Below are 72089 nucleotides of genomic sequence, written 5' to 3' on the forward strand. Positions count from 1 at the left end.
ATGTCATTTATTTGATAAAAATTTCTCAATTGTGTTAGGTTAATGCTTGTATTCTGGGTAACTGGGTTTATAGAATTTGAAATATCAAGAAAATTTTATAAAAGGGTAAAGAATCTTGGGTGGATTTGAGAGTGGTCAGTGGTGTGTTAAGAACTAGATTAGTACACTGATGCTGAGAAGGAGCGTATAGTGTAATTTCTGAATGTTAATGTTAGTTGGTACACAGGGATAGTTCTATTATAAGAGTATAGTGTAATTTGAGAGTGGTCAGTGGTGTTTTAGAAATTGTGTTAGATTTTACACAGGGATAGTTCTATTATAAGAATGTTAATGTTAGTTGGTACTTGGGAACTAGTCTTACACTCTTAGTCTCTTACTGTGTTATGTATTGGACCTATTGGTAGTGATATGAACCATGCTACTTGTAAATTTTCTAACTTGCTTCCCATTTTTCTCATTTTTCTTATTGGGAACTAGTCTTACACTCTTACTGTGTTACCATTCCTAAAAGCTTGAAGTTTATTTATGGAAATGAATGCAGGCTAGGATTGGAAATTGCAAGTGCAGGCTTTGCAACCATCCATTTTCGTTTGCAATGATCACATTTCATTTCTTGTCGACTTGCCGTAGACAGACTTATGGTTGTGGAAATGTTGTTTTTTGCTCTTTAGCAAACTGAACTTATTTTGGATTGTTGTTTTGAAGTTATGGAAATGTTGAGCTTAAGTATGTATGCAACCTGAACTTATTTTGGATACATTGATCATATGGAAATGTTGTATAACTTATACTTAGTATTAATTTGTAACATTTTCCGGGTAAAAAAACCGGTACCGGTCTTGTACAGGACCGGTACCGGCGTTACAGGTACAACACCAGGTACAAGTACAGGTACCGGTACTCAAAAAGAGGTACCGGTCAACACCAAGTACAGACACCGGTTCCATAAGAGAACCGGTCCGCACCGGAGTATGTGCAGCCTTAGCTGACTGTGATTAGTTGAGTAGTTAAAGACGCATCTCACTGGTCAGTGACTCGCTACTGTTTCATGTTTTATAACAACAAAAGTAGCTAGCAAAGACTTCTCAAAAGCCAGTGTACAACTTAGAAATCAGAGCAAATGCAAACATATCACTGAGTAAATTTATTGAAGTTTTAACACTAGAAATTAGCTAACAAAGACTTCTCAAAAGCCAGTTCGCAACTTAGAAATCAGAGTAAACGCAAACACGTCACTGAGTCAATTCATTTTTGCATATGCAAGTTGCTATTCTGTTACTTAAAGCTATAAAAGCGTTGACAGCTACTCCTCTTCGCCTGCAACCGCAGCCAAATTTTATTGCCGGAGATTTGATCCACGCCCATTTTATAATCTCTGAAACGTAAGATGCACCGTCTGCAACGAAGAAGTTGCAAGCATTTAAGCCGGTTCAGAACTTCGCACCTTTGAAACATGTCATTTGTTCACCAACCAAAAGCAACGATCAGCAACTCTCTGAAGAAACTTGAGCAGTTGACATGCCTATATAGTGTTTGTTATCTGCACCAGACAGTGCATTCTCAACATCAGCTGAATATCTTGCTCCACTATTTTCCTGCAGAAGAGATAATAGAAAGCTTCCAAAATAATGCTCTCAGCAAATTGTGGTACAACGGCTATATATACGCGAAGACAGGTTACGGTTGCCTACCTATGTTGCTAAAGTGTTATTGTAACAGTGTATGGAAAACTGGCTTCACCTTGAGATAAACGGAGGAAGAAAATTCCCCATGCCATCTTAAGGTCCAAGAGGTAATAATCAAGTGACTTTCAGCTATAAGGTTCCCTACCTACCACAGTTGATTTTCATCAAGCATGCCAACAGTATCTTTAACTCATGTATTTTCCTACATATTGAAGTCCGTTTATTGTACCACAATAGTGAAAGGAGCATAATTCATTGTATACTAGGAAAAACATGTGAAGATCACTAACATCTCTAGTTAACAGGATATGCTCCTTAACTGTGTCTGTGCCCGAGTTCGGTTCAAGTGAAATCCCATCCACAATTCTACTAAGGTTAATGAGCTAACCACAAAAGGCAAATCTGCCTGATCTCAACCTATAACAAACGAGGTCCACTTTAAACATAAGATGATCACAATGACTTCCTTCAGGATAAAATCTCTCAAGGTAGTTGAAGTTAAAAACTTATTACTGGCCTGTTCCCGGTGCATCGCCCGTCAGCCATTTACAGGAAAGTGCAGTCACCTCATGCTTCAGTGACAGCAACATCATTGAAGAGACCAACTTTGATAAATAATTAGGTTAACAGAGATGCCACAGCAAAGCCTAAAAGTGATTGCATGCCCATAATTCATTACTTGATAGAGAGAAATACGGTTTCAGCAACCTGCACATCGAAGGAGAGAAGGGAAATATTAGTTCAACTGCAACAATCTCCTCAGTTTGATGCCCATAATTCATTACTGTGTCCTCCCTTGAGTAGCGCACTGGATGCGTTGCCTTGTACATAAAACTGGAAGTCCCCATTGAAAAGGAAAAGATGAATAACCAACGCCAAAGAGAGATTTTTAAGAAAAATAGCAAGGGAAGCCTAGGCATTCGAACATTTCTGTTGGCAAGAGGTTGGAAACAATGAGAAGTTAGATCCCTGGCCAACCATTGAATTGCAGCCAAATTTAAATTTGGTCTGTATAATCCCAGCCATATCAGTGATGCAAAATGACAAACTCAAGAAGGAGGTTTAAAAAAGTAGATGGATCTCAGGTGCAAGCTCATTCTTTGTGACAGGCAATATGTTACAATGAGTGGCCATAAATAGCACCTACATTCACAATTCGAAAGTAAAGAGTTTTACCTGTATCTGTGTAAAATTTTATGAACACCTACATTAATATACTGCACAATTAGGAAGCCATAATACCCGCGGCTTACAGAGATTAACCGTTATGGTACTTTATAAAATTTTGCTTGATATTCAAATAACAACCTAGAAACTACACATAGCTTTTACCGTCACTTCAACTGAAATGGGATTATGTTTACCTGGTAAACTTTTTAACAGAATATAAGACAAACAAAACCTGTTCGTCAACAGAATTATCAATGGCAATGATAAACCCTAATATTGCCGGTCATTAACAATGCCGTCGATAAACCTAGACAGATCACAAATAACTTCCTATTGCAAAACCCCTAAAAGACAAAGTTATATGAATATTAAAAAAAAACCTATCAAAAAGTCTCAATGTTTCAAATTCAGTCATAGATCTTGGAATCCCTAAATTCGGCAAACAAAAAATTTCATGTCAATTCAAAAGGAAAAGGAGAAAGAAAAACAAAATTAATCACCGAGAGAAAACGATTTAACTGCCTTACTTTGATCATTTTACTACTCCTAGATGTACCCAATGTAAAAAGCTTCCACGCCTTTAGCTGAGGGACAGACTAATATCTTCCTTCCGGATCGGAAGTGCTACGCCTACTGCCATATATCCCGTAAGAAATCCCGGCAGGGGATCTGACTGTTTTGGGGTGCCCTCTAAAACGGATTCGTTTTAAGAGAGAAAACAAAAACGAATTTTGCGAAACATAACCAGCGGTTTACCGCTTACCCCGATTTAACGTTTTTTTATAGAACGGGAAAAACAGTGCTAAAATTATAAAACAGCTTCACCCCCTCCTTCCCACCAGAACAAAGTTTATTTTTCTCTTCCTACTCCTCCCTGTCTCAGTAATCTCTCACTTTCAGCAAGATGAACTTAATGTCGCTGAAGAACACTGCAAGAATTTTTTTTCTTCTGAGCTTCTGCTTACCAATTGTTTCTTTCAATTGAAGCAAATCAATCGATCTTGATTCAGGTTCGTAATTCTCCTCCACCTTCTTCTTTACATTTTCATCAAGAACCTCAGTTTCTTTGCAATCCACCTTCGCTAAATCAATCAACGTCTTTCTTTATTCACAATCCAACTCCATTTTCATCTGTAAACTCACAAGAACCTCCATTCACTTGTAATCAACCTTCTCCAAATCACTCGACGTATTTCGTTACTCGTAATCATAATTCTTTACTGTATCAAGAACCATGTTTTCTTTGCGACCAACATTTCCATTCACCCAATCGAATCAAGAACCGGAATTTTCCTATAAACGTTCAACAGCAAGATTTCATGTAGTGAGAAAAAAACTCAATTCCACCTATTCAGAATAGCACCGACGTGAAATTAAAGTTCCTGTGTTTAATTGGGTGCCAAACTTAGGGTTTGGTGCTATTTTCTTGTGCTTGATGGGATTACTACAATGGATTTGTTGTTGCTGTTCAAGAGAGCCTAATGTTGTGAATAACTACTCGGTCATTAACCCAAACCCACTATTAGCACAAGAAAGGAATGAGTCTAGTGAAGAAAGGATTGAGGATGTGAAAGAGTGTACTACCAAACAATCTTTGGGTAAAAACACAGATTCACCACAATCTGGTGTTGGAGTTGAATATAATTTAGAGGAACTCGAAACAATTACAAGGAATTTCTCTCAATTGCTGCATACAGGACACTCTGGGTTGTTTTATCAGGGCATAATAGGTGGAGAAGATATTGAAGCTGGTAATACCCAGGTAGTTGTAAAGAGAATTACAGAAGGGAACTACTTAGAGGAATTGTCAGTCTTCAACCAGCTTACCAAATCAAGGTTCGTTGTAGAATTGATTGGTTATTGCAGTGAGGGTGGGTACCAGTATTTGGTTTTTCAGTCCATGAACAGTGACCTGTCTAGACATTTCGGATCTTCTACGAACTATTTAGATGGCAGGACTTGCATCATGATAGCAAGAGACCTTGCTGATGGTCTCACTTATTTGCACAATGAATGTGCTATGGCACACAGGTATGTTCCAAAATTGTTGTGTTTCTTTTGATTTTGTATGCTGTGTTCTTTGTGGTCTGCCTCAAAATGGTTATAGCAATTTTTTATGTCTTTGAGCTGTGGCTTTTCACTGTTGTTTAGTAGAATTATTTGAGAAAAAACTAAGTGTTTGTGGTTGCCTCTATATGGTTAGTCAAATAATGTTCTAAACCTTTTATCGACAGGGACATACAACCATCGAGTGTTTTACTTGATAAAAACTTGCGAGCCCGCCTAGGAAGCTTGAATAAAGTTACAGAAAATCGTCAAGCTTACACAGAAAAATGATAAACTACTCTGGTCTTCGCCAAGGCATTGTTCAAAAAGATATATCGATTGCAGAGGTGGCTCACCAGTTGGAAGAGTTGGTTCAACAGTTGGAAGAGTCGCCATCTAAAGCCGAAGAAGAAGTGAAAGTGGAGGCGGAAGCGGTAGGAAACCTAGGAGTGGAAGAAGAAGAAGAGAAAGCTGTAGTGAACCAACCAAGGTTCCTGTCCAAACTTTAGACTCGGACGCGTTGTTTGTGCTCTAATCCAGTTATCAAGAGGAAGGGAAGCATGAACAGAAACTGTTGGTCAGACTAGACTCTCAACATAGCTTGTTATGTTCATATAGAGTAAAACAAAAATTTGTTTGTTCATAGTTGTTTTGACATGTCTGTTCATCTTTTATCCTCGATTTGTGTTCTTCTGATTTGTGAAGCTTGTCTTTGATCCAATTTTAATGAAGACATGAGGTTTTTAAATGTTTTATGTGAATTCAAGTTTTTAGATATTAAGTATATAGGGTCCAAATGGTTTCATACTGGAGGTCTACTTGTTTCTGGTATAGGTAGAAATGATGGAGTTATGGGAAACAGGTGGAAATGAGTGAGTTACCCGAGCTGAATTTTCTGCCCATATGGAAATGAGGCAGCATGATCCTAATGTTACTCCTTTGCAGAAAAATGAGAATGGCTTGTGTAATGTGGATGTGTTCGAAATGGTCTCTCCTAATACAGCTGAAAAATGGTATACAAGAAGAGCAAAGAGATCAGGTAAAAAAGGGGACTCGCTGTAGAAAGTTCCCATTTGCTATATGAACCCTTATAGCATACTGGAGTCAGAACCTGAAAGTGGAAATGGAATGGGATAGAAGAGTTACTAGTCGATTTGAGGTGGTGGAGAAAGCTCAAGACACTAGTATTGTTCCTGTCAGAGAAAGATCATTCCAAAACTACTAGCGCAAGTGGCAATAGCTTTTCCTTCAATTTGCCTACATTTAAGCATCTTATTGATTCTACAAGGTCTATAATAAACTCACAAGTAAAATATCTGCAGTAAATGGCTATTAAAAACTGAGTACAAGTGTAACCATATTAACACCTCTATAATCAAAATAGTAATCTGAAACAACAAAATGAGCACAAAACTAAAAAAAATTGTATCAGATCATTAAATCATTAAGATACCACGTTTCTTACAAATGTTGTTTCTCCATAAACAATGCCCTTGTGATCTGTACACTTAAATGTGGATTTTTCCTTGCAAATTCATCATATTTAACTGAGAAAACTATATCTTCCATATGTTTCACTATGTAATTCATGGCAGCGTCTCTTAATATTTTGTTCGAGCAAATATCCGATATCTCCAGAACTTCTAACGTATTTGATGAATCCAGTAATTCGAGCATTTTACACTCGCAAAACTTTTGCAAATATGGAATTTCGTACTTGTCGGCTGCAATTGACAAAGCGTAAACATGCTTTTCCACTTTTTCTGTAGCTAAACTTCCACTGTAGAGAAACTCTAGGAGAGCATCAAGCTCTTCATGATTGAGTTCCGAGAAAGTAACCGTGTCGGTTGGAGCAGCTTTACACCCATCTGATTCTAACATGTTCTTGAATATATCCGACCTTATTGCCTGGCATTGTTTAAACTCATCAATTTATGTTTATGCAATTGAAAATGGGCTATGGTCTACATTGAGAAATGTGAAATGAATATGCACTAACCAGCAAAGCTCTGTGAGCAGGCAAAGAAGGTCCGGAATTGCCAGGCTTGATTTGAATGTCTGAATGAATTCCATCTCTAAATGCAGCAATTAACCCACCAAGAAATTTAATCTTTTCGTTTAATCCGTCTTCTCTTTGCTTCAATTCCTTCATCCATTTCAATACACTTTCAATTCCCTGCTAACACAGAGCCAAAAATTTAACATTTTCAAACATAGTTATAACTCAATATCATCCTGAGAAATTCAGAAAACAGAAACAGAAGCATATACTACTAGAGATGTACCTTATTAGGAGGAGAAATGCTGTACAAACTCTCCTGATTGGCAGCATCATTATTTTCTAGATTGTTTACAAATGCTATCAAACTCTTGGAACATTCATAACAAGCCAAGCATACTGTGTTTCTTGGAGGCCTTAGGATCATTGGTATCGAGCTACAAACGCAACAATCCATCGAATCGTCGCTCTTGCATACAATTCAAGAAGAAGAGATAGAAGAGGAAGAAGGATGTTCTCAGTTCATGACAACCTGAATATAACTTCTATTTACATTTCTTAAACTAAACTCCTCTTTATATTATTATTAATATTAATAATCATTAGTTAGTTGTTGAATCCATTTTGTATGTCCACACCGTTGCATAGCAAAAATACAATATCACCTACTTATATTCTTTATCCAAGTTAACTTATTTAAAGGTAATGGCAATTATACCCTTAAGCTAAGGTATGAAATTATCAAGTTTTGGTTCGGTAGTCCAATGACAGACAAGAAAAGTTTAAAATCTCATGGGGCAATATCGACACTTGCCCAGAAAAAAAATGTATATGGTATAAAATAGCATGTGTAGTTCTATAAAAAAAATGAAAATGGTGTGTGGTAAGCAAAAGAGGAGTGACAGGCCTCTCGTAACAGCAAATATGTTGAGGCAAGCACGTCATCAACCACTTTCCATCCCATTACATATCACACTATTATGATAATTCAAAGTTAGTTAGATACTTTTGAGTTTTATATATTTTAGCATGGCAATCATCTTTAGTCCATTAGAGCGACTGCAATGGTATGACTAAACTCAAAGATCAAAGACCAAAAAAAAAGACTAAATATGAGTTTAATCTGTATTGTGACGTTATGGGGAGAAGACCAAATTTGGTCGCGCGTAAAACAATTTTACGCATGAAGACGGGCGGAAGTATTAGTTACGTTTCATTTCTGCGCGGAATTATAAATTACGTTTCAAACGGGCGTAAATAATCAAGTAGTACTTTGAGATCGGATCCTTTTTTTTCTTTGTATATCTTTGTTTGTGATTCATCTTTGAAAGAGTAGTTAAACTTTGAGATCGGATCCTTTTTTTTCTTTGTTTCTCTCTCTATGGAAGGAGTGTAGGAGAGTAGAAGACAAGCGAATTGATGAGACTCGAGGAGAAATAATAATAAATGACGAGTTTATTATTATTTGGGACTAAAAGCTTTTTTTTCATAATCAAACTCGTCATGTAGTACTTTTTTTTCATCAGAACCCTGATAAAAAAGTCCGTTTGAGAGGGGCGGAATTTTGGTGTCCGCCCCAGAGAGGCGGAATTTTGGTGTTCGCCCCAGAGAGGCGGAATTTTGGTGTCCGCCTGGCAACGCACGGAATGCTGCTGTCCGTCTCATCAGGCGTAAATTTATGTTACGCCCGCAACAAACGTAAATTTAAATTCCGCCCCACCAACATACGTAAATTTGGTTTACTCCCGTTAACAAACGCAATTTAAGTTTACGCCTGACAACAAACGGATTTTAAATTTACGCCCGACTATATTAGGATTTGGGATTTGGTCGCGACTAAATATGGTCTGGGTTTTGATCGTGAGCTGGGTTTTGATCTTTACTCCGTCCCGCTGCGTTAGAAAATCAACCCAAATTTTTAGTCTTCCTCGCCCACTGTGGATGCTCTTAGGGGAACAAAATAATGGGTGTTACTGTTATTGGCGATTTAATTAATCAGAAATCTGTTGAAATTAATAAAGTTAATTTATCAACAACAGATTTATGTTGTGCTTTCTCAAAAATGCCAATGTTCATGGGCTCGGCTGTCTCAGCTGTTGTTGAAGGCAAAAGTCCCTGGACCTAATACAACTTTTACATCAGATCAACCACAGGTCAATCAAAATTGAACTTGGACCAAGTCAAAGGGGATACAGTAGCCTTAAATTTTAATTAATCATAATCCATGATGAATTGTTAATATATTGATTTATTTATTTTCATTTCTTTTTATACTCATAAAGCAAAAAAAAAATACACAGATAAACAGAAACATAAAAAAACTAGAGCTCAGCAAGTTAAGGGAAGAAAGAAGGAGGTGTTGGAGAAGTCCACCACAGATTCATCTGATAGCGTGTAGCATACTTTGTGAGATTATGAGCTAAAAAATTAGCATCTCATTCAATGAAACAAAACTTGACTGCCTGGATATGTTGGGATATCGCAAAAATATCTTCGATCAATTTTCTAATACTCTAAGGAATAGCTGAACGCTCTTGGCTTAGAATCTTGATCACTTGCTGGCAGTCCCCCTCTACTATAATGTCGTCATACTGCATCCTCTTAGCTAGTTTTAAAGCTAGCAAGACACCATGAGCTTCAGCCACAAGGAGGTCACTTTGGTTGATGGTTGTCGAAGATGCAGTATGGAAATCAGCATCGCCATTCCTAGCTACAACTGCAGCGGGAGATTTATGGTCTTTAACTGCACCATCAAAAAAAAAAAAATTATGGTACCGGCTGGAGGAAGTAACCAAGCAGCATCTGAGTCATCATCAACAGTAGTATCTCCAAAATTGTTTCAACCTTGCAGTTCTCGGTTAAAGTAATCATTAAATAGTTTATCAGACTCGAGAAGAATAGATTGTATTGGTTGACAGTGGTTCTCAAAAACCTTCATATTTCTAGGTTTTCATATTCCCAGTAACAAGTTAGCACTCTTGAAAAAAAATCTAAAATCTGTCCAGCAACGAAGCTAGCAAGTTATCAAGTCCCTAATGGACATGTTTGCAATCAGCTCGGTTGTTATTCCCAGCGATGAAGCGAATAAGATAGCTACAGGTCGTTGACAGTGAAGTAGAAAGTGCTCTAAGGATTCATCTTGGTCCACATAGAAATAACAATTTGGATCGACATGTTGAAATTTGTTGATGGATTTTCGACAACCAACCCCATTGTGTAAAATATGCCAGATGAAGACTTGTTCCCTTGCGCTATGCATTTGACTTTCTATAGTCTCTTCCAAGGGAAATCGTCATTGTTGGTTGTAGAACATTGTCCTTGTTCATCCATGATGAGCTTATGAAACGACTTTGGTGTGAAAGCACCTGTTGGAGTTGGCTTCAATATGAGCCTGTCACTTTCTGTATTACCTGTAATATGTATGGTTGAAATAGCATTAGTTGTAGTAGCATACAACAAAGATGATATCAATTCAGCGTTCCAACTCAAGGCGCCACTACCGCTAATTTTCATCAGTTCATGCACCAAATGGATGTTGCAGTGGTCCTTATTGTCAAGTTCAGGGCAGAATGAGTTGATTGTTGGGATCCATGGATCAAATCTCTCTTCTATCTCCCACTAACCAAAGGCATCCCTGTTAAGCTCATTTCTAACCATAAGATAGCCTGCCGTGTACTCGATGTTCCCGGAGCTTTGTCGACGTCCCATGAATTGCCATTTCACATGTACTTAGCCTTTTGCAACTGAACCCAGAGTGTGTCAGGTTCCGTAAGTAATTTTCATCCCAGTTTATCCATCATAGCTTTATTTATATGCTCAAGGGATCTCAAACCAATTCCTCCATCGTCTTTTGCTTTAAAAAACCAATCCTAGTTGATGAAGTGCAAATGTCTTGAATCTTTGTTGTGACCCCGCCAGAAGTTACGAATTATTTGTTTCAATATCTTAATGAATTTTTTAGGAATGATTGAAGTCGCCATGAAGTATGCCGGAATAAGCCCGAGAACAGTCTTTAGTTGGATGCGGCCATCGTGTGATAGATTATGGCGCTTCCACCCTGTCATTTTTGCCTCCATCTTCTCAATAAGAGACTCACACGTGTTATATCTATGGGCAGGCTGGAGAATGTTAATTCCCGGGTATTTTTCGTGATTATCCATAGCTCTTATGCCCAAAAAAGTATTAATACACCTCACCAGCTCAGGTGTATTCTTGCAAAACAAAATAGATGATTAAACATAATTCACGGCTTGTCCTGACTATTGAGAGTATGTAGTGAAAATATCTTTTGGAGTATTAATGGTGTTTGGATTCACATTCCCGAATAAGAGAAATATCATCCACAAACACAACATGTGAGACGTTGGGAACTCATCGATTAATCTTGTAGCTGAGTACGTGGGGATACCAAAATACACCATTAACTTTTTCATAGGCAATCTGCATGGACAAAATCAATACAACTCTGAGAGTTAAACTCAATCAAGAAATAGTATCTAGAGTTATATATATATATTGCGATTAGAACGTTTACAAATCAAATCCGTGAACCTAATCACAAAGACATTACTTGGACGGTACCAAAGACCAATGTCCAAGAATAAATCAATTCGTATCCAAAAAACTAGGTCGGGCGTATCTACTATGGTTGATTAACGCACAAACTGTGATATTTCAATTATAAAGATAAACAATATAATGTGGAAAAATAAATAACACAGACACCGGAATTTTTGTTAACGAGGAAACTGCAAATGCAAAAAAATCCCGGGACCTAGTCCAGATTGAACACTAAACTGTATTAATCCGCTACAAACACTAGCCTACTATCAAGTAACTTCGGATTGGAATGTACTTGTGCCCTAAAAGGTATCTCGCCGATTAAGGTATAGTCGCGCTCCTTAATTACGCCTCTTGAATCCCAGCAGGACTCCGCGCAATTGATTCCCTTAGCTGACGTCACACCAACTAAGAGTTGCTTTAACTCAATTGAAGACTTTAAACCAAATCTGCCTCCTACAGATTAAGCTTATATATGATTTCCTTTTAAAATCAAAAAGCTTGATCAAAGGTGATGGAAATCGATAGCAATAGACAAAGTCTAGCTAACCTCAAAATCTGGACTTATGCAATCCGAAGTGCAGCCTAGATTATTATTCACCTCACAAGTATAAAACTTGTGCAATCAACAAAGTTTGAGACGAAGAGAACTTTGATGATTTCTATCTATCTTGATCGAGTGAGCAGCTCAACAATCGATCAAAATCAGGATACTCAAGTTATGAAGGAAAGATAACTTGACTTGGCTTCACGAATCCCTACGAAGTCTTTGTACTCGCTAAACCGTAAAAGGGTTAGAAAGAGGATGACTCTAGTTACAACTAGGACACACCAAAAAGCAGTCTCGGGATTCAAAAACCCCAGTTGTTTGAAGTTCCCCTTTTATAGACATTCTAAGCATAGGTTGCTTTAGGTTTAAGCTAAGATAACTTTGGATCCAAGCAATCAATACTCACCGTTAGATGAATCTTTGAATCCGATTTACATAAACAAGATATACAATCTGGTTAGATGAAACCATAACTGAACTCTATAAAGACTATTTTCAAGGTAGTTAGCCGAAACTAGTCGATTTGAACTTAAAAGCTTAATATCATTTTGTGAAATTAAGGCATTACCCTTGAATCATGTGATCAAACAAGTCTAGTGATTTAGAGAATTAATCAAATGCTAATTATCTCGTAAAAATAATTTAATCGCACTTGAAAATAATCGACATGGTTAGTAGATGTACAAAGTACAAATACCATTGTCATTCGTGAGTCGGTTCAGTCACATTACGTGTACCGGTTTGTAATCTAACGATCCAAACCAAGTTTCGTAGTTAACATAACTATTTAGGTATGCGTACCAGTATGGATACCTTAATACTATCACCGGTTTCGGAGTCCACAAAACAAATTTGGTTTGCGTACCGGTTTGGATACACAACCGAGTTCGGGAACACATAACTATTTTGGTACATATACCAGTTTGGACACTAACCCAGTTTCATGAATACAAATCCTAAATGGTTTGTGTACGAGTATGCGTACCGATGCAGTTCACGAGTTGAACAAATTTTTACATGGTGTGCATAAGAATATGCGTACCACAAATCTGCAAGTCGATATATAACTACTCCGCTACATGTACGAGTACATGTGATACAGGTTCAGACTTATAACAGTTTTCCCAGTTTGTAAGATTGATAACGTTTTCTTGTATCTGAATGTATAATAGTTCTATATTTCTCTCTAAATCAATTCGAAACATTCCCGAATAACATCAATGACACATATCACTATTCCAGACTATTTTCGAATGATAAAACTTGAATCATGATTTTGATTCCGAACAATAGATTGTCCTTAACCAAAATTTATCAAGTAAGAACAAATGTTCATTAAGCTTAGTCAATATATTTCGAGAATTAATTATCAAGATAAACTACACTCAAAATTCTTCTGTATGCATAATAGTCTAAATATTTTTGCGACATCGTCTAAATGATAGAAAAGTGAATATAACTTGAGAAATAGGCGGTTCAGTCTTCACTTACCTTTTGTTGATGAAGTTCTCCAAAAGATTTCGTTGATCTTCTCCTTCAAACGGTAGAACGCGATGATGATCGCCGTGATCCACTGTTTCTCAACTATATTTCTATCCTAGTCCGGGACTTAACTAATTATAGACTAAAAATAAAGTTATAGTTTTGACAACTAAATTTGACAACAAGTTTGAGATAGTAACACTTGTGAGTTCGACCGAGAAACGCACTAATAGCATCTGTTATACAGTCCATCTTCCTTCATTTTCCGCATTAACCACGATAAACCTTGTGAGCAAAGGATAAACAGGTACGGAGAGAGCGGACACCCCTGCCTTATTTCACTATTTCTATAAAACAGAACTTGTGGCTGACCATTAACCAAGATAGAGAACTACGCCATCTTGACACATGACATAATAAGTCTTAGGGAGTTTTCTTGGAATGGTGGATGCATTGAAGACATTTTGGATCAACTTGATAACATATCCACCAACTACTTGCCAATATTTTCAATAAAAGCATACCGGTTACGCATATGGTCCGGAGGCATCAGTAGAGCCCATAGATTTGAGAACTTCACTGATTTCGTGGGCGGATAGAAAAACCGACAAAGAAAGATTCTCGCAGTAGTGAGTCTAGTGTTTCCGCGAGATATATTAATAGAAGGGAGATCAGCAGTAATAAGATATTAATGAGTCGTTGACAAAGTCTCTTTTGTTTAATCTAATAAACTTCTTTGTCTGGTTAGATCAATCTATCTTTTGATTACCGAAATAATCAAACTATAGCTTTGCAATCAATCAACATATATCTCAAAGAGAAACTATAAGGTGATTCCGATCTCACGCAACTAATCAATCAAGTTTATCAAAGATAAACACGATTCTAGTTGGATCCCATCCGATCAAGGTTTGTGCATACAATTCACAAGATACGAAAAGTAATAAGAAAAACTTCACCGTCTTCAAATCTTCGTTTGTCTTCAATAAACTGCACAACACCACTTGAAACCTCTTGTGATCAATCACGCACAAAACGGATTCTGTTAACAATGGATTATCACAAGATGTATTTAGATCAGAAAATGGTTTTAAAGATCCCGTCAATACTTTGATCTAGTTTGAGTGAATCTTATATCAGAAGAGAAGATCCTTAAGAATAAATAAACTAGGTATAATCAAAGTTTCAACAACCGTTGGTCAATCAAATCTATAAACAATAACAATGCAATTATCTATTTTCCCATCAACGGTACTCGTAGAGCTTCTTGATTCCATAGAAGTCTTTAAACAAGCGGTCGTAAGAGACTTCACCTAATTATGATACTTTCCTCTCCAAATAAATACGTCTCCACCAAAAACAACAAGAATGAAGTTTTTCCTGACTCTTAGGATAGTTTGCAAAAAATGCAAACTCAAGTATTTATACACCAAGGTTGTTTGGACAACAAGGAAATTACAAAACTGAAAATATTCTCAAGATATTCTCATTAAAGTACCAAATTTCGATTTTCCTATTTCCACATAAATTCCAAACCATATTTCCAAAAACTCTCATAGAAAACTTTTGTTATTAGTCTAGCACATTAACTAATAATATTTTCCAGATGATATGCTTTAATTATTGGTAATTAAAACATATATGATGAAAATCATAATTAAATGCTTTTAACTTTTTCGGACATGGGATAACCTTGAGTATCAAGGAATATCTTTGAACAATAAATGATAAGAGTTACGCACATGTTCAAATAATGTCGACATCTAGAAGTTTCTCAGCAAACCCTAATTTCAAGCTTCACACAAAACATAAAGAGATATGTGAATATTGGAAACTCGGTTTTGCTACTTGGGATCGATTGTACCAACCTCACAATGTAAGTTGTGATCAGTTATACCATGTTTCCTAAACCAGGTTGTGACCGGTTACACCTTGCTTTTCATAGGTAGCTTTGATCAGTTGCACCTTACTTCCTGAGTTAGCTTGTGATTGGTTACACCTTGCTTCCCAAAGGTAGCTTGTGGTCGATTACAACTAACTTCCCAATTCATCTTGTGACCGGTTATACCTTGGATCCCAAAGTAACTTGTGACCGCTAACAACTTGCGTTCCAATATAGCTTGTGATGGGTTACACCTTGATTTCCAATGTAGCTCACGACCGATTACAACTAGCTATATTATATAGGCTATGACCGGTTATACCATAAATCTTAACAAGTTATGATAGGTTCTACCTTGTCATTTTATATTGGTCATTCAAAATATATTCAATAAAGAACTTGACCAATCATGGTTTCCTTTCGATTATGAAACAGGTTCATATATGTATTTCCTTTAAAGAAATGTAATAAAATATTGTTTCCTAGGGTGAAATCATAACTATATAATGCACACATAATCAAACAACTATATACAATAGATTATGTCGATGTCGTATTTAGGAAGTTCAAAAGATAAGTGTTATACTACGCAATTCAATAAATTCCTTGACACTTTGATCACAATGTCATGACCAAGTCTAACCACTAGAACATTATTTATATACATTTTCGCATGTTATGTTTTCAATATAATCCGACTTGAAAGATATGTTAGGAATGGAAACAAGATCGAGTCAATATTACTAACCTCAAGAGGAAGGATAATGTCGTCGTTGTAGTCGCTACTTATTCACTTTCTTCAGGTATTCGGAGTAATACTTGTACGTCTCAATATTTCTATACTTTCTAGTCTAACCTAAACGAAGTTGACTCTAGTATTTAATCAAGCGACTCTAGATGAATTTTGGTACTTAAATATGACAACCAAACCTGACATACCAACGGTTGGTGGGTTATACCAAGCTATGCTCTAACAAAATGGTTAAACCTCTCATTTTAAAAGAGTAGAGGATTAGTATTTCGAGCCAAACTCGTTCAGTGCACTATTTTGTATGCGGAAAAATCCTTATTAAGTGGCAAAAGATGTGCATATTGAGAAGGGGCGATTTCTTTTAGTCACTTTCTATTACTATGTATTTCTTTTAGCGGTTTCAATACCTTTCTATTTTCATTTTGAGTCTCATAGCCCTTGCTTTAAGAAATGAAAGCACATGTTTTCTGCCAAAACTACTTTAAACTTTCTCTTTAACAAGGAAATGCTACAAATGGCAGTAACTTCCCTTGGAACAGACTTTGGAAATGTCTGCAGAAGTGTTCTCTTACTAAGGATAATCTCAAAATATTTGTCCCTAATATTAACATTAGATCGTCCCTTGTGTAATAATGGTGATGAGAGTTGCAATATTTATTCATGGATTGTTCTGTGTCTCAAAAAATGTCTTTGGTATTCATAGTTCACTTGTTGTTTCAACTAGAAAAACGATGAATTCAAGCAATATTTATCTCATCTCAGTTTAGTGAGATATTTCTGTAAAAAAAATAATCAGGCTTGTTAGTTTAATTCTCTACTATGTAAGTATGGAAATAAAAATCTTCAATTATTTTTGATAATGAATTTTGTTATGCATTGAAGAAGGTCATTGTTGACTGAATTTTTTTTCCTGTATCGATCAAGATAGTATCAAAATCAATAGGCAAGTGCAAACACATGAATCCCTCCAGTTACACTAGTATTAGAAGCGAATTTTGATGTATCGTATGTAAATCCATCTATTCATGTGGTCATTGGACTGACATTACGTGATGATGTATGTGTATGTGTAATCAATGAAGCAAAAAGGAAAATCTCCAAATCAGATAAAGAACAAGCTAAAGCTTGGCTGCAGTTTAAGCAATGAGATAGGCAAATGAAAACAATGTAGTTGTTCTTTGCCTGGGAAGAGATAACAAAAATGTCATCGATACAATTAATATGTTTTTTGGTATTATTTTCAGGAGAAGAGATATAACCCAAGAATGTGTTTTTCTTTTAAACAATTTTAGTGGACTTGTTCTTTTGTTGGAGAGAGGTTTAAAATGTTGTTGACATTCCAAATAAATACAAAATAGTTAATAAAATTGTGAATTTGACAATTAAAAAATTTCTAGTAAAATATGTAGAAAAATACAATCTAATGTAACATTTTGATTTATTTAATATAATTATTTCTTAGCAAAAACTTAAAAAGAAAACCTATAGCATGTAATTGTCCCGATACCACAACACAAGCAATATTTCACTAAAGCTTTCAAAAAAAATTCTTTGTTAAGTTGTTCATTTTTGGGTGAAGTTTAGCATACCGAACATTCTTGGGTCGGGTGGTAGGAGATGTGAAGTCTGACTTGTCGGATCAGTTGTGCAACTCTATTTAGGTGCACGATGTAGTCTTTGAATTCTCTAATATATTTTGAGTCATGAAGAATTTTTTGGGTATAGTGTTAGAGCACTGCTCGGTCGAACTCGCATGCGTTGCTATCTCAAGCATGTTTGTCAATGTTAGTGATCAAAAATATAAGTCTTGATTTCTAGCCTATTTATAGATGTCTCGGACTATGACATAGTTTGTGTAGTTGAGCTTAGACTTCACGGCGTTTATCACTTGAAGACGAAGAACTACTAAGGAGAACTTGTGAAACTTCATCGACAAAAGGTATGTGGAGACTTAAACTCATCTATCACTTGGAAAGTCTACTCTATCTCCTATATTGAGACATAAGTCGTGTTACGATATAGTTTTCTCTATACATTTGAGATTTCGAGCTGAGTATATCTCGCTTATATATTTCTCGAAATATGTGTTGGTAAGCTTTCGCTTCGAACAAGTTCATCTTATATCATGAGAAAATTTCCGAGTAACATCTTACATGGTTTCTGTGATACAATCATTTGGTGTAAGACTTGAAATTTTTCGATAATGATTATTTCAATATCTTGAAAATTGCTTTGATGCTAACAGCGTGTGAAAACGGCTATTGTCATTATAGAAGAATGTTTTAATGATTGAAATAAAGAGTCTAGAATCTTGTAACCATCTTTGGATATAAGCATAGTGTGTTCACACATTAGTGTATAATTCCAAAACCGGGAGCCTAAAGTATGCATACTTGTGTGTATACAAAAAGGTTGTAGGAGACTGCGTAAGTATGCGGACCTGTATGCATACTGGCAGAAGTTCACGTCCGTGAATTTCTGGTGAGTTTGAAAACCAAAACCAAACTCATTTGTTTACCTAAAGTACGCGTACCCGTACGCATACTGGCATAAATTCACGTCCGTGAATTTCCGCTGAGTTTGAAAACTAAAAAAAACTCAAATTCGGTTACATAAGTACGCATACCCGTATGCATACTTAAGTGGTTACTTTCTAAAATCGGTTGTACATGAACCTAAAACATTTATCAATAACGAATGCAATCTTTGCAAACCTTGGCTATAATGTTCGTGTATTGATTCGAGTGAATCAAACCGATTTTGGTTCAATTGTGTTCTTGTAGAAATCCATGAGAATATAACAATTGAACAACTCTTTAACTAGTTTCATTTGAGTCATTTGAACTAGTTATGGTTAAGATGAATAAGTTTGATATGAGAGTAATCATATGGCTAACCTCGGTTAACTATTTTTCAACCAACATGGTGTACACGTTTGGGTACGGTTAAATACCTAAATAAGGGTACATTTCATTTGTGTGTAACAAGCTAAGTTCGATCTAACGGTTGAAAGATATTAGCTTGGTTGAATCAGGTTTTTCATCTAATGGTGAATATTGAAAGTTAACTTGGATTGCAAACCCTGATTTGAAAACTATATAACGGAGAACTCTAGAAACTGGGAAACCTAATCCCCACACCTTCTGTGTGCTACTAATTGCATAACTAGAGTCGATTCTCCTTTAATCTTAGGTTTCTTTTCGAGACCATGTAGGTTAACGACTTGAATACTTCATTGGGATTGTGAAGCCAGACCCAACTATTCTCTTTGTAGTTGTGTGATCTGATCTTATTGTTTCTATCGTGATTGAGTGCAATTGTAATATTGGCTTGAGATTTATATCTCTGATAAGCAAGATAGAAAATTAATCACAAACACCTTCGTCTCATCGTTTGTGATTCCACAATAACTTGTTTCGCTAGTCGATTAAGTTTATTGTGAGGTGATTGATAATACTAGGTTGTTCTTCGAGAATATAAGTCTGATTTATCAATTGGTTCCTGTTATTAGAGCACTTCTCGGTAGAACTCGCATGCGTTGCTATCTCAAGCATATTTGTCAATGTTAGTGATCTAAACTATAAGTCTTGATTTCTAGTCTACTTATAGCTAAGTCTCAGATTAGGATATAAAGTGTAGTTGAGCTCAAAACTCCATGGCGATCATCATACAAAGACGAAGAACTACTCAAGGAACTGGTGGAACTTCATCGACTAAAAGGTATATGGAGACTTGGACTTATCTATCCCTCAAAAGTCTATCTACTCTATTTCCTATCTTGAGACAAAATTCATTTTGCTATATAGACTTTGATTATATACATTTGTTATTTCGATCCGAGTTTATCTCGCTTGTGTATTTCTAGAAATATGTGTTGGTAAGATTTCGATTTGGCCAAGTTCATCTTTACTAGTGACGAAAGTCATATTAAGTTTCAATTACTTGAAAATTGCTTTGACGAAAAATAATGTGTGAATAGCAACTATATAAGGTCATCCAAGAATGTTTCAATAATTGAAATGAGAGGTTAGATTATATAACCATTGTTGGATATAAGCATTGTGTGGTAACTCATACATGTATAAGTCATTATTCCTTGAACCAAAGTATGCGTACTTTGCTGCTCAGGAAAACCGGAACAGAGTCCGCGAACCCAGTCCGCGTACTGTCGGAGGTTCTCTTCTCAAGAAAATCTGCTGGAGTTTGTGAACTCTTTACAAACTTATTCCAGGTACTTCAGTCCGCGTACCAGTCCGCGTACTTAAGTTGGTTATTTTCTAAAAACTATTATTCGTGAACTTAAACTTATATAAACTAAGGAATACAAGTTTGAAAACAGTGGTTATAAAGTTCATGAGTCGATTTGAGTGAATCAAATCGCTTTTGCTTCGACTGTGTCGTGTATACTTCTATAAGATCTAAGCAATTGAACAACTCTCTAACTAGTTCATTTGATTCATTTGAACTAGTTATGGTAAAGAAGAATATGGTTAATATGAAAGTGCTCATATGGCTAACCATTTGGTTAACTACTGTTGAACCAACTAGATGTACATGTTTGGGTACGGTTACACAAACCTAAATAAACGTGCATTTCATTTGTGTGTAACAAACTAAGTTTCGATCTAACGGTTGAAAGATATTATCTTGAATCTAATCAGGTTTTCATCTAACGGTGAATATTGAATGCTTTGTTACTAAGCTAACATTGATTGATAAACCCTTATTTGAAAGAATATATAAGGGAGAACTCTAGCAACTGGGAAACCTAATCCCCACATATGTTGTGTGATACTAGTTGTATTAGCTAGAGTCGAGTCTCCTTTAACCTTAGGTTTCTACAGAGACCCTGTAGGTTAACGACTTGAAGACTTCATTGGGATTGTGAATCCAGACCGATAATACTTTTCTTGTAGTTGTGTGATATGATCTTGCTGTTTCTATCGTACTAAGTACAATCGTAAGATTTTCTTGAGATTGATTTCTCCGATAGGCAAGATATAAAATAAGTCACAAACATCTTTGTCTCATCGTTTATGATTCCACAATATCTTCTTTCGCTAGTCGATTAAGATTATTGTGAGGTGATTGATAATACTGAGTTGTTTTTCGGGAATATAAGTCTGGTTTATCAATTGGTTCCTGTTCACCTTGATTTGTCAAAAGACGGAACAAAAACTCGTAGGTATTTCTGTGGAGACGGATTTATCTATTACCGTAGACTTTTCTTTGTGATACATATTTTTTTATTAAAAGTCTTCGACATTGGGTTGTAGCAACTCTTAGTTGTGGGTGAGATCAGCTAAGGGAATCAAGTGCGTAGTATCCTGCTGGGATCAGAGACGTAACGAGCGTAACTGTACCTTGGATCAGTGTGAGATTGATTGGGGTTTAACTATAGTCCAGGACGAAGTTAATTTGTAGTAGGCTAGTGTCTATAGCGGCTTAATACAGTGTGTGTTCAATCTGGACTCGATCCCGGGGTTTTTATGCATTTGGGTTTTCCTCGTTAACAAAACTTCTGGTGTCTGTGTAATTTCTTTTCCGCATTATATTTTGTTATATAATTGAAATATCACAGGTTGTGTGTTGAATCAATCAATTGGGAAATCTAACCTTTGGTTGTTGATTGAAATTGATTGATACTTGAACATTGGTCTTTGGTCCCGTTAAAGTGATTTCTCTTGTATTCAATTAGAAACGCAGATTTCTATTTGCTTGAGTAAGTATTGAATCGAGAAAGAGAGATATAACTCTTTGATATAATTTTATTAAGATTAAGTCTGACTGTCTAGTTGATTCTCTTAAAATTATATTGGAGTTAGTCCATACAGATTGTTAATCGAAATATTGGGTGTGGTTGTTAGACCCCCGTGTTTTCAATTGGTATCAGAGCAGGCAAACACGTTTAAAGACTTACAAGTCTGTGTTTGTAGCGATCTAACTATATGGACAGAAAAGTCTCTAGAAACGCTTCACCAAGATTAAAAAACAATCGTAAAGAAAGTTCTGATAAACTGGTTATTCTCCAGAAAAAGTTGGATAACAAATCCGGATCAACTCTGATCTTGTTGCAGAAATTGCAATGCTTAAGGATTTGAAATATGTCAAAATTCCTTTGACGAATTGGAATAACTCTAGTTGTTCTTTTATGAAGAACAGCCGTAAGTCAGATGATAAATAATGCCCAGACGTTGTGGAAACTGACATGACTCAGAACTGCTCAGACGAGCTTAAAGATGTTGGTCCATGTTTGTTTTGTGATTCCTCCAATCACTTTCAACATGCTTGTATGTCCTTCCGAAAGAGACTGAAAGTTGCAAGTAATCTTCATAAGAAAACTGAACAACTGGTTGCTTCTCTAAAAGGATATACAAAACTAACAAGAAATCCTAAACAGGAAAATAATGTTAGTATGGGAGCTTTTGCTGTAAAATCAACATCACCCTTTCAATGGTTTCTTAATAGTGGATGTAGCCGACATATGGCAGGTGATATCACATGGTTTGTTTCTTCAAACGACTATGAAGGAGGTCCGGTGACATTTGGAGATGGGAGTTGCTGCAACATAAGCAAGAAGGGGACGATCAAACTTCCCGACTGTTTGAGGGTGAAAACAGTTTCTGCTGGTTTCGGTAATTTCGTGTGATGTGGGTGAGGAACAAGTCTAAAGTCTAAACCCTAAAAAATATACTGCAAGGGAGTACTTTAGGTTCGAGAGATCAATCTGTACAAGTCCGGACTAAACCAAGAAATGGTCGTTCCAGACTTGCTTCGGTCACAAAGTGGAGGAGAAGGGTTGGTTTTGGGGAGGGAAGACAAGAGAGTGTTGAGACCAGAATAGTTGATTCTGGAAGAGTAGTTGTTTTGACTTGTATCAGAAACCGTAAGCTAACAGATGGGAAATCTAACAGGTGATTTCTGAGTGTGGTATGCTCCTGACCAAAACTTATTTTCGGTGGAAATAGGTAATGCCTATTTATACAAGTCGAAGTGAAACGTACTCTGGTCTCATTAAGAAATGGAAAACGGGTGAGTAAATGGGAGGAGGTGGTAACCGGTAACTCCTGGAATTGATGTTCCATAAGAGAAAGCGTTTCACCATTCCTCCCTGTATTTACTAACCGCCTCATCCTTATGACACTTTCTTATAATGGGCGTAATGTACACCGCACGCTGTAAACCGCCAAACCAATACCCAATGAGCATCCCCCAGTTTGTGACATGTGTTGATGTCTCGAGTGTTTTCGTGGAAAACATGTAGCACGTTGTTGTTGTCTGGAAAGTTGAGCTTGGGAGACTTGCTGGCTCGGTGGTGACCTTCGACGGTCGAGATTTTGCATCTTAAGAGGAAATGTAGTTGTTGATTATTGCAACCCTTTGTTTGGTATCCAGTAGCATGAAAGCATGATCACTATGGCTTTAATATGGACTAGTTTAGGCGTGGCCAAAAGTTAGGGTTTTGGCTTTGTTTAGGCGCGACCAAACTAGGGCCAAAGGTTTCCATGCGTTAGCTGGTAACCTTGGATGGCTAAGATCTGCACTTAGATGAAAAAGTGGTTGTTGATTGTTGCAGGCCTTCGTTTTGGTAGCCGCACAGGGAAGGTCGGTATGGCGTGGCCAAAACTAGGGTTTTGGCCAAAGGTTACCATGCGTTGTTTGGAAACCTTGGACGGCTGGGTTTCGCATCTAGGATGGAAGGGTGGTTGTTGATCGTCGCACGCCTTCGTTTTGGTAGCCGCATAGGGAAGGCCGGCATGGTATGGCGCGGCAAGGTGGTTGGCATGCCATTGGCACATGTGGCATGGCATGCCTTGGCGCGGTGTGGCGTGGCCAAAACTAGAGTTTCAGGCCAAAGGTTACCATATGTGGTTTGGCGACCTTGGATTGCTAGGATTTGCATTTAGGATGGAAGGGTGGTCGTTGATCGTCGCACGCCTTCGTTTTGGTAGCCGCGTAGGGAAGGCCGGCATGGTATGGCGCGGCAAGGTGGTTGTCATGGAATGCCTTGGCGCGGTTTGGCGTGGCCAAAACTAGGGTTTTGGGCCAAAGGTTACCATGCGTTGTTTGGCGACCTTGGACGGCTAGGATTTGCATCTAGGATGGAAGGGTGGTCGTTGATCGTCGCACGCCTTTGTTTTGGTAGCCGCATAGGAAAGTACGGCACCGTATGGCGGGGCAAGGTGGTTGGAATGCCATTGGCACATGTGGCATGGCATGCCTTGGCGCGGTTTGGCGTGGCCAAAACTTGGGTTTTGGGCCAAAAGTTACCATGCGTTGTTTGGCGACCTTGGACGGCTAGGATTTTCATCTAGGATGGAAGGGTGGTCGTTGATCGTCGCACGCCTTTGTTTTGGTAGCCGCATAGGGAAGGCCGGCATGGTGGGTCCAAGGAAAATGGCGCAGATGGCTTGTCATAGTGGGGCCAAGGGTGGCACGGACGGCTTGGCATGTTGGGGCCAAGGCAAGGTGCTGTTCGCTTGGCATGGTGGGGCCAAGGGTTTCGCATGCCATTGGCGCATGCTGCGGCTAGCATGGTTTTCCATTGGCACAGTGGTACGGCTGGCATGGTTGGCATGCCTTGGCGCGGAGATGTGGCTGGCATGGTTGGCATGCCTTTGGCGCGGAGATGTGGCTGGCATGATTTTCCATTGGCACAGTGGTGCGGCTGGCATGGTTCGCATACCTTGGCGCGGAGATGTGGCTGGCATGGTTTTCCATTGGCACAGTGGTGCGGCTGGCATGGTTGGCATGCCTTGGCGCGGAGATGTGGCTGGCATGGTTTTCCATTGGCACGGTGGTGCGGCTGGCATGGTTGGAATGCCTTGGCACGGTAGCATAAGAATTAGGGTTTGGCATAGATGATGTCAGTCAATGTTAAGGGTTCTGCCGTGGAACATGACACATAAAAAAAAGGTTCCCTGGTAATTCTTACGTAGGCATGATGATCGATTCAATAAATGTGCTAATGGTCATAATGATGTCATGTCATATGTGCGGTTTTACGATTTTAACCCTAAGCTAAAAACCACCATCAACATTAAGTCCCCTACTTAACTCGGAACGGGAGCATCGTTGCGAGGTAAGCATAAGATGGTGACAGGCTAGGACAAAAATCGAAACAACAAGTCGTGAAAAGATGGTCAGGAAGGTCCGGATAACCTTTTTCGAGAGGTAAAGATAGTTTGTGCTTCCCGTGTTGGAGGCCTTGCATAAATTGTACTGGTGGTGCAGAACGTGGAGTGGTGAGATGAAAATCGTCGGCTTAGTCTGGCCATGCATGACCTTGGCTGGGTTAAGGAACATCGTGACGCCGGCTTGGCGAGTTTATTGGTGTTGGCGCGGAAAGTCATGGTGCAGCTCGATGGTGCAAGGCATGACGCGGTTTGGCGAGGCAAGCATGGAGCGGACGGTGGTGCAAGGAATGACACGGTTTGGTGAGGCAAAGCATGCGCGGACGGCTTGGCCCAGTAGTGGCTTGTCTTTGTGGGCATGGTTGTCTCTTTTCCTTACGTGACTCAGATAGGAAGTTCTTTCCTTGTTCAAAACCCCGCAAGTGTTATGCCTGTAGAAAGGGGGCGTTATTCCTTCTTTTCATGTCACCTTGTCCGTTTTTTTTTTTTTTTCAAGTCTCGGTGCTGGCGGTAGAGAAGTAACAATGCGGGAAAGGGTGTCTTAAACATGTACTTCCACGTTTTCTCACCAAACCCTAATTTACCTCACGTGGCCAGGCATTCCCTTATGTTCGCTAGTAGAAAACGGTTTCATTAGAATCTGATATCACGCCTCAATCCGCGGCTGGTAGGAGGCTTTTCTTTTCGGGACCTCATCGCTCTGCTGGTTATAAGAGATGATCTTGAATCCTTCATTTGCACAGATCGTGCTGAAATCGTGTCTATCCTCTATTCTTTATCTGGTTTTGTAGCGCATAATGGGATCTTCCAATGACAGACATGTCTCCAATTTTTCAGGGAGAAACTTTGGAATCGACGAAAACCAGTCTTCTTCTCATGGGGAGGCGTTGAATAGAATTGAATCTCTGTTTCGTGAAGCTGGCGAAATCATGTGGGACATACCTTTAGAGAAAGAACAGTAAGGCGGCGAAGCATCCCAGTGCGTTGGGAGGATTTGGTGTAACAAAACCTCTTCACGGCCCACTGTTAGGGCGGGACAGTTTGCTTCTCAGTTGAAACGGCGGAAGACCAATGTTGTGAAACTTTTAGGGGAAAATCAACGTAGCTCCCCTTGGTGTGTAGGGAAAAGTAACCTACAAACTAACCTGCAAGTATACAGGGAAGTTGAAGCAAGTAATAGTAAATAGGGGTTTGTCCACAGGGACTTGGAGGATTTGCTACAGTTCTCTTTGGGGAGTTTCTAAAGTTATCTGAGTTCAAGGGAGGGTACTAAGGCTTTTGATTTCACTACCTGACCCTAGGCTAAGGAAATTGTGATGCAATGTATGTCTTGTTTTTTTCATGAAAGGTTACAAAGAAGGATAGAGAAACTAACCTTGCTAAATGACCCCTAGCATCAGCTGTCTTTCAACAGCACAACTGATCACAAGTATTTAGCTCAACTAGCTAACTGAGCTTGATGCAATCTCTCTAATGGATTAAATTCTCACACACTGACCTAGCTGCACTCCTAGCATCAGTTGTCTTCTAACAGCACAGCTGATCACAAGTGAGTAACTCAAATGGCATTTCATTAATCCTAAGGCAGTTAAAGCATTTCAAGACAATACATATACATTTACTATCCTAGCATATGATCAAGAGCTTCCTCTAAGCCCTAGCAAATGAAACTAACACATAATAAAACTGAAATTAAGACAAAACAACATATGAATTGAAGTTCAAACAAAACAGGGCAAACATATGAGAAACTGGCTAGCCCAGTCCTCTTGGTGGTGCACTGGCTAGTCCAGGCATGTCCATTTTCACAACCCATGACCCCAATTTATAGTCAGTTACAATTCCCCCAAAATACCCAAATGTCAGAAATTAGGGTTTCACAAAAGGGTGAAATTGGCTTACCTAATACACTGATAACAACTCTAAATCTTCCCCCCATGCTTCTGTTGATCCAATTGCATCTACCCATGCTCTGATTTCTTCTCCAACTTCACCTATTCTACCAATTTCAAACCTAGGTTTCTGTGAAGAAAAAGGGTTGAAATCGATAGAATATGTGTCTAGAGAGGTAGGGTAATGGGGTTATGATTACAAGTAGCCATGATGGCTTTTGGAGGATGCGTGGTGGTGGTTGAGGCAGAGGCAGGCGGAGCTGGTGGCGGACATGGTTTCTGCAGAGGGAATGGGAAGGAGATGGGGTGAGCTCGATTAGGTTTTGGCTAGGGGTTGTTTGGTTTGTGGGATATAGGCTTAGGTGTTTGAGTGTTGAGCGGGATCATCGAACCTTGATGTTCGGTGATGAAAGGCGTAGGATGATAACTTCTGAAACGGATCTAACGGAGAAATTGAGACAGGAGCGACCGTTGGATGCAAAATACAACGAAACTGACGGCTCAAGATGGAGTTAGGTGCTGTAGTGTAAGGCGGAGATATCAAACTTCGATGCACAGCAAGGGATCGACCGTTGGATTCAACTACCATCTAATCTGAAGGCTTGGAATTTCAGCGCTGTGGTGCTCGGCAGAGACTTCAGATTTTGATGCTCTATGAAGGAGCGACCGTCGGATGCTTCTGAGAACTGATCTGATGGCTGAGAACGGAGGGCTTTGTGTGTAGAAAATGAGGTTGTGCGCACCATTCTTCGCGGCTTCCTTGCGTAATTTCTCCCGGCTTTTCACTACTTTTCTGCTTTTTCGCTCCGCGACTCATCCGAACTTTATTTATTACCTAAAAATGCAAAATTAATTAATAAAAATATTTATTCTTGAAAACAATGAAAATACAGAATATGGGATAAAATGTAGAATTAATGCAAAAGATGAGTTAAATGCCAACAAAAAGGGATAAATATATACAATATTTGGCACTCATCAAATACCCCCAAACCTGAATTTTACTTGTCCTCAAGTAAAACAAAACTAAGGAAATCCTAACTATACCACTGTCGCTGGTCTCTCGAATGCATTTAGCGTATGCACTAAGCCTTTTAAACCACTAAGTGTCCCTAGTGGACGAGTTGAAGTCTCGTGAAGGTTTACCAGAGGTGTGCCTACAAAACCTAAGGACAAAATATAAGCTCAGATTCCATCAAACGTGACATGTGCAAAACAGTTTAAGCTCACAGCAAAATGGAGATGTCAATCTAGCTATCGAAGGCACAATCCTAGCACTGATAACAAAAAAAGACATGTGATAAGAGTGTAAAGTGTATCTACACATGTGTAAAGAAAGATCTGAAGTTATGACTACTAATCACCAAGAGATAGTTTCTCAGGCTAAGAACTGAGGTCGAAATCTAGCTAGCTGTCCGGACTTTACGAGAATTGTGAATGAGTTGGAGGTATTTCACAATTACTCGCGTTGTACATCAATGGCATACACCCTCCTTGCTTACAAAAAAACACAAAGATGACTATTTACATGACTCTTATTTACATTGACAATTCTCTTTTTATTTTTGGAACAAGAGATGATGGAATTGATAAATACTTGTTTTTTTTTTTTTGATTTTTCTGTTTTTTTTTTTTTTTTTTTACAAGGAAACACTTTTGATACATAAAAAAAGAAACAAAAGATTACATGACACTTTGCAAGAGGTAGCCCTTTTTGATGCACCCAGTTAAATTCGATGGTTGTTTTCTTAATGTAACCTCCACCTTCTATCCCAACCAACCAAAGAACAAGCTAGTCAAGTTTCGTTCAGTATTCTAAAGTGATTGGCAATCGTAACTTCCTATCAAACACCTTGAAGATCGAGGCCATACATGTATTGGTAGATCGTGCGCGTGCAAATTTCTTATCACTATGTGAATTGTGCTAGAATCAGGGTGCCTAAATATCTAGACTAAGACTCCTAATAAAAATACATATTTGCACAAGAGTCAACATTTCAAGGTAAATGAGCTCCATTTTTTATGATTTTTTTTTTTTAATTTTTTTGAATTTTGATTTTTCAATTTTTTTTTGGAATTTTTCAATTTTTTCAAAAAGAAGAAGGAGTTCGTTTTCAATTATGGCATATTATCATGGTATCTACTCTATACCCCCAAACCTAAACTAAACATTGTCCTCAATGTTTCAAAATATGGAAAGAATTAAAATGCAACATATGGAAAGGGACATGCTGAGTAGAGTAAAAGGAGAGAGAATACCCGATTTCGGCGAAAGCAGAATTAAAACTCCGTTATTCAAGGCAAAAATCCAACATATTTCAGCCGAGATCATATTGGATTAGCAAAATATATACAAAAGGAACAAAAGGGTTTTTAAAATTTTATCTACTGGATTATATACAAAAAATTCACCATACACTAACAATCTAAAGAGTTGAGGATCAACCCAAAAGACAAAGTGTAGAGACAGAGAAAGTTTCAAAACACTAAAATTGGACTTAAATGGGAATGAGAGTGAAAAACCGAATGAATTACCCCTAAACCTAAATTGTTCAACAGGTTTACTTTTAAGCACAAAATCTAACAATTTTAAGGGTTCAGGATTCAAAAGGTCTAACTCATAATGGACTGTTTTCGGGATGGGCAAACATGCAATTTCCAACTGTGGCTCTTTAAAAGTGTTATATTTTGAAGCAAAATAGTCCAAGAGGACTTGGGAAGCACACAGTTCCAATCCTAGATTAGGAATTTTCAGAAAATTGGTTTGACAATATGGGTACAAACCAAATCTAGGTTGGGTGGAAGGCCATCAGATTGTGACTTAGGTAGAAGAATAGGCATATCATTATCAATCAAATCAAAATCTTCTAACTCATCTACACATGTCACATCATGCTCACAATCATCAATCAATTGGCAAGATTACAATCAGAATTATCAACATCAACAGATTTATTTCGTGTATCGGCACATCAGGGGAAACATCACATGGAATACTAGAAGAAATATCATGCATTAAGGTCGGGGCAGAGAAGCCTAATGTATTTGAACCCAAAGGTTCCATAACATTTTCAGTATAGACATGTTCTTCTAACATAACATCATAATCATCATCATCATCATGATAGGCATTTTGCAATCTAGGATAATTTTCAATCCTAAGGTCGGAGCTATTACAAGAATAAAACTCTAATTCATGAGGGTGACTCATATCATGTGGTGTTGTTCCTGTTTCCCTAACGGATTCCCATTGATGGGTTTTTCTGCAATCTCGGCTAAAAAATTCCATGCATCATCCACAGATTTATCAATAAACTCACCATTACACATAGATTCAACCATGGTTCGAGATTTAAAGTCTAGTCCCTCATAGAGGATGACGACAAGTCTCCACTTCTCAATTCCATGGTGCGGACATTCACTCAACAAATCATTAAAACGTTCAAAATAGTGAAAAACAGTTTCCTCATCCAATTGGACAAAACAATTGATATTTTGACGAATAGCGATGGTCCTATGGTGTGGAAAAATTTTGGAAAAATTGATTAGTGAGTGTTCCCAAGTGGTGATTGATTGTGGTCTCAAACCGTAAAACCATGTTTTGGCCCTTTCTTTAAAGAAAATGTAAACAAACGCAATTTCAGAGAGTCTTCGGACATGATCAGGTTGCATAGTCCGACAAATTTGTTCAAACTCTCTTACATGAGTATAGGGGTTCTCAGAATCGAACCCTCGAAATATAGGAAGTATTTGTATCATGTTTGCATTTATTTTAAAAGGGTTATTGGTTTGAGGTAAGACAATACATGATAATGGAATTTGTATTGATGGATACATGTATTCATGGAGAGCACGAGGTTGGTCCATTTTGAAATGACAAAGCCCACTATTTGGTTTTAAAGGGTTTGGATTTTGGGAAAAATTTGGTTTTGGTGGGAGACATTTGAAAATTTGGTTTAAAATGGGAGCAAAGTAGAAAATTTGGTTTTAAAATGGGAGCAAAATAAAATTTGGTTTAAGATGGGAAATTTTTTTTTTTTTTTTTTTTTTTTTTTTTTTAAGAAAATAAAGAAAATAAAATTTGGTTTATGAAATGGGAGCACGCCCACTGTTTGTCCTCTAATGGAATGGAAGGAAGCGGCCCACGAAACACTAAGTTTTAATTTTGAAAATTTAATTTGGCCCAGTTGGTTAAGGCCCGACGTTTGTTTTAAAACTTTGGTTTCGAGGTCCACTTTTGAGTGGAATACAAGTCCACAATCAGTTATAAGCTCAGCTGGGTTTAAACCCAGAGTCCAAAATACAAGTCCAATGAAAGAATTTAAACAAGCCCACAAATTAAACAAACAAGCCCACAAATAAATTATTACAAACCCAACAGAAAAAAAAAAGATAAAAAGCCCAAAAAAATTGGGTTAATTATTACAAGCCCACAATTAAAAAATTTGGAAGCCCACAGGTTGGGTTCTCTCAATTGAATGGGTTTAGGCTTACCTTTGTAGCACAGCCCAGCTGCTCTGATATTGTTGCAAAAACCCAGTTGGGTTTTGGTTCTTTTCCTTGGTGGCGTCCCAGCAGAAGAAAAACAGGTTCAGAACAGCAGGTCCAACAGCAAATGAAGTGAAGCAGATGCAAATGCTATGAAATGAAATGCAAAAATTAGCTAATAAAAACACAGATAAAACACAGCACCAATCCCCGGCAACGGCGCCAAAAACTTGGCAGGCCTGGAAAAGGGTATAGAAATTAAGCGTGATAAAAACGGGGGCCTACAGTAATACCGCAAGTGCACGGTCGTCGGTTGTAACTCGTGCAAGTACGGGTCGATCCACAGAGATCGGGTGTGTTTTGGAAGTGTTTTAGCTATTTGGGTTCCTACATTGTTGTTGGGCTTTGAAGCCTTTTGGCTTCAATTGGGCTTAATGGGTTTGATAACAATAAAATGAACTGAGCTTGGGCTCAGTTGGTCTTTGAAGTGCAAATGGGCTTTGGCCTTAAAATTAGGCTTTTGATTAAGCCTGAATTGGATTGGGCCTTAATGAATTTGGGCTTTGGTTTTAAACAAATGGGCTTTGGTTAAGCCCACAGGTTGGCTGAATAGGGCTTCAGTTTGAGTTGAGCTTTGGGCTTGACAGTGAACCAGATTGGGCTCAGCTGGCTTTGGCAGGCAGCAGGAGCTAACAGGACTGCACAACAGAAGGGCAGCTGCAGGAGAAAGGAAGCAGCAACAGGTAGCAGGCCTAGCAGAAAGGCAGCAGCAGGAGAAAGGAAACAGCAACAGCAACTGCAGAGCCAAAGCAACAGCAGCTGCAGCAGAGAAATGGAAGTGGCAGCAGCTTGGTAGTGGCAGCAGCAACCTGGCAAGACTGCACAGCAGTGCAGTAACAGTGCAGCAGAGAAAGCAACAGCAACAAAGGCAAGTGCAGCAGAATGTACAAGATGAGAAGGCAATGTAGCACAAGTAACAGAGAAGGAGTAACAGCAGGGGAAACAAACAATGCAGAGCAATGAAAGAAAAACTAAACAGCAAAAACAAAACAAAAGCAAAGTGAAATGACACAAAGGCAACTAGCCTAAGGCAGGGGAAGAAGGTTAAGCTAACATGGAGCTAAACTAAGGCACTCTTTTAGAGTGGGGAGAGAGCTAGCTTGCTCATTGTCACTAGTGAGCACTAGTATCTTCCCACTACTCAATTAACACTATGCAGCAAGGTTTACTCCATTTAACAGAACTAACTGAACATGTATCACACTGAATTCTTAGCTACCATCATTCTTTCACCCCTAGAATCAGTTGTCTTCTTACAGCACAACTGATCACAGATGCATTCATTCAAGTAGATATTATCAGCCCTATGACATTTAAGCACTTACAATCACACACTGAACTGAGCTAACAGGAGACAACATAACATAACATAACATAACATAACAGGAGCATACAAATTAACAAGAGACAACAGCATTAACAGAACATGGGCATTAACATAAAATGAAATTAACAACTGAACTGAAATTAATCATGTGAACTGAAGCTGAATTTGCAAATTAAAATTTAACATTTAACAGGACATGAGAGTCCTGGATGTAGGCTAATCCCAACATAGTTTTTTACATCATACCCACACCCATATATATAGTCCACAACACAATTTCCCTAAATACAAAATTAGGGTTCTTCCCCAAAAATCAGTTGAATTAGGTTTACCTAATTTCTGTGAAATTGGTCCTTGAAATCGTCGACCCATGCTTTGTAATTGCTCCTACTCCATTCCCATGCTCTAATTGCAACTCTAGGTTACCTAATTTATCAATTTTTTCACGCCTAGGGTTTCAGGAAGAGAAGCGTGAAAAAATGAGAAAATAGGGAACTAGAGGGCTAGGGGTGAGATGGGTTTTGGTTGTTGGGTGATAGGGTGATGATGGTGGAGGTGTGGTGGTGGCAGTGAGTTGGTGGCAGAGGTGGAGAAGGTGGTGGTGTACGGTGGTTCTCTGCTGTGGAGAAGATGGAGGAGAGGCTCGACTGGTTAGGAGAAGGGGTTGTTTGGTTAGGTGGATGGTGCTCGGTCACTAGGGTGTGAGGCGGGTGTATCTAGGTTTGATGTTCTGTGACTCTGAGCTGCGAGATGCGAAGATGGTTGGTAGATCGGACGGTGATGCGGAGGCAAGCGATGAGAGACCGTTGGATTATATGATACAACAAAATCAACGATGCCAGATGGAGTTAGGTGTTGTAGTGTTAGTCGGAGATATCAAACTTTGATGAACAGCAAAGGAGCGACCGTTGGATTCAACTACCATCTAATCTGAAGGCTTGGAATTTCAGCGCTGTGGTGCTCGGCAGAGACATCAGATTTTGATGCTCTATGAAGGAGCGACCGTCGGATGCTTCTGAGAACTGATCTGATGGCTGAGAACGGAGGCGCTTTTGTGTGTAGAAAATGAGGTTGTGCGCACCATTCTTCGCGGTTTCCTTGCGTAATTTCTCCCGGCTTTTCACTACTTTTCTGCTCTTTTCGCTCCGCGACTCATCCGAACTTTATTTATTACCTAAAAGTGCAAAATTAATTAATAAAAATATTTATTCTTGAAAACAATGAAAATACAGAATATGGGATAAAATGTAGAATTAATGCATAAAAGATGAGTTAAATTGCCAACAAAAAGGGATAAATATATACAATATTTGGCACTCATCACCCCTGTCCAGGACGGTGTCATAACCCTTGATTCTGATGAATCGGGAAATTCTCCTCGAAAGGTCGCTGAGAAGACTTCCGAGGAAGATGATGATGTTGCGGTTGATGAAACTGAAACAACTTTTGGAGAAGACGGCGAAACTGTTGTCGATGGCATTGGAGAAGTCGTGATGGCATATGCTGGGTTGGTTGCTGAGGAGGATGTCGGTAAAAAGACGAATGATGTTGCTGCTGAGACGAATTCCGGGTGGGATGTTGAGGCTGCCATTGCTGATGTGGCTTCCGGATGGAACCTTTGCTGCCCGAAAGATTTGTGGGGAAAGTGTTTGATAAAAAGCTTTGACCGAGGCATTGGAAATTCACACATTAGCTTTCTATGACTAGCTTCTTATTCTTCATTGTTTCTATTCGTCGCTTAGTTGTCCTGATGTTTTGCAGACCTTTTTTTTTTACCTTACTTGTATTCGCGGCGAAGTTAGGGTTTCTTCAATTAGCATCCTGCTTACGGTGTCTGTTTTCGAATAAAACTTCTCTTCTTCTTTTTTTTTGAAAGACCCAAGCCTTCCCTTAGAATGGGTTGGTGTTTCTGGCTGTGATTGGATGGTTAATGGCTTCTCAATGATTTGGGATTTGTTTGGTATATTTTTCTGATATTTGGAAAAATCATTCGGAAAGAAATGAATGCCTTTTGAATAAAAACGAAACCCTAAAGAAGAATACAAACGGTGCATTCATCTTAGGAAAATACAGATATCAAGCGGGAGGAGAAATTGCTGAAGAAATACTAAAGGGAGAGTGTTGGAAGAGGGTAGTACAGCATTTTAGGGATTGAAAATCTTGGGCCATCGCGAGTGAACTATCACACCTCCCAGCTTGTCTGTGTTGATGAGCTTGCAGTAACCTCCCAAAAGGACGTCTGCCACCAGATATGGCTCGTCTTCTTTTTCCTTTGGTGAATCGGTCCGAACAGCTATCTTTACCGTCATCTTCCCAACTTGAAACGAGTTCACTTTGACCACCATATCTCCAGTTTGAAACGAGTTCGGGTGTTGTGTAACCGTTTGAATCTTGGTATCGTCAGTTTCGATGGCAGCTTCCAAATTCTTTGCAAAGCGTTTGAATAGCCAATTGCCCCACTCACATCTCTTGACTAGGGCTGCACATACCCGACCCAACTCGCCGACCCTACCCGTACCCGACCAAAAATACCCGCACCCGATTCAACCCACCTAGGCATGGGTCGACTATGGGTGAGGCACGCCAGAACCCACCTATCTTGGGTCGGTTGCGGGTAGAAACTTCCGTCACCTGAACCGACCCACCCACCCGCCCAAAACTATTCCTGACCCTTAGATTATCTAATTCTAACCTAGAATAAATCGCAACCGTTGAGATGAAATAAAAGGCCTAACCTAATCGCATTTTCACGAACCCTTCTCTTTCGCGGCCTCTTCTGTCTTCTCTCCTTCTCAGACAGACTCCATCACTCCAACTCCATTCTTTTTTCTTCGCTCAGTCTCAGATTCGCTTTGTGGATCATCGGCATCACCAGAAGCAAACCAATAACGGAAGGTAAGATTAGGAACCGTGTAAACTTGTAATTTTTTGATGATGTGATTTCTTGTAATTTTCAATTTAGGGTTTATCTGTTTAGGGTGTTGTTTTTTAATTTCAGTTTGGAATGAATTGGTATGATGTTAGAACTCAGTAATTAAGAGTTTAATCAGTAGATTCAAAGGATTCTTGAGAAACCCAAATTGGTTATTGAGAAACCAAAATTTGGGTTATTGAGAAACCCAAATTGGTTTTGCTTATTTTACTGATTCATTGAGATAGTTAGATGAGACGAATACAACTTGTTTGTATAAATGATAATATCAGGGAGAAGTCTTACTGTGGACCTCGTTGTTAATGTTTATGTGTTTTTAGAGGTGTTATTCTTCTAAGCTGCAACAATAAGTATTTGGAATTACTCATTTATGTTCAGAACCAGTAGTTTTATTTTAAATTTTAAATCAATCTCAGTTCTTTAGTACAACCTAGTTAATTTATTTGGTATTTGAACTAAGTCATGAGTATGGTGTTCAATTCAGTATGATGTTAGTACTTTCAATTGTTGCAAATATTCAATTGAGTATGGTGTTAGTATCTTACCAAATACGCTGGCATTTTAAGTCGATTTTGGATAGGTCCGGGAAGAAGAAGTATTCTGCAACAGGGTGCATAGATTATTTCGTTTTTTCTTTCATTTTCATGATTTTTTTTCTCTATCGCATTGTGTTTTATGTATTTATTTATATATTGGATCTGTAAGGTGATCAAGTGTTGGTACATTTATTGTGGCAACGTTCGCCATTTATTTCAAAAACCTTGAAACCAATTGTTACATCCATTTCCAAGAGTTCAGTCTCACACAACATTGACATGGAATCATAAAATCTGTCTGGAGAACTTTTTAACTCGTGAAATAGTACCATTATTATTGAATTTACAAAGCTTCCTATTTATATGAGAACCTTTGAAACTTGTGTGGTTGTAGGTTTTCAAATCATTGGATGTGGCTAGCAGAGTTGAAAGTCAGCTGAAACTTGTTATCAGGCCTATGTATTCAAATCCTCCCGTGCATGGCCCATCTATTGTGGCTACGGTCCTGAAAGATAGGTAATAAACGTACCCAGCAGCTTTGAAGACTCTTAAGGCATAGAAGTTAATAATACAATGTTATTTGTTAGTTTAGAATTAGAGCGTTTCTTTCTTCTTTTTTTCTGAAGGCTAGACTAGACTGACTATGGAACCATGTGATATAAGTCCTGCTGCAGGAACAACTAATTCGTAACATAGCTCACAAATCTATAAATATTGAAAAAAATATAAAATGGATTCAGAGTCTGTATATGCAATTCATTTATACATCAGTACTCGTACTATTGCTTTGGCTGTCAACTGAATCATATGCTAACATGATGCTTTTACAGAGACTTGTACAATGAGTGGACTCTAGAGCTGAAAGCTATGGCTGACAGAATTATAAGTATGCGTCAGCAACTATTCGATGCATTACGTGCAAGAGGTAAAGCAGTAATTTGTTCATCAAAAAACCCAACAACGTCTCACCTTCTCTCTGTTCACCTAAAAAGCTTCCAACAGAGACGTCTATGTATCTCAAGCGCAGTGTCCATTAATCTTTCTGTGGTCTATGTAAAATTCTGATAGTAAATATCAGTTCAAGTTCTCAAGAAGTTTAGTGTGTGATGTGTTATTGTTGATTATTGGTAAGCAGGTACACCGGGTGATTGGAGTCACATTATTAAACAAATTGGGATGTTTACTTTCACTGGTTTGAATAAAGAGCAAGTTGCTTTCATGACTAGAGAATATCACATCTACATTACTCAATAGTAATGCACTCTTTTATCTTTTGAGCTTTGAACAATTGAACTCTGTTCCTTTTTATTGTTAGCTTTATCAACTTTGAAGTTTGCAACTTTGCATCAACTTTATAATTTAATGTCATTTTATTTTATGGTGGGTAACCCACCACCACCCGACCAAACCCGCCGTAATGTAGGTCGGGTGAAAACTGACCCATTGTGATGTTGGGTCGGTTGCGGGTCACAACTTCTGTTACCCGCCATCAGTGGGTTGGGTGGTGGGTGAGGCCAAAACCGACCCATGCGCAGCTCTACTCTTGACAGCATCCGCGCCAGTAATCGCACTGAGTCCCCATGACGGAATAGGGGAAGAAATGACTAGTTCTAGAGAAGATCGTTCGGCCAAACTTACTTGCGTTTGGAATCTATGAGTTAGCGCCAACAGGTCATATCCAGGTGTCCGGGTTCTATCGGTAACTCGCCGATGCGGTAGCAAGTGGGACGGTTTGTTGGAGATTCTTTCGGGCGTTGACATCGGTAGAGAGGATGTTCCCAATTTTACCTTGTTTTCGAGTACCCACAAGTGCCCCAATATCATGTCGTAACCCAGTTCTTTGACAATATGGAATTTGCTATGCGTTATAGCGTCTCCCATCTTGATCTCGAGGTTAATGTAGCCGTGCACGTTCAAGGATTCCTCTCCCGGGTTCTTAATCATGGATGGGGAATGGGTAGCCTTTTGTTTCGTAAATCCCGCAGCTTTCAGAGTCTTGAAAGTAACAATGTTGAAGTCAGAGGCCGTGTCGATTAACGTGTTATCGAATTCAATACCTCTTAAATAGGACGTGGTCAGCAGTCCCCAGTTGTCCTTTTCGATTTCGCTCGCCGAGAGAGCTTTGTCTCTTGGCGTGGCTTCCGTGGAGGGAAAAAGCCGTTTGCCCGAAACGACACGACACAATTGAGAGCCATGAAGATATCTTGGCGTTGCACCTTGGAAAGGTAGAGAATTTTTCATACGTGCTGCATCATGGATCACACAGTCTCGTGCACGGAATCCCAAGAGACTCCACAATTCCTCACCGGAAGTGGGTCTCGATGTACTCCCTCGTTTCCTATATGAAGTTCCCCTGCTTCTATCTTTTCTTTGAAGATATGCTTCAGTCTGTTGCAATCACTGGTTGGGTGGTGAACAAATCTGTGGTAGTGGCATTATTTTGGGTTTGCCGTCTCGGCCTCAGTCGGTGGGCGTCTGGGAGATGGTAGTCTGATAATATCATCTTGAATCCATGCTTCTAAGATATTGATCACCTCCTCATTGGGAAACGGGAAATCCAGGGTATTTCCTTCAGCTTCGTGATGATACATGGGAGCTTTAGTGGCGGCCTTCCATGTCGGAGTTGCTCGTCGTGCTGGTGCTTCGCGTTTAGGCTGCTGGTCTGCAGCTGGGTCCTTCCTTTTTCCTGCTTCGTTTACTATGTTCACCGAGGAGGAATTAGCGTTGTACTGTTTGTTGATGAGACGTCTATTCCCGCGAGTTTCGCGTACGTCTTCGGCTCTGGTTGGTCTAGATCTTTCTAATAATGATGGTGATGTCGTTGCTGATCGCCTGGCAGCCTCATGGAGCTCAGAGAATGTCTGGAAACGCAGGTTCTATAGCAAGGCGCGTTAAATGGGAGCCATACCGTTGATGCATGAATTCACCAGTTGTTGCTCGGTCACATTTGGGTCATGACAGTCTAGTGCTTGAACCCTGAATCTCTTAACAAAATCATTTGGATGTTCGTTTTCCAGTTGGTACATCCTTCCTAGGTCCGAGAAGGTAACTTGTTCAGACACAAAGAAGTACTTCTTGTAAAATGCAGTAACCATGCCACCCCAGTTGGGGATGTTTTTTAGCGTGATGCTGTTGTACCATGTGTACACTCTTCCGGTAAGCGATTTTAAAAACTCCCTCAGACGAAGAACGTGATTGTATTCATGTTATCCTATGGACTCCAAGAAGCAAGATACATGCTCACGTGCATTTCTGGTGCCATCGTATAGGGTGAATTAAGGAGAGGAGTATCCTCTTGGAAGAGGAATTCTTTGTATTTCAGGTGGGTAAGGAGGTTGATGTTGATGCATGTCTTTTTCATCATTCTTGATTCGATTCCGGAGAAGTTGTTCCAGATCCTCTCGTGTGACAAAATTTACGGCTGACTTCTTTCCAATGGGGTTCTGGCACGAATCTCCTCATTTGCGGAGACGCGTTCCGCCGAGGTGCTAGCGTCGGGGGTGTTGGAGGCGTTTCTAATCAGCTCTGGAGGGCATGACTCACGCGGAAGATGCTCTGTCAGGGATTTGAGAAAGACGAGTACTTCTTTATGTGTCGAAACCATATCCGTCTGGGCTCTAGAGAGAACCTCCTGTCGTTCCATCAAATCAGCGATGGTGATATAGGGTCGGCTTCCTCTGGTTCCTCCGGTTTCTCGTCCTGTTGGTGGGGTAGTTGGAGGTGTCATGTTTGACGAAGCGTTAGGAGCGGTAGCAGCAGCTCTGGCCCTGGTGACTGGTGGCGTAACGCCTGAAGGAGCGCTTTCAGTACTTCCAAGATTAGCAAGTTGCGCAGGGACATTAGAGGCGGCAGCGGCTCTGGCCCTGGTGATCGGCGGTGTTACACCTGAAGGAGTGCTTTCGATGTTACTGGGGTCAGTAGGTGGCATAGTGATGTTGTTGGAAGTAGCGTCAACACCAGGGACAGCTTCTGCATTGGTGTTCTCAGCAGCTGATCCGGATCTGAGTTCCACCATGTTAGAGTTGGAAGTGAAAGGTGATATCAGAAATTTGGAAATCGATATTGCAACCGAGAGATTGATCTCCCACTGTGGTCGCCAATTGTTTGAGGGTGAAAACAGTTTCTGCTGGTTTCGGTAATTTCTTGTGCTGTGGGTGAGAAATAATTCTAAACCCTAAACAATATACTGCAAGGGAGTACTTTAGGTTCGAGAGATCAATATGTACAAGTCCGTCCTAAACCAAGAAATGGTCGTTCCATACTTGCTTCGGTCACAAAGTGGAGGAGAAGGGTTGTATTTTGGGAGGGAAGCGAAGAGAGTGTTGAGACCAGAATAGTTGATTCTAGAAGAGTAGTTGTTTTGAGTTGTATCAGAAAGCGTAAGCTAACAGATGGGAAAGCTAACAGGTGATTTCTGAGTGTTGTATGCTCCTGACCAAAAACTTGTTTTCGGTGGAAATAGGTAATGCCTATTTATACAAGTCGAAGTGAAATGTACTCTGGTCTCATTAAGAAATGGAAAACGGCTGAGTAAATGGGAGGAGGTGGTAACCGGTAACGCCTGAAATTTATGTTCCATAAAAGAAAGCGTTTCACCATTACTCCCTGTATTTACTAACCGCCTCATCCTTATGAAACTTTCTTATAACGGGCGTAGTGTACGCCGCACGCTGTAAACCGCCAAACCAATACCCAATGAGCATCCCCCAGTTTGTGACATGCGTTGATATCTCTAGTGTTTTCGTGGAAAACATGTAGCACGTTGTTGTTGTCTGGCAAGTTGAGATTGGGAGACTTGTCGTCTCGGTGGTGACCTTCGACGGTCGAGATTTTGCATCTTAAGAGGAAAGGTAGCGTTGATTATTGCAACCATTCGTTTGGTAGCCGCGTAGGGAAGGCCGGCATGGTATGGCGCGGCAAGGTGGTTGGCATGGCATGCCTTGGCGCGGTTTGGCGTGGACAAAACTAGGGTTTTGGGCCAAAGGTTACCATGTGTTGTTTGGTGACCTTGGACGGCTAGGATTTGCATCTAGGATGGAAGGGTGGTCGTTGGTCGTAGCATGCCTTTGTTTTGGTAGCCGCATAGGGAAGGCCGGCATGGTATGGCACGGCAAGGTGGTTGGCATGCCATTGGAATATGTGGCATGGCATGCCTTGGCGCGGTTTGGCGTGGCCAAAACTAGGGTTTTGGGCCAAAAGTTAGCATGCGTTGTTTGGCGACCTTGGACGGCTAGGATTTGCATCTAGGATGGAAGGGTGGTCGTTGATCGTCGCACGCCTTTGTTTTGGTAGCCGCACAGGGAAGGCCGGCATGGTGGGGCCAAAGCAAATGGCGCGGATGGCTTGGCATAGTGGGGCCAAGAGTTTGGCACGGACGGCTTGGCATGGTGGGGCCAAGGAAAGGTGCGGTTGGCTTGGCATGGTGGGTCTAAGGGTTTGGCATGCCATTGGCGCATGGTGCGGCTAGCATGGTTGGGGCCAAGGTAAGGTGTGGTTGGCTTGGCATGGTGGGGCCAAGGGCTTGGCATGCCATTGGCGCATGGTGCGGCTAGCATGGTTTGCCATTGGCACAGTGGTACGGCTGGCATGGTTGGCATGACTTGGTGCGGAGATGTGGCTGGCATAGTTTGCCATTGGCATAGTGGTGAGGATTGCATGGTTGGCATGCCTTGGCGCGGAGATGTGGCTGGCATGATTTGCCATTGGCACAGTGGTGCGGCTGGCATGGTTGGCATGCCTTGGCGCGGAGATGTGGCTGGCATGGTTTTCCATTGGCACAGTGGTGCGGCTGGCATGGTTGGCATGCCTTGGCACGGTAGCATGAGAATTAGGGTTTGTCATAGATGATGTCGGTCAATGTTAAGGGTTTTGCCGTGGAACATGACACATAAAAAAAAGGTACCCTGGTAATTCTTACGTAGGCATGCTGATCGATTCAATAAATGTGCTAATGGTCATAGTGATGCTATGTCAGATGTACGGTTTTACGATTTTAACCCTAAGCTCAAAACCACCATCAATACCGGCGTACCTGAAATCCATGATGTAGTATACGTAAAAGGTATGACTGCAAATATTCTTTATATTACTCAAATTTGTGACAAAGGCCATTGAGTTATCTTCAATACAAATGGATGTGACATCATATACAAAACTAGGAAAGTAATTTTTCAGGGAACTCGTGGTAAAAACAACTGTTATCTTCTGGATACTCAGTTCAGCAATTGTTGCAACTTGACTAAGGTGGAATCTACACATCTTTGGCATGAGCGTTTTGGTCACATCAATTATCGTCTTCTAACTAAGATTATTAACAAAGAACTTGTTAGAGGTGTTCCCAAAATCAATGCAAAGATTGATGGTATATGTGGTTCCTGTCAAAAGGGCAAACAAACGAAAGTTCACCATAAATCATCTCGAGATATTCTCACTAAAGCTCCACTTGATTTAATTCATATGGATCTCTTAGGACCAATTCAACAACCCACGGTTGCTGGTAATAAGTATGCTTTAGTTATGGTAGATGATTACACCAAATTCACTTGGGTTGCATTTCTATCTCATAAGAATGAAACCCTTGATGAATTCAAGATTATTGTTAAAAGAATCCAGAACGAACAAGGTCGCAAGCTAAAGAAAACTAGAATCTACCGTGGAACTGAATTCAAGGACACTAAGGTGTTTGAATTTTGTGACGAACTGGGTATTATTCAACAATATTCACCATCCATCACTCTTAAAGCCAATGGGGTTGCAGAAAGAAAAAACAGGAATATTCAGGAAATGGCCAGGGTAATGCTCCATAACGAAAACTTACCATTAAGGTTTGGGGAGAAGCTGTCTTTACAGCATGCTATTTGATCAACCGTGTCTACCTACGATCCAAAACCCTAAACACTCGTTATGAGTTTCGGTAAGGTAGAAAACCCAACTTGCACTATCTCAGAGTGTTCGGAAGTAAGTGTTACATTCTAAAATATCGAGAACAGAGAGGGAAATTTGATATTAAAAGTGATGAAGGTATCTTATGCTTATGATAGTCGCGGTTTTCGAGTGTTTAATCTCAGAACCCAGGTCATGATGGAATCTGCTAATGTTATCATCGATGATATTAGTAATTTTCATCATGATAATCCTTCTGTTGAATTGCCTCCAATTGAGAAAGTAAAAGAAATCCCAGATTCAGTTGAAGTTACCCCAACTGTTACTGATCCTGATATTTCTAGTAACGAGGAGAAGAGCATTGATCAGGCTACTCCTGTCGAACAAGAACGTGTCCCTCCACGACACCTCCGGGTTCAAAGGAATCATGATCCCAACAGTATTATTGGAGGAAGAGATCTTAATGCTAAGACAAGAGGACAACTTCAAAATATTTGCAATTTTGGTTGTTATCTTTCTCAAGTAGAACCGAGAAATATTGATGAAGTTCTTAGCGATCCCTTTTGGGTGAATGCAATGCATGAAGAGTTCAATCAATTTCAAATACATGACGTATGTGAACTAGTATCTTGTCCCTCCAATATTAATATTGTTGGTACTAAATGGATTTTCAAGAATAAGTCTGATGAATTTGGCACAATTGTCATAAATAAAGCCAAACTTGTCGCTCAAGGATATTCACAGATTGAAGGTATCGACTTTGACGAAACCTTTGCTCCTGTGGCACGCCTTGAGTCCATTTGGTTATTATTAGCTCATGCTTGTTTTCTTAAGGTTAAGCTGTTTCAAATGGACATAAAATCCGCGTTCCTAAACAGAATTCTGAAGGAAGAAGTCTATTTCGCTCAACCAAAGGGTTTTGAAAATCGTGATTTCCCTGATCATGTTCTTAAGATTGAAAAGGCAGTATATGGGTTAAAACAAATACCTAGAGATTTAATCGAAAAACTTACTACTTCTCTTCTTAGGAAAGGTTTTTCGAGGGGCGGAGCTGATAAAACCTTGTTTACCAAATAGAGTGCGAAAGACGTTGTCATTGCTCAAGTCTATGTAGATGATATCATCTATGGTTCAAGTTCTGAGAAATTTGCAAAAGATTTCCAAGTCTCTCTTGGAAAAGAATTTTAAATGACCAATGTTGGTGAATTAAAGTTCTTCTTAGGATTACAAATTCAGCAACATAAAGATGGAATGTACTTATCCTAAGAAAAATATGCAAAGGATCTTGTCTTAAGGTTCGGTCTGGATTAGTCAACTCCAAAACTGACACTTATGCCCACTACTGGTAAACTACACAGAGATGATAAATGAGTAAATGTGGATCAAAAAATGTATCGATCTATTATTGGGAGCCTTTTATATCTTACATCTACTAGACCTGATATTGCTTTTAGTGTTGGTTGTTGTGCTAGATTTCAGGCTAACCCAAAAGAATCTCATCTTGCAGCTTCAAAAAGGATCATACGATATGTGAATCGCACGGTCGGGTATGGTCTATCTTACACTTTTGATACTAACACTGACCTTTCTGCTTATTCTGATGTTGATTGGGCAGGATGTGTAGAAGACAGAAAAAGTACATCAGGGGGTTTCTAATACGTATGACTGAATCTTGTGGATTGGCATAGCAAGAAACAAAGCTCACAATCCCTGTTCACATGTGAATCTGAGTATATTGTTGTCGGCTCATGTTGTACTCAACTTCTATGGATGAAACAGATGCTGGCTGATTATGGAATTGATACTGGAGTAATGAAGATCTTTTGTGATAACTCTAGCGCGATTCGAATCACTGAGAATCCCGCTGAGCACTCAAGAAAAAAGCACATTGATATAAGGTACCATTATTTTCGAGATCTCTATGAAAATGGTATCATAAATATGGAATTTTGTGCCTTCCGAACAACAATTCGCTGATATTCTTACCAAACCATTAGACACTGCTGCATTTTAACACTTACGGCAGTCTATTGGTGCTATTTTGGTTCATTGGCTATTTCTAAAACTCTTTCCCTTGTGCTTATCTCGATCTTGTGGGCAATTGGGTTTGGAACTCCAGTAAGTGTACTTCAATTCTGCATTTGTTTCAGTAGGTTGATTTTCTGTCAGGTTTCTTAGTGTAAAAATCCAAAGAAATCCTTCTTTTCTTGTGAAAGTAAGGTCGCTCTTGTTGTTCTTCCGGGAATGACATTTTATGGGGGAGAGTTCTTAATTGAACTTGTGCTTTATTGCCAAATCTTTGTGGGGAGTGCGACTGTGGAATATCATAGGGGTTATCTTGTATCTTTATAAACTCCTTGATGAATGCATTTAGCTTTGGCTATATGATGGCATCTAAAAAGTTGATATGTGCTTTCTTTTGGTCATGAAATGTCTCTATGGAAGTTTCATTAGGATCCCACTAGTTTTCATACCTTTGCCAATTTTATTGACAAAAAAGGGGAGAATTAATATGTAGTTCACACTACAAATACATATGGTGGTCGGATCACTATGTAAGGGGGAGTGGTTTCCATGTGAGATGGAGTATTGACTAAGGGGGAGTGATACATATCACCATAGTATTGTTGTCGAAGTTGTGATACAATTGAAATTTGATGTTGTGTAATAATACTATGACACTTATAACAATGATTGAGAATTATTATTTCCTCATTGTTATGACTACGGATTTTCAACAACGGTGATACTAAACTTACAACCATTAGGATTATTGGAGTACCTGGAAGTAACGAAGATTTCGAGTAATGTTGAAGAACCAAGAAGATCAGGCATGTGGAAGAGAAGCTACAAAAGTTTATTTATCTATTTTTGTATTCCATATTTATTGATAGTTTTGTCACTAAAATTGACAAAGGGGGAGATTGTTAGAGCAGTGCCCATTCGAACTCGCATGCGTTGCTATCTCAAGCATGTTTCTCAATGTTAGTGATCAAAATTATAAGTCTTGATTTCTAGTCTACTTATAGCTAAGTCTCGGACTAGGATAGAAAGTGTAGTTGAGCTCAAGACTCCATGGTGATCATCATACAAGGACGAAGAACTACTCAAGGAACTGGTGGAACTTCATCAACTAAAAGGCTTGTGGAGACTTGAACTTATCTATCACTCAAAAATCTATCTACTCTATCTCCTATCTTGAGACAAAAGTCGTTTTGCTATATAGACTTTGATTATACACATTTGCTATTTTGAGCCGAGTTTATCTTGCTTATCTATTTCTAAAAATATGTGTTGGTAAGCTTTCTCTTTGGCCAAGTTCATATTTACTAGTGAAGAAAGTCATATTAAGTTTCAATTACTTGAAAATTGCTTTGACGAAAAATAGTGTGTGAACAACAACTATATAACGTCCTCTAAGAATGTTTCAATAATTGAAATGAGAGTTTGGATTATATAACCATCGTTGGATATAAGCATTGTGTAGTAACTCATACATGTATAAGTCCTTATTCCTTGAACCAAAGTATGCGTACTTTGCTGCTCAAGAAAACCGGAACAGAGTCCGCGAACCCAGTCCGCGTACTGTCGGAGGTTCTCTTCCCGAGAAAATCTGCTGGAGTTTGTGAACTCTTTACAAACTTATTCCGGGTACTTAAGTCCACGTACCAGTCCGCGTACTTAAGTTGGTTATTTTCTAAAAACGATTATTCGAGAAGTTAAACTTATATAAACTAAGGAATACAAGTTTGCTTCGACTGTGTCTTGTATATTTCTATAAGATCTAAGTAATTTAACAACTCTCTAAATAGTTAATTTGAGTCATTTGAACTAGTCATGGTAAAGAAGAATATGGTTAAAAATATTAGCTTGAAAGACTATATAAGGGAGAACTCTGGAAACTAGGAAACCTAATCCCCATATATCTTGTGTGATACTAGTTGTATTAGCTAGAGTCAATTCTCCTTTATCCTTAGGTTTCTACAGAGACCCTGTAGGTCAACTACTTTTCTTGTAGTTGTGTGATCAGATCTTGTTGTTTCTATCGTACTAAGTAGAATCGTAAAATTGGATTGAGACTGATTTCTCCGATAGGAAAGATATAAAAGAAGTCACAAACATCTTCGTCTCATCGTTTGTGATTCCACAATATCTTCTTTCGCTAGTCGATTAAGATTATTGTGAGGTGATTGATAATACTGAGCTGTTCTTCGGGTATATAAGTCTGGTTTATCAATTGGTTCCAGTTCACCTTGATTTATCAAATGACGAAACAAAAACTCGTAGGTATTTCTGTGGGAGACGGATTTATCTATTACCGTAGACTTTTCGTTGTGATACAGATTTTTTTATTAAAGTCTTCGACTTTGGGTCATAGCAAATCTTAGTTGTGGGTGAGATCATCTAAGGGAATCAAGAGCGTAGTATCCTGCTGGGATCGGAGACGTAAGGAGCGCAACTGTACCTTGGATCAGTGTGAGATTGATTGGGGATAAACTACAGTCCAGGACGAAGTTAATTTGTAGTAGGCTAGTGTCTGTAGCGGCTTAATATAGTATGTGTTCAATCTGGACTAGATCCCGGGGTTTTTATGCATTTGCGGTTTCCTCGATAACAAAAGTTTTGGTGTCTGTGTTATTTCTTTTTCGCATTATATTTTGTTATATAATTGAAATATCACAGGTTGTGCGTAGAATCAATCAATTGGGAAATCCAACCTTTGGTTGTTGATTGAAATTGATTGATACTTGAACATTGGTCTTTGGTACCGTTCAAGTGATTTCTCTTGTATTCAATTAGACTCGCAGATTTTAATTTGCTTGAGTAAGTATTGAATTGAGAAAGAGAGATATAACTCTTTGATATACTTTTATTAAGATTGAGTCTGACCGTCTAGTTGATTCTCTTAAAAGTATATTGGAGTTATTCCATACAGATTTCTAATCGAAATATTGGGTGTGGTTGTTAGACCCCCGTTTTTTCACCTGTTCACCTTGATTTATCAAAAGACGGAACAAAAACTCTTGGATATTTCTGTGGAAGACAGATTTATTCAATCATATAGACTTTTCTGTGTGAGACAGATTTGTTTATCAAGTTTTCGACTTTGGGTCGTAGCAACTCTTAGTTGTGGATAAGATCAGCTAAGGGAATCAAGTGTGTAGTATCCTGCTGGGATCAGAGACGTAAGGAGCGCAACTGTACCTTGAATCTGTGTGAGATTTATTAGGGTTCAACTACAGTCCAGTCTGAAGTTAATTGGTATTAGTCTAGTGTCTGTAGCGTCTTAATACAATGTGGTGTTCAATATGGACTAGGTCATGGGGTTTTTCTGCATTTTCGGTTTCCTCGTTAACAAAATTCTGGTGTCTGTGTTATTTCTTTTCCGCATTATATTTTGTTATATAATTGAAATATCACAGGTTGTGCATTAAGATCAACCAATTAGAATATCCAACCTTTGGTTTTTGATTTATATTGATTGACACTTGAATATTGGTCTTTGGTACCGTTCAATTAATTCCTATTATATTCAATCGGGCTCGCAGATTTTTATTTGCTGATTGCGGATTGAATTCAGAGTTAGAGATACTAAACTCTTTGATATACTTTATTCTAGATTGAGTCTGACTGTCTAGTTGATTCTCTAGAAAGTGTATTGGATTAAGTCCTCTCAGATATCCAAACGAATTGTTGGGTGTGGTTGTTAGACCCCCGCATTGGTATCAAAGCATGCAAACACGTTAAAGACCTTACAAGTCTATGTTTGTAGCGATCTGATATGGACAGAGGTGTTATCTCTATAAACGTACCACCAGTCTTCGATGGCTCAAATTACTCGTGGTGGAAAATTACTATGCTTGCCTTTGTTCAAGCGCGTAATTTTCAATCATGGGTTTATGTAGCTAATGGCTATGATGCTCCCATTTTGGCAGTAGGAAATGCGACCGTTCCAAAGAACATTGGTGCATACGATGTTGTGCACATACTTGCTGCAAAGCAAAACTCACAGTTTGAATGCCATCATACATGCCATTACCCCAGATCTTCAGCACCATGTGACTACGTGTACTCGGTTTAAAGATTCTTGGGATATCTTAGAAACCGTATTCGAAGGAAATACCAGTGAAAAATAAGCTAGGCTTCAAAACCTTAATTCTGATTGGGAAAACCCTCGTATGGCAGATGAAGATTCATTTGATGAGTTTAATCACAAAGTATCTGAAATTGTTAATGCATCTTTTGCATTGAGTAAGACTATTCCTAAAAAGGACATTGTGATGAAAATTCTCATATGGCTGCCATCTAGATAACGATTCTAAGAAGCATGCCATCTTTGAAGGAAATAACCTTGATGCTCTCTCCAGAAATACGTTGTTTGGGAAGCTAAATATATTTTATCATGAGCATACAGCCAAAATTGGAAAGGATGTTTCCTTCAAAGCACAAAGGAACACTAAATTACTTGACAAAAGTAAAAGTGTTTATGTCTCTAAGGATGATCTTTCTGAGACTGATTCATCAGATGAAGAACTTGACAAATCAGTCTCTTTGATCACAAGACAGTTTAGGGATCTTCTATTGAATAGAAGTAAATGGTTTTCCAGAGACAAACCTAGGTCGTCAGTTAAACCTCACAGTCGCATTCCTCCTAAAAACAAGGATGCTGACGAGGCTGATGACGAGGATATGCCACAGTGCTTTAAGTGTAAAGGTTTTGGTCATTTTGAGAATGAGTGTCCAAACCGTAGAAAATACACTGGAAACAAAGGTTTTGTTGCAACCTTTGATGAAATGTCTGATCATTATGATTCCACTGAAGAAGAAAAATCAAGTGTTGCACTTCTTTGTGAAGATATTGATTTTGATAATTGTAGCAATACATACATCAATCTTGATATCCTTCCAGAAGAAGACTCAACCAATCTGGAAGAAGAAATTAACCGTTCTGTTGGAAACTCCATGTCTGATATTTCAGGTTCCACTCTGTGCCTAGCAGATTGCACATCTCGGGCGTCTGAATCATATTATCCAGTGACATGTTCTTATTGTTCACTCAAGGAGTGACATGTTCTTATTTTTCACTCAAGGGTCATGAACTTTCAAATTGTTTCAAGTACAAACACAAGACGAGACATGTCAAGAGACTTCAAAGAAGAGCAAATCGCCTAGCAAACAAGTTCAAACTTGTTCAAAAAACTGCTGAGGTATTGGTTTCCAAAGATAGGTCAAGACCACTAGAGAAAAGAGTATGGTCTAAACAATTTGATAGACATGGTTCTATGAATTCCTTTCAAAAGGGGGATGGTGGACAAATTGTTGTTCACCATGGCACAACTTGATTGTGTTGTTTTCGTGCATCTTGTCTCATGTGCCTGATCAAAAAGAGACAATATTGTGCACACCTCAGGCTTTAAAAAAAGAAAAGTAGTTTTTCTTTTTAGCTTGTTTTTGCTTTGGTTTGCAAATTTGGAATTCTTCCTTTTCAATTGATATTGGAAGAGACTTCCCTGTGTATTCAATAAAAAGAGGGTTATTCTAGACAATTATACTCTCTCTAGGGTTGTGAATTGTGCGTGCGTGAACCTATGTTGTTTAAGTTTTCGTGACCCTACATCCTTTTTCCTTCTCTGAAACTCTTTTCATCTTAAGACTGCCTGTTGAATTTAAATTGTGATTTCTTCTCACAAACCCATACACGTATGGAGACTCCAAGCATCATGTGTTATGATGGAGAAGATGTTAATATGATTGTTAAGCCATCAATCATGAAGGAAAAAGAGAAATCTCCGTTACCTCCAACTTTGAAAAGAAAAAGAAGGAATGTGAGGAAGCCAAGAGTTGTTCCTTCAAATTCTCAGAAGTTTTCTGATGTTCTTGAAGAGTTGAAGGAACCAAGGAATGAGATTCATCAAATAAAGGCTTTTGTTATGAGAACTCTCGAAATTCAGAAGGCCCTGGTTCGACATCATCATCCTAGAAGGTTTGTTGGAATTGACTCCTTTCTCCATGAACCTTATGTTCCCATGGTTGTTGACGACAAGGAGTTCGGGGACAATAAAGAATTCTTTAGAGGTCTCAATGACTAGTAAATACTCTTTTTAAATTTTTAGAAGAATAACTAGGGTTTGGAATAGCCATCATTGTGAGTACACATAGCTAGTTCCAAACGTTTTTTAATCTTCATTGTTTTTAGATTTATTTATTTAAATTCTAAGTTTTTTGGAAGATGATTTTTACAATTTTAATCTTTATGAATTTACATATTGAGAAGTGTTATGGGATATGTTGTTTACGTCCGTGAACCTGCGACTGTCCCATACTTGTTCAAAAGTTATCTCTATTATGTCGGTATGATAGTATTGATAGAAGATAGAATGAACTTTTGACATTACAAAAGTTAAAGCCTTTTATGTCATTTTTTTGATGGAATAAAGGATAAAACTTTTGTTTACAAGGATTAAGTCTATTGTGTGTCATTGTGAAAATAGTGATGGAAAATAGAATGAATCCTTGTCTATTATGCAGTATTGGTCGATTTTAGATCCACATTTTTGTGCATATACTATGTTGCTCCATAAGTTTTATTATGTTTGAGCATGACCAATTGAATCAATCATTCTCTTGTGGTCAGTTTAGTTGTTGCTCCGTAAGTCCTCTTATGACGAGCATGTCCAATTAAATTGATCACTTTCTTGTGGTTAATTTAGTTGTGAAATTCCGATTGAAATAATCATGGGTTTTCTTGTGGTTAATTTAGTTGTGCATTTTGATTGGATTAATCATGAATTCTTTTGTGGATAATTCAATTGAATACTTTGGATTCAAATTCATGTGTTTCATGTGATTTGGTTATGTCCAAAGAAATCTTTATTTTCTTGTGAAAGTAAGGTCGCCTTTGTTGTTCTTTCAGGAATGACATTTTATAGGGGAGAGTACTTTTTGAACTTGTGCTTAATTTCCAAATCTTAGTGGGGAGTGCGGTTGTGGAATATTATAGGGGTTATCTTGTATCCTTATAAACTCATTGATGAATGCATTTAGCTCTAGCTTTATGATGGCATCTAAATAAGTTGATATGGTATTCTCTTTTGGTCATGAAGTATCTCTATGAAAATTTCATGAGGATCCCACTAGTTTTCGTACCTTTGCCAATTTATATTGACAAAAAGGGGGAGAATTAATGTGTAGTGTGTTACTAAAAATACATATGGTTTACAGATTATTATGAAGGGGATGCGTTTTCATGTCGAGATGAAGTATTGACTAAGGGGGAGTGATACATATCACCATAGTATTGTTGTCAAAGTTGTGATACAATTGAACTTTGATGATTTGTAATAATACTATGACACTGTATAACAATGATTGAGAGCATTTGTTTTCTCATTTTTATCGCTACAGATCTTCAACAACTATAACCTTTAGGATCACGGAGTACTTGGAAGTGACGAAGATTTCGAGTCACGTTGAAGATGCCAAGGAGATCAAGCATTTGGATGAGAAGCTACAATTTTTATTTATTTTGTAATCCATATGTATTGATAGTTTTGTCACTAAAATTGACAAAGGGGGAGATTGTTAGAGCACTACTCGGTCGAACTCGCATGCGTTGCTATCTCAAGAATGTTTGTCAATGTTAGTGATCAAAACTATAAGTCTATTCATAGATATCTCGAACTAGGAAATAGTTTGTGTAGTTGAGCTTAAACTTCACGACGTTTCTCACTTGAAGACGAAGAACTACTAAGGAGAGCATGTGGAACTTCATCGACAAAAGGTATGAGGAGACTTAAACTCATCTATCACTTGGAAAGTCTATTTCTACTCTATCTCTTATATTGAGACATAAGTCGTGTTACGAAATAGTTTTCACTATACACATTTGAGATTTCGAGCTGAGTATATCTCGCTTACATATTTCTCGAAATATGTGTTGGTAAGCTTTCGCTTTGACCAAGTTCATCTTATATCATGAGAAAATTGTCGAGTAACATCTTACATGGTTTGTGTGATACAATCATTTGGTGTAAGACTTGGAATGTTTCAATAATATTATTTCAATATCTTGAAAATTTCTTTGATGCTAATAGTGTGTGAAAACGGCTATTGTCATTATTGAAGAATGTTTCAATGATTGAAATAAAGAGTTTAGAATCTTGTAACCATCTTTGGATATAATCATAGTGTGTCCACACATTGGTGTATAAGTCTAAAACCGAGAGCCTAAAGTATGCATACTTGTGTGTATAAAAAAGGTTGTAGGAGACTGGGGCGGAAGTTCACGTACGTGAATTTCTGCTGAGTTTGAAAACCAAAACCAAACTCATCTGTTTACCTAAAGTACGCGTACCCATACGCATACTGGCAGAAATTCACGTCCGTGAATTTCTGCTGAATTTGAAAACTAAAACAAACTAAAATCTGGTTACTTAAGTACGCATACTTAAGTGCTTACTTTCTAAAATCGGTTGTACATGAACCTAAAACATTTATCAATAAGGAACGCAATCTTTGAAAACCGTGGCTATAATGTTCATATATTGATTCGAGTGAATCAAACCGATTTTGCTTCAATTGTGTTCTTGTATAAATCCATGAGAATATAGAAATTGAACAACTCTTTAACTAGTTTCATTTGAGTCATTTGAACTAGTTATGGTTAATATGAATAAAGTTGATATAAGAGTAATCATATGGCTAACCTCGGTTAACTATTTGTGAACCAACATGGTGTACACGTTTGGGTACGGTTGCATAAACCTAAATGAGGGTACATTTCATTTGTGTATAACAAGCTAAGTTCGATCTAACAGTTGAAAGATATTAGCTTGGTTGAATCAGGTTTTTCATCTAACGGTGAATATTGAATGCTTTGTTATCAAGGTAACTTGGATTGCAAATCCTGATTTGAAAAATATATAAAGGATAACTCTAGCAACTAGGAAACCTAATCCCTGCACCTCCTATGTGCTACTAGTTGCATAACTAGAGTCGATTCTCCTTTAACCTTAGGTTTCTTCTCTAGACCCTGTAGGTTAACGACTTGAAGATTTCATTGGGATTGTGAAGCCAGACCCAATTATTCTCTTTGTAGTTGCGTGATCTGATCTTGTTGTTTCTATCGTGATTAAGTGCACTTGTAAAATTGGCTTGAGATTTATATCTCCGATAGGCAAGATAGAAAAGTAATCACAAACACCTTCGTCTCATCGTTTGTGATTCCACAATAACTTTCGCTAGTCGATTAAGTTTATCGTGGGGTGATTGATAATACTAGGCTGTTCTTCGGGAATATAAGTCTGGTTTATCAATTGGTTCATGTTCACCTTGATTTATCAAAAGACGGAACAAAAACTCTTGGGTATTTCTGTGGGAGACATATTTATTCAATAATATAGACTTTTCTGTGTGATATAGATTTGTTTATCAAGTCTTCGACTTTGGGTCGTAGCAACTCTCTTAGTTGTGGGTGAGATCAGCTAACGGAATCAAGTGTGTAGTATCTTGCTGGGATCAGAGACGTAAGAAGCGCAATTGTACCTTGAATCAGTGGAAATTGATTAGGGTTCAACTACAGTCCAGTCCGAAGTTAATTGGTAGTAGGCTAGTGTCTGTAGCGGCTTAATACAGTGTAGTGTTCGATCTGGACTAGGTCCCGAGGTTTTTATGCATTTGCGGTTTCCTCGTTAACAAAATTCTGGTGTCTGTGTTGTTTCTTTTCCACATTATATTTTTTTATATAATTGAAATATCATAGGTAGTGCGTTAAGATCAATCAATTAGAATATCCAACATTTGGTTGTTGATTTACATTGATTGACACTTGAACATTGGTCTTTGGTACCGTACAATTAGTTCCTCTTATATTCAATCGGGATCGCAGATTTATATTTGCTGATTGGGGATTGAATTAAGAGTTAGAGATATTAAACTCTTTGATATACTTTATTCTAGATTGAGTCTGACTGTCTAGTTGATTCTCTAGAAAGTATATTGGAGTAAGTCCTCTCAGATTTCCAAACGAATTATTGGGTGTGGTTGTTAGACACCCCGCATTTTCATATAGATCTCGAGTCACACAAGTTACTGTGTAAATTTTGGGTTATTGTAAACGGAGACTGAGGTTTAAGGTAGATATTGGGCAAACAGTTGATTTTTACCAACAAGGTAAGCTTCTTTCCATTAGGTATTTTGGACCATAAAGCATATTTCATAATAGTTGATTACATGACGATGCAGATGTTGAGTCGTGAAGATCATAAAAGCATGATTCGGTCTCAGCGAGATATTCTGAGGAATAACATATATTTCACGCCATGTGTAAATATTGAGTTCAGCTGGAGATTTTGAATCACAAGGTAAATTAAAATTACATTTCAGATCTTGTGCTATACTACGTAGACATTATTATGGTTTAGAACAATCTTTTGCCAACAAGACAGATTTTGGGTATCTGAGCAAGTTTAGATCATATGGTAGTTTTTAGTCATATTGATCAATTTTTGGTCTCTTAACATTATTATTTTTGCCATAATGTAGAATTTGGATCACAATAATGGACTTGTGGTGATAAATAGATTTTAAGAATAACATATTCTTCGATATATCATGTGGGTTTTATGATAATATAAATAGATTTTGTAATCGATATTAGCTCAACGAGGTCATTTTGAAAATAATTTTGGCCATAAATAAATTTAAGTCACATCAAAAACTTATTGAGGATTAGTCGTGCGTGGTATTTTAATATAGTTAAATCCCTAGAGATTGGATGGATCGTAGAAAAGTATAAGGAATTTAAGAGAGCTTGGGAATTTCGGTTCTAGTAAGATTAAGAGAGTCAGGGGAGTTTATTCTAGGTAGTTTGAGAGGTCTATCAAGTGGTCAGTCGTCGAGAGTTTAAGATATTTTAACATATTTCAGAGTAGTCGGAAAATATCATGTTAGTCAAGGGAGAGTTTGCTAAAATCCTTCAAAATCTGTGTTAGTTTTGGAGATATTTGTAGAGTTCATAAAAATACCTCCAAATTCCCTGTTAATCGTGAGAGTTTTGTTTCAAATTTATTAAAATACTTGTTAGACATAAAATCCTGGACTTATAGGGATCTTATACTTTCGGGGAATTTGAAGAAGTTTCACGAGGTTCATGTGCTTGGAAAAAATCTCTCAAAAAAGAAAAGATTTTAGAGGTCCTAGGCTCTCTCAGACTCTTCTAAACCCTCTTAACTTCTTATATGTTGTTACATTCCTTCCAAATCCCCAAGGATTTAATTACATTATAAACCCTCGAACTCTCCACGGCTAACCCCTATGAGAAAGTTTTTTTATCCAACAAAGCTCCTTCCAAAAATCTTTTATTTTTAAGAGATATTGTCCAAGCACAAAAAACTCATGAAATACCCCCTAAAACTTCTTCAAATTAAAAAAATTCTCTAAGTATAGCTAGGGTTTTAGACTAACATGGACTTTAAGATAATTTAAACAAATCTCTCACGACTAACAGGGAAACTCGCTAGAAATCTCCCACAACTGACACGGATTTTAAAGGATTTTAGAAAACTCTCTCACTACTAACATGAAATTTCCCTACTACCCTGACATACATTAAAGCTCTCAGTCTCCCACGAATAATCCCTTGTTAGATAATGAGATTCTTTTTTGTATCATAGTGGAACTACGTTGTGGGTAATGTGCATCGTCTTAAAATGCAGGGAAAATTAAAGATCATAAGGGAAGAATAAGTTCATGTCGTAAATTTTTGGATGATGAGACAATTTTTGTGTTACAATTTTAAGTAATGATATGAATCTTAGGTAACCATGATAGAACCATAGGGTAACACTTGACTGACATGTAAATTTGAGGCCAAATAGAAGATTTGTCGCGTATATAAATTGAGGTCTATATTAACAAACTTTGGGTTATAAGGAATTTTTTGCGCAGCAAGACTTTTGCATCAATATTACGCATTTAAATTTAAGGGGTACTTTTTGGGTTAATGTGATCAAGTGTTGGGGCACGAAATATATTTTATGTTAAAATGCAACTTTGGGTCATGGGATAATGTTCAAGCATGCTTGAGTTTCATGAATTTTGTTTTTCCAACGATGTGGAATTTGGTTCTCTCAACATATTTGGGTCACATGGAAAACTTCGGGCCACAAAAACAAAGTTAAGGGTCATAATGGAAGTGTTAGAGCGTTGCTCGGTTGAACCCACAGATTTTGCTATCTCAAGCTTGTTGTCAATGTTAGACGATCAAAACTATATCTTGATTTCTAGTGTACTAAGTCAAGTCTCAGACTAGGTTAAAATTTGGTAGTCAATAGTATCAGACATCACCCTTAAATACTGAAAATCGATGAAGGCGGAACTTCTATATCATGTATATAAAGACTGAACCATTCAATTTTACTCACTATCTTACCATTCTATCTTTTTGAGACGATGTCGTATGACTACTAGTAGATTTACAAAGAAGAAACTTTCGAGTCAAGCTTGTCTTGTTAAAAATCTCGAAATATGTTTCTAAGCAAAGATGTTCAACAATCCTAACAACATTAGTTCTGAATAATTTATTGTGTGAATTAATTTGCAGATCAATTGAAAATTTCCCATGCAAATGATTTCATCATGCTGAATGTTTCAAACGTCATAAGAGAGAAATATTGAACTTTCTGATATTTCTATTTAGGGTAGGTTGGCGAACCAGTTCGCAAACCATAGATATCCGTGTTCAGAAAATACAGGAGGGTTGGCGATCTTGTTCGCAAACCGCAAGTTCAGTTGGGGACTATTCATGAACCCGGTTCACGAACCGTTGTAAACTGAATTTTGTTATTAAAGTCTAGCAGTTGATAAACTCGGTTCATGAATCGTGGTCAACTGAGTTCAGTAGTCTCGTAGGTTTGTGAACCCGGCTCACGAACCGTTGCATGACTCGTGAACAAGCCTAATGTTCATGAACCGTAGTACCAACTTTCCCAGTTTAAGATTTTAGGATATTCTCAAAGACTTATTTTTTAAACATGTTTAGCATTACTAGAAATATCTCATTATGTGTGTGCATCGTGATTAAATTCTTAGGTGTTTAAATGAACATTAAATTGCTTTGGTTCTTTGGATTACTTTCCAAAACGAACAATCATTATACACTGTTCCAGAACCGGTTCCTATTTTATATTTTTCTATTATATTTTCAAGACCTAATGTGTTTGCTTGATTTTCAAGTTATCTAGGCTTGAATTCTAAGCAACCCCTGATCCTTGAAAATCTACAAATAGAGATGCTCTTTCAATTGGGAAATTCAATCCCTGGCACTTTGTGTCCTAGTTGATTCTAGAGTCTTCCTCTATATATCTAAGTTTCCTATAAGAAACATAATTAGGTCAACGATTAAAAGACTTCGCTTTGGGGAGTCGTGAAGCCATGTACGACTATCTTTACCTTGATAGTTCAAGTATCACGATCTTGATTTTATGTTATCGAGGTTGTCGTAATCTCTTTCAGGCAAGAAAGATAGTAATCACAAAGTTCTTCGTCTAAGACTTTGTGAGTCCTCAAGATAGATATCTGAAAACTAATCTTAATTGATCTTTTGAAGATTGTTCTTGAGAGGTGGTTGAGAATCTAGGATGCTCTTCGGGAGTTGTAAGTTCCAGATTTGTGAGGTTTACTAGATTTGTCTATTGCAAACATATTTCCTCACCTTGATCTTTGATCTAAACGGAAATCAAATATACTTATCTATTAAAGGCATATTGGTATCAAAAGTCTTCACTTTGGTTGAAGCAACTCTTAGGCTGTAAAGTACGTCAGCTAAGGGAATCAAGTGCGTAGAGCCTTACGAGGTTCAAGAGATGTAAGGAGCGCAATTGTAACTGAATCACTTGGAGGGTGGTTCGGTTTCAACTACATTCCATTCATAAGTATGATAGTAGGATAGTGACTGAATCGGCTTAATATAGTGTAGTGTTTAAATCTGGACGAGGTCTCGGGGTTTTTCTGCTATTGCGGTTTCCTCGTTAACAAAATTTCCGGTGTCCTGTGTTTTTACTTTTCGCATTATATTGTTTATCTTTATAATTGGATTTGCACGGGTTTCTACGTATTCAATCTAAGTAGATACGTCCGCCTAATTGTAATCGATTACGTTACTTGTTTTTTGTAGAATTTGTATCTTGAAAGATAGATAACAAGTTTAATTACTTGACATTATTCTGATTGGATTATTTGGATATGACTAAATTGATCTTGGATATTGATTTTTGAGATTGTCCAATTACTCTGCTTAACAATCAGGTTCACATACTATGTGTCTATATATATATTGATTGGGTAGAGGTTAGATATATATACTCTATATGCATATTGTCAAGGATCATTCAGTTGGTCTACTTGCAATTGTATTAATTTTTGTCTATACAGGTTGTCGAACGAAAAAGTTGGGTCTGTACTTGGTACCCCTACATTTTCAGGAAACATCTACGTCATCATGTGATTTAGGGTTTTTAAAAGAATTTCAATCAAGATGCTATTCTTTAGATAAAATATTGGATTTCATGTCAACAAACAAAATAAGTAAATGTTGGGTTATATGAACAATTTTGAGTTATGAACCATGTTTTAGATGACCCTATAATTTCATAACATGTGAAGGGTCTTTCGTGCAATGGTAAAAATTTAAACTGCGGTGAAAATTTTATCTCACACGGTCAATTTTGAGTTAGGTATCTTATCTTTGATCACGAGCTAGTTTACGAGGCTAATTTTAGGTTACTTAGTAAATTTAGGTTAATGAGGTGTATTTAGGATCACTACAGTAGATTACAGTTTAGGTTTTGTACACGATATGTATTCGGACGGTACGAAATAACTTTACATCAAGATTTTACACCTTTTTTTTATGTATTATAACATTAACCCCCTAATATTTCTAGAACTCATTTTAATATGTGATTTTCAAATAAAAACTATTTGGTTAAATTATGTTTTAGAAACTCCTATTTGTATATAATGCTTATAAATAATTACAAATACCTTCGTTATTCTTAATCAAACTACAAGTCCTCCCGACGCATTGTATTTGCAATACAAGCACGAGGAATATCAATAATTTTATCTTTTAATACTAATGTCACTGTAGTATAATGGTAAAGTTAATGGGTAATAATACAGGTAACATGATTTCAGACTCGTCAACACCAAATTATTTACGGTTTAAAAGAGAATTTTTTTTTTCTCTTAAATTAATTTTTGTGGATGTAATAAATACTCGATTCATTTTTAGTATGAATATTGTAATACATGATCCAAGGGTTCAACAATTACCTCCATCTGATATTACCTCATCTCTTTTGGGTCTTTAGTTGGACGCTTAAGATTATTTGTCATCTTGTAGTTTAATCCGGAAGATTATTTCGGTTTTTAGTTGTACGCTTTAGGAGTAGCTCGTTATCGTTATATATCAAGATAATTTAATTGTCTTTTGTTAAACTAGGAGGAGGACTAGTTGACCATGGTATTCTCAAACTACCTCATAATATCAACGCTAATTTTGTTATAAAGTCTAAACGACAATGCATTTAAAATTAATATTTCGATAATATGTTTCTCTTACAAAGCTTTATATTCATATTTTTTTAAAAAGAAAGTGAAATCTGAGGCGTATGACACCAACATCTACCACTTTGAAATTAGTTGTTAAAATTACGGTTGATTTAAAATTTATAGATGATAAGGCTTATCTAAATACACTAATTTTTAGTATAAATGTAAAACGCCGTCGTTTAGGATTAATAGAACTAAATTGGCGCCAAAACTATAAAACAATATGAGAATGACATTGTCAACATATCTCCTTTTTAAACTAGTGCAATTACATTTACATCAATTTAAGATAATTTGTTTAGAAAGTTCTCACAAGTTTGTTGCCCTCATCAAGAATATTTAGAATGACGTTTTAACCAGCGTTAGATCATGCGATAGCGAGACTAGTGACTTCTGTATTAGGATAAGTTTACACCAAGGGTCAGCTTTGAGCCCATATATTTTTACTATGGACATCGACGAAGTTAAAATGGACCTTCAAGGGGAGATCCCTTGGTTCATGCTCTTTGTTGATGATGTGATGCTAATTAATGAGAGTGGAATAGGGATTCATATAGACAACTGGAGTTGTAGAAAAAACTCCAAAAACCAAGGGCTTTAAACTTAGTAGGACTAAACAGAGTATATGAGATAAAAAATTTATCAATGCTACAACAAAAGACAAATATATTAATTTGTCTGGACAAGTAGTACTTAAGAAGGACACTTTTCGATATTTTGGGCCGATGTTGCATAAAGATGGAAAGATTGATGAGGATGTTGGTCAAAGATTCGAGCGGGATGGATGAAGTGGCAACATGACTGATATCCTATGTGACATAAAATTCATGCAAAAGCTAAAGGAAAGCAATATATAATGACGATCAGACCTGCGATTTTATACGGTATCGGGTGTTCGACTACTAAAAGAAAACACATTAAGAAAATAAGTGTAATAGAGATGCACATGTTGGGTGAAGGTGTGGAAATAGGAGACAAGACTGTGTTAAAAATGGTGATATACAAGATAAACTTGGAGTGACAGCGATCGAGGAAAAACTTTTCAACACCGACGGTGGTGGTTTGGACATATCTAACGGAGATATCCGGAGGCGCTAGTTTACACTGGTATCATAAGTTGTATTATTAACACAAAGAGAGATAGAGCTCGACCAAAATTGATATGGGATGAAGCAATGAAAAAAAAACTCAAAGAAATGGAATGTGTCAAAGAAGCTTTGTACAAAAATTCATTGAAGTTAACAATCCACGTACCAAAACCATAACCTAAGGGATTAGTTATTTTAGAGCATAGCTCAGTTGAACCCACCAAGCGTTGGTATGTCAAGTTAGTGAGCCAAAACTCATTTAAGAGTCGCTTGATTATGTACTAGAGTCAACTTCGTATATGTTAGCTTGAAAGTGTTAGGATATGGGACATTACAAGTATTGCGAAGACTTGAAGAAGTGAAGAAGTAAGGATCTACAACGACAACATCATCCTTCCACTTGAGGTTGATGATATTTGACTTGAACTGTTTGATTCCCTAAACGTATCTTTCAAGTCGTGCATATTGAAAACAAAAATGCGAAGCATGAACGATTATACTCTAGTTAGACACAGTATTAAGGAATACAATACGGGGTTTATTGCTTAACCATTAAACTTTGTAGATAAGACATCGACATAATCGTTTGAATGTTATTGTGATTATGTATGGGTATAAGGTGGAGATTTCATCCTAGCAAACAATGTTTTACATTTTTTTTAAGGAAGTAAATTCATGAACTTTTTTGTGAATCAAAAGAGAAATCGCCAGGCATTATTGGTATTTTTATTCATTGCATATATTTTGAACTACCAATATGTGGGATTAGTATAACCGCTCACGACTTGTTTATGTTCTTGGTAAAACTATTCACAAAGGCCTGACTTTTGTATTGGTATGACTTTTATTAGTGAAACCGATCTTAAGTAATCACCTGAGATGGTATGATCGATTTTGTGTTATTGGTATGACTGACTCAGGGTAAAGGGGAACCGATCTTAGTAAGAGGTGCAACCTATCACAAAGGGGAATCGATCATTGTATGAGGTGCAACAAGTTTTTAGTAGAAAGGGGAACCGATCCTATGGACACGTGCAACACGTTTTTAGGCAAAGGGGAATCGATCCTATGGACATGTGCAACAAGTACAAGTTAGATACCATATATGTGTGGGGAACCTATCCTAGTACCTAGTCAACCGAATTATGGAAAGCTAGTGTGACTATGCACAGTACTCACATGGAGGTAGAACCGAAACTTGTTTTGGTAGAACCGTTAAACCCATGATTTGTGATTGAGTGTTCTTGATCAATCACGTAGTTCTTGAAAGTCAGATGAACCGATTCTAAACTTGTTTGAAAGTGTGGCAAATCAGTTTCAAGATTGTAAGTATGAAAGAGGACTTACAAAGTAAGGATGTCAACATACTTTGAACATGTGCAGTAACGTTTATATTTAATTGTTCAAAGTTATTCCTTAATGGCTAAAGGAAGAAAATCCCAGATCAAATAAAATAAATTGAGAATCTTTTGTTTAAGGTTTTTAATTTTATTTTAGGAAAATGAAAATTAGTAATGTGCATTTACTAGTTGGAGATTTTCCAAGAGATTTTCGGTCATTATTTTGGACAAAGCATTTCCAGGAATCATGGAAACCGAATCTGGAATATATTGCATATCTTGAGAATATTTTCGGTTTTGGAAATTCCTTAGTGTCCAAACTTCCTTGGTCTATAAATATGAAAGTTTGCATTTCGATCAAACTAATCCTCGTACAACGAGAACTATCTCAGTTGTGCTTCTACTGGTGAAGCCGCCTATTCGGAGAGAAGTGTAACCAGGCGAAATCTCTTACGACCGCTCAGTTTAAAGTCTTATTTGGGATTAAGAATCTCTATTAGTGTCGTTGGTTGGAAACTAGATAATTGTGGTTTATCTTTTCTTTTCGATTGATTTGAATGAATAACGGTGGTTGAAATTTGATTGCACCTAGTTTGTTTATGCTTGAGAATCTTCTCTTTTGATATAAGATTCTCTCAAACTAGATCGAAGTTTCGACGAGGATCTTTAGGTTGTTTGTAGATCTAAAGACGTCTTGTGGTAATCCATTGTTAACAGACTCCGTTCTGTGTGTGATTGATCGCAAGAGATTCAAGTTGATTGTGTGCAGGTGTTTATTGAAGATCTAAGAAGATTTGAAGACAAAGAAGACTTTGAAGATTTATGATTTGGGATTCATAATCTTTCGTGTGCACCATACTTGTTTCAGTAAAAGAGGATCCAACTATAGTCGGTTTATCCTTGTGGTAGATTAGATTGATTAGTTGTGTAGATCGGCATCAATACAATTCTTTGTGATTAAAAGTATTGATTGCAAAATATTAACAATTACTTCGGTAGTTGATAATAAGATAGATCTAAGAACCTGACGAAGGAGTTTATTGAGATAAACAGAAGATCCTTTGTCGAACTCATATCACTTGGTTGAAAAGAGTTGATACCAAACAGATTTGTTGTTCCTTTACTATTTGGAATACGAACCAAAGGAATTGTTCCAAGTACGTGACTTATTATAGGTCGGAGGCGTGGGAATACAGGCGGAACTAGGTGAACTATAGGTTTAGTTTCTTGGTCTCAACTATACGAAGTTGGTTTGATTTTGTATAGCGGCTTAATCCTGAGAGTATTCAATTCTGGACAAGATCCCAGGGTTTTTCTGTATTTGCGGTTTCCTCGTTAACAAAATCTTGCTGTGTCATTTACTTTTATTTTCCATAATTATAATTGTTGTTATTATAATTTAAAGTAAATTACACAAAAGTTAATTTCTATTCACTTGATAACCAATCCTATTGTGTTTGGTTATGTCCGAACCTTTTTATCAAGTAAACATACTTCGTTGTTGTATTGTCTCGATCTCGTATCCATACACTATCACACGAAGTGTGAACCGATTTGTTGTATTGTCTCGACTCAGTCCATAGATAATCACTTTCAGAGAAAGGACTTATAGGTGGAAAAGTTTTAGATTGAGGTATATTTGGGTACCCTCGTCTTTTCAAGTTAAAATTTAATTAGGAGTAGCATTATAGGCTAAGGCTGAGTTCAATGGTCCAAGCTCAAGGACGTAAAGCTTGGGATTTTGATCCTAGGATTTATTAGTACAATTAGTTACTGGATTAGTACTTGCCATATTTGTACGTTACTACTTTTTTATTGTTTCTTTTATTTTTCTGCTTTTGATTTTGGTAACTTTAATAAGATTTTATTTCTAGAATCTTATTGGTAACTTAAAGGAATTGAATGTGTTAAAGAAACTTACTCTTGTTGGTCTGTAAGATGTGGCACAAAAGTAAGAATCTGGTTGGATGAGTAAGTTGTTGGTTTGCAGTATCCACATATTCCTTCTGTCAATGCTAGCTTATCTTCAACCTTTACTTTTGCATGTGAACTTTTTGTTTAAGAAACTAGACAATGGAATGTGAATTTGACTCAAAGTCGGTTTACCATAGATACTGCTAGTAAAATCCTAATTATGCACATCCTTAGATAGGGAGAGGATGTTTTAATCTGGACACCAGATAATAAGGGTTGTTTTACTGTTAAGAGTGCTTACAATACTCTTATCAACACTCATAATCCTAATAATCAGTCTTTATCCCCTGTTCCCACCAAGGTCTGGAAATCTCTATGAAATGTTAGAATCCCTCATAAAGTAGAACTCTTTATTTTGAAATGTCTTATATGCATAGTCCCTACTAGAGACAAATTAGCTTAATATAAGCAAGACACAAAGAAACAATGTTCCTTATGTAATGCTTTTGATGAATTTTTGTTGAACACTTATTACTTGATTCTCCTTATGCTAGGTCTATCTGGTTTGCTGTAAGTATAGATGTTTCAGTCATGTTTTATGATCATGATAAGCACGTAAGTGCGATACATTTACACCCATAACTGCATTAGCTAGGACTCATTATTTTACTAATAATATTGTTTTAAGGCTTTTGTAGGAAATACAAGTAAATCTGGTAACCCGAAGAATAAAACGGCTGAAATTAGACTTATGCGCGTATTTGACCAATCAAATCCGGTCAAAGAAATATGGAAGGTCGTGGCTAATGGAATGAGATTAGGCTTCGAATTAATTGGGCATAATATTTTGTTCGTGGTGGAATTACAAGAATATGGTGACATTAATTAACTTCATTTCTACTGACTATACTGGTTTTGTTTCCATTTCATTTCTTTAGTGTATTATACAATGCATGGAATGTGATTTACTACTGAGCACTAAATGTGGAAGATCTTTGAAGAGAGTATATAAAGAAATGGAAAAAGTCACGTGAGAGATATTTTGAGATATGATTCAAATGGGTAAAGTGATGGCAAAAGATATATACATTCCTTATTTATGATATTTTGGATGTGTAATAATATCTTTGGACTTTTGGGAAGTAGACAATGGTTATATAATTGGAGTGTCAACCATGTAACAAGGATTTGTTTTTTTGGTGGCTACGGTGGAGGTTCGGTCTGGGGGAGTTTTGGAGACGGTGTTTTTATTTTGGCTTCCATTGGAGAAACAAATAACAAGGGGGAAGAAAACGATTATTACCGGGTGACGACGGTGATATCGGTTTATTATCTCTTACCCATTTAATTTATTTTTATGGATTGTGAGAAATCCATCTCTATGGTGTGCTAAATTTTGTAACTAGGGTTCATGGAGAAAGCTACTTTGAGTATAGAACACTATGAAATAAATTGGAATTATCTTGGTATTAGGCTATAAAAATGAATCTTGAAGTTTATAATTTTGTTTATTGATTTTATTAGAATATGAGTTGTTGCACACCGGCTTTGTATGATACATTAGCCTAAATTCATAAATTCATACGGTTTGCAATTGTATTTATTAGTATTTGATAATTCATGCTTAGGTTAATGTTTGATGGGTTATTCTTAGACGAAGCAAATAATAATTGCGAATCTATAAACTATGTTTTTGATAATTTTCTCGTCATTATAATTTAATAGGCCATTCTTAGAAATTTGATGGGCTATACCTAGGAGATGCGAGTTTATGATCGGAAATTATAACAATCATAGGTGTTGCAATAGAAAAAAGCTATAAACACATATTTAGAATTAGAGTTCTTTTTGGTGCATAATTATAAATAGTAGTGGAATCCATAGACCCTGGTTACCAACTCCTTCTCATTGCATTTTATTAATTTTCTTTTGTTTTCGTTCTTTTTAAATCCTTAATTCCATAAATCTCAAAAATATCATTTCTGGTTAGTCGATTAGGAATATTGGTTACGGTATTTTCCACCGCTCCCTGTGGGAACGACCCGTACTTGTCTCTGTCTACATCGTAGACACCGTGCAATTGCGGTTATATAATATAGGTATTTCCGGATCCTATCAATTTTTGGCGCCGCTGCCGCGGAGCGGTTGAGGAATATTGTAATTGGTATTTTGTACATAGTTATTATTTTTATTTATAATTTTTATTTTTATTTTTTTTGTACGTAGCTTTTTTTTTCTTTTTTTTTTTATATTTTTTCTTTTAGTTCTTTTTACGTAGCTTATTCGATTTTTTCTTAGGTACCTTAGTCTGAAGTGCGGCGATTGGAGTCAACAACAGGCCTAAAGTAAGTACTTGATATTCTCGAAAGCTTTTGCAAGGTGAATTATTGGGAAAACTTTACTTTGTATTATGGTTTCCAGTGAGTTGACTTCTTTTATAGATTTTTGGAATCTTACCAAAAGAGCTGAGACTGCAGAGGAGTCATCTGATATTTCACATGAGGAGTATGCATATGCACCTTCTCAGTATCAGGAATCTGCCGAGTGTGTAAGTAATGATTGGAATTACTCTCATAGGTATGATCATTCCGGATTTTGTGAAGGTTATGACCATTACCAATCTTACCCTGATTATGAGCCACAATATGTTGATTCCAATTATTATTCACACATTTCTCCGTCACAGTATGAGAGAGATGATCAATCTTACTGTGACCCATCTGCATCACAACTATCTTTGTTAGAAAGCCTCAATATTGAAATTGCTGAGAAGAGCAAAGCTAATGAGTTATTTTTTACCGAGCTTAGTTAAAGCCATGATTATGATTAATATTTTTGATTATGGTTGTAGTAATGAGGTTCAAACTCTCGGACTTGTGAAGATTAAATTTAAAGATTTAATAAAATTATATACAAAATTATTAACAATGGGTGCGAGAGGTAACCAAGACACTAGATTCCACTATTATGCAAAATTGAATGATAAATAATTCAAAACTCTATTCAATTCTTAAGTCCTCTTTTATCTTTAATTCACTATCAATTATATAGATTCTCAAACATTATTTGTAAACCTTAAGCATAGATTATCAAGAGATTAAACCAAGCATAACCTATCAAACTGAATAACAAATAATTAAGACAATCATTCAAACAATTTAAAACTCTGCAAAAGCAGCGATTAGGTGAATTATATAATTAAATGAAATAGTTACTCATTTATGTTGCGTGAATAGCTTCCTCCATTGCCTTGGTTACGAGGGAATTAGCTCATCATAGTATAAATTCTCTCAAAATAATTTATTATGGCTCAAAAATGGTTTACAAATGATGAGAAGAAGAGAAAATGGTGTAAACAGCTAATGTGCGACCCACAGGAAGCGTCACACAAGAACGATACATATGAAATGATGTAGTCTTTGGGAAACTACGACCCACACTCCACCGTCGCTGTCACTGTTGAAGAACGACAGTCTCTTACAGTCTATTGTTTTTCGTGTTCATCTTCATGCAGCAGCAGAAACAGAGTTTTGTTAAACTCTGATTTCGTCTTCTCTAGCTCTCCCTAGCTCCCAAAACTCTCGACACCCCTTCCTTGTACCTGGATAAACTTATTTATACTCAACAGGGCCCTCGAATCTCTCCATAACTTCAAAATATTTCCCATGACTCGGCAGTAAAGAGAAAATATTCTCGGATTGTTTTCTTTCCTTTCTTGCCTACTCACGCTGTCAACCAGTGTTTACACGCTCCAAACATGCTCCCAGATCATCAAGGAACGTTTCAAGACGTTGCAAACGCATGCCATCTTCCATACAGCATCGACACAATCCCGAGTATCTTTTCTCAACCACGTATTCCCTGATTTCTTTAAACCGAAAATCAAGCCCAACTGGATCGATTCCAACAACCAAAATAGCTTCCCATATCCATATCACGTTTACCCAACCAGAATCAGAGGTTTAGTCTACCTCTAACCCCTCCAAATATCCGATTCAAATCTGTCAGGGAAGAAAAAAAATTTCCCCCCAAAACTGAAATTTGAATTTGAGAAGAAGGACACCCCTTATCCAGTGGTCGCCCCTTATCCACTACTGGAGTCCGAATAACACATGTCCCTTGGGGTGTCTTTAGTAATTTTTCTGGGGTGTTTCCAACATTTTTTCTGGGACGCTTCCGGTGCATTTCTTGGGTACTTCAGGTACGCTATCAACAGAGCTCCAAACGCCGCATTTTTAACCAATTTCGCCGCAAGGGATTATTTCTCTAAAAACACCTATAAATAAATAAAACACCAAAATAAGTTCAAAAATGGGCACTAACAATATATACAATGAGATACATTAGACACATAAATGCGTCTATCAAATACCCCCAAACTTATTATTTGCTAGTCCCGAGCAAATCAAAACTACAAAATAAAATCCTAACTCACTTTCGCAGGCATCATCGATTGCATTTAGCATATGCAATAAGCCTTTAAACCCCTAGGTGGCCCTAGTGGACGAGTTATAGTCTCGGGAGGGCTTACCAGAGATATACCCACAAAATCATTACTCCAGACCCTAACTATCTACGCAAAATCTTGGAAAGCACTAAAGAACCTCCTTGGTTGGCATACTTATTAATTTACAGGAGGAAGTTCCCTGATGCGAAATCCCAATTGTTGTATACGAGTTTGCACCCAAGTATACTAAAATTCATATAAGTGACAGAGCTCTACTAAGATAGTTTCACGATGGACATCATACTCGGAGTCAGACTAATCATATGGATAGATTAAGAGATGGATATAGAAAAAATATAGATGGTTTTGATGTTAACTAGGTGAACGATGTTTCTCATATCTGTCTGAAGGCCACTGCCAAAATAAACCTATCCTAAATGACTGAGATAGTATGACTAATATCAAATCACTGGCATATACAAGGGAACCAGTGTTCGATAATCCTAACTCTAGGTCAACACAACTGGCATATACAAGGGTTCCAGTGGCCGACTTTATTGAATTTTATTCCGTTTGGTCAAATGGTCTGGTCTAAAACTTTTTTTTTTCATTTTTTCATTTTTTTTTTCCAATACTCAGTCACTCTATTTTACCCTAGCAGTGGTAACAACTTGAATCGTGAGCCCCACCTAATCACCTAGAGAAACATAGTTTAAAAATAAAAATAGAAACATAAATGAAAAGGACTCAACGAGATATGGCGAAACTATCATGTTATTTCTAACACCTGAGCTCTGTGCTTTTATGAATAGACTCTTTAGATGTTTACATCTAGTCAGATTGGTCCCTCAACTCCTAAAACCAGAATGCTTCCATCCACTTAGATTGGTTAGTGCCATCCTAAATAAGCATAAATTTCTAGGCTCTGGAGTTTATTTATTATGTACCTAAAAAGTTTCTCCCATACCCCCAAACTTAAACCTAACATTGTCCTCAATGTTCTAAAGATAAAATTAAAAACATGAACAAGGAGAAACTGTTACCAATGAAGCAAAAGAGACAAGGAAAGATATTACCATGTCGCATGAATATTGGGTTACCTCCCAATAAGTGCTAAGTTTAAAGTCTTCAGCCAGACTTAGGAAAGGTTTAGTCAACTCGAACCGTATAACAATAATCGGAATAACTGTGGGTCTTCAAAACCAAAATGAGCTGACAAAAGGAGACTGCCACAAGCCAGAGAGTGATAGTCTTCCTTAAACAGATGTGTCGACCCTAATTTCCTAAAATAATTAGGTTTAGTATCAAAACTTAAAAATTGACACATTTTAAACTCATATGTTCCCACAATTGGTAGAAAATTTTTTGGTGGGAAAACAAAATCGATCTTGGAATCATAGCCTGGGTAAACCACATCAACCATAGGATGGGTTTCTAACGACTGAATTTCCTTATGGACACCATTAGATTCAGGAAAACGTGTATGAAGATAATCTTTTAGAATGGTCGAGGCATTGATGTCAAGTCCCAAGTGAGGGACCTTTTTAAGAGTCAAAGCACACGGAGAACGATAATCACCCCCAAACTTAGAGTTTTCGGCGTCTCTAGATAGACTGGTCACAATCTCCCTAATTTCTAGGTCATCAGATTCCTGAAAATGGGAAATTGATTCTTCTAAGTCAGGTTCATCCTCACTAATCTCTACGAGTTCATCTAAGACTACTGTTTCCAAATCGTTCGACTCGAAAACAGAATTCTCAAGATAAACCGGTTCCACTAAACCATCATCATATTAAGGATTATAAGAGAAATTTTCTAATAAAAGCTCATTAACTAAGGTGTTAATCAAAGTTACTTCCTCCGATCCATTAATAAGTTCATCAAATAATGGATTGTCCAATACTTTGTAGGCTAAAGGATCATGAACTACATCGTCTAAAACGGTGGTATCTCTAGTCAGATCCACATCCTTTTGAATAGGTGAATAATTATTAAAATTATTGGGATCTGAACCAGAAATAATATTATCATTATGAAGCTCAAATGGAGTGACTAGTTCCGAATCACTATGCCTACAAATGTATGATTCTTCATCAATATTATCTTCATCATAATCATCATGAACCTCATCTAAAGTAGTTTCTTTTATTCTAACCTCGTCCTCTAGATTGGGAAAATATTCACTATTGATATCAAGGGTAGAATTGGAAACACTATTTTGGAAATTTAGATTATTTCGAGCAGCATTAGCTAACTGTTCATTTTCTGCCTCTAAAAGTGCTTGAATTTCACTGAGTGTAACACTTATACG

General features: G+C 37.6%; 3 protein-coding genes across 4 annotated transcripts; 2 read left to right on the plus strand and 1 right to left on the minus strand.

Moving 5' to 3' along the window:
- The first annotated feature begins 3709 nt into the window (after window positions 1–3709).
- LOC113320427 (probable LRR receptor-like serine/threonine-protein kinase At2g16250) lies at window positions 3710–5504 on the plus strand. Its single transcript, XM_026568339.1, has 2 exons — window positions 3710–4886; window positions 5090–5504. Exons 1-2 carry the CDS (start codon window positions 4291–4293, stop codon window positions 5190–5192), a joined length of 699 nt encoding a protein of 232 aa, XP_026424124.1. The 5' UTR covers window positions 3710–4290; the 3' UTR covers window positions 5193–5504.
- A 713-nt stretch (window positions 5505–6217) lies between these two features.
- Window positions 6218–7439, minus strand: LOC113323587 (BTB/POZ domain-containing protein At3g56230-like). 2 transcript variants are annotated; one of them, XM_026571909.1, is made up of 3 exons: window positions 7187–7439; window positions 6901–7077; window positions 6218–6809 (listed from the first exon to the last, which is right to left on the minus strand). In XM_026571909.1, exons 1-3 carry the CDS (start codon window positions 7355–7357, stop codon window positions 6363–6365), a joined length of 795 nt encoding a protein of 264 aa, XP_026427694.1. In that variant the 5' UTR covers window positions 7358–7439; the 3' UTR covers window positions 6218–6362. The 2 variants fall into 2 exon arrangements, with proteins under 2 accessions (XP_026427694.1, XP_026427693.1); XM_026571908.1 differs by having other exon boundaries at window positions 6901–7080.
- Window positions 7440–36217: 28778 nt separating this feature from the next.
- Window positions 36218–37748, plus strand: LOC113324159 (aspartate aminotransferase 1-like). Its single transcript, XM_026572487.1, has 4 exons — window positions 36218–36280; window positions 36889–37010; window positions 37325–37419; window positions 37630–37748. Exons 1-4 carry the CDS (start codon window positions 36218–36220, stop codon window positions 37746–37748), a joined length of 399 nt encoding a protein of 132 aa, XP_026428272.1.
- Window positions 37749–72089: the final 34341 nt, after the last annotated feature.

Source organism: Papaver somniferum, chromosome 11 (assembly GCF_003573695.1).
Source record: "Papaver somniferum cultivar HN1 chromosome 11, ASM357369v1, whole genome shotgun sequence".
NCBI lineage: Eukaryota > Viridiplantae > Streptophyta > Magnoliopsida > Ranunculales > Papaveraceae > Papaver > Papaver somniferum.

What these genes read in the sequence shown, in the direction of transcription:
- LOC113320427 (XM_026568339.1), top strand. Translation starts at nt 4,291, where the DNA reads ATGGGATTACTACAATGGATTTGTTGTTGCTGTTCAAGAGAGCCTAAT. An exon ending in GAATGTGCTATGGCACACAG is followed by an intron (nt 4,887 to 5,089) that starts GTATGTTCCAAA and finishes TTTTATCGACAG; the next exon opens with GGACATACAACCATCGAGTG.
- LOC113323587 (XM_026571908.1), bottom strand. Translation starts at nt 7,357, where the DNA reads ATGGATTGTTGCGTTTGTAGCTCGATACCAATGATCCTAAGGCCTCCA. An exon ending in GCATTTCTCCTCCTAATAAG is followed by an intron (nt 7,081 to 7,186) that starts GTACATCTCTAG and finishes GCTCTGTGTTAG; the next exon opens with CAGGGAATTGAAAGTGTATT. An exon ending in CTGCTCACAGAGCTTTGCTG is followed by an intron (nt 6,810 to 6,900) that starts GTTAGTGCATAT and finishes AAACAATGCCAG; the next exon opens with GCAATAAGGTCGGATATATT.
- LOC113324159 (XM_026572487.1), top strand. Translation starts at nt 36,218, where the DNA reads ATGATAATATCAGGGAGAAGTCTTACTGTGGACCTCGTTGTTAATGTT. An exon ending in ATGTTTATGTGTTTTTAGAG is followed by an intron (nt 36,281 to 36,888) that starts GTGTTATTCTTC and finishes GTGTGGTTGTAG; the next exon opens with GTTTTCAAATCATTGGATGT. An exon ending in GCTACGGTCCTGAAAGATAG is followed by an intron (nt 37,011 to 37,324) that starts GTAATAAACGTA and finishes ATGCTTTTACAG; the next exon opens with AGACTTGTACAATGAGTGGA.